Source organism: Bos indicus, chromosome 24 (assembly GCF_029378745.1).
Source record: "Bos indicus isolate NIAB-ARS_2022 breed Sahiwal x Tharparkar chromosome 24, NIAB-ARS_B.indTharparkar_mat_pri_1.0, whole genome shotgun sequence".
NCBI lineage: Eukaryota > Metazoa > Chordata > Mammalia > Artiodactyla > Bovidae > Bos > Bos indicus.
The window spans coordinates 42,240,416-42,311,210 of NC_091783.1; the positions used below are offsets into that span (position 1 = coordinate 42,240,416).

Here is a 70,795-nt window from a genome sequence, read left to right on the forward strand (position 1 = left end):
TTTATTGTTCATAGGCATCTTTGGATTTCTTCTTGCTTGCTTTCCTTTATGAATAAATATATTTGGGGGCTTCCCTGGTAGTCCAATGGTTAAGACTCTGTGCTTCCAATACAGGTGGCATGGGATCGACTGCTGGTCAGATAACTAAGATTCCACATGCTGCATGGCTCAGGCAAAAACTATTTTTAAAAGGAATAAATGTATTTGTAGGAGAAAACACATTATTAACTGCAGAGAATCTGGGCTTACAGGGGCTCTGGTCTTTGTAACCTAGAGAAAGAAAATGGAATGAACAGGAGGAGAAGATAGATTCAATGGGAAAGAATGGATTGAGGAAAATATACCATTTTGGAGGCCAAAACTACTGACCCAAGCAATCCAAGGAGACATATATGCCTTTTCTTTAGTCCCTGGTGTGGAGAGGGATCTAGCATTTGGTGAGGCTGGGGGCACTGGGGGTGTGGGGGAGATGGACGCTCTCCTAAGTCCATGACTGGAAATGTGAACTGCTACAACCCTTTGGATGAAATGTGTGCCATATGTATCGAAATAGGAAATAGGCTTGATCCAGAGGTTCCCACCACTGGGCTTCTCCCTGTGGAAATAAAAGCATTCCTGTGGAAATGAAAGCATCTTGTGGTAAGGACACATGTTTATTGCTGTGCTGTTTGTTGGGATAAAAGCCTAGGTCAATTTACATGTTCATCAATAAGGGAACAAGTGGTACCATAGTAGGGTCATCTATTCTGTGGATTCAGCTATTAAAAGACTGAGTTAGATCTTTGCCAATTGACCTGATTAGATATCCATACTAAACTGTCAGGTGAATAAAGCAACTGGATATGTTTTTATATATTTTATAAGAATTCTTATTTTAAAAAACCCCAAACTAGCCATATTTTTCTAGTTCTGGATAAATTTGGGGAGCGGCACACAATCCAGACAGTTATACTGGTCACCTGAAGTGGAGTGACAATTGCGAGATTCAAGAGGAAGCTTCTTATTCATATGCTTTTTGGGTTGTGTCACTTGTTACAATAATCACATATTGCTTCTACAGAATAGAAGATTGAGAAAACATTCTTCAAATTGTTTCTCATAAACAAAGATTATTCCTTCTAGTTTTAACTGCTTTCCATAGTCATACAAGGGGCTTCCCAGGTGGCACAGCAGTAAAGAATCTGCCTGCCAATGCAGAAGATGCAGGTTTGATCCCTGGGTGAGGAAGACCCCTGGAGGAAGAAATGGCAACCCACTCCAGTATTCTTGCTGGAGAATCCCATGGAGACGAGAACCTGGCGGGCTATAGTCCTTGGGGTCCCAAAGAGCTGGACATGGCTGAGTGACTGAAATGTATCCTGGGATACATTTTTTTTTTTCTAACTCTTCTTCCAGCATTGATTTGTATCTGGTGAAGCTTCCACCTGCCTTCTCTTGGAATCTCTATTTTTCACAGAAGTCTGAAAAATATGCTATAAGGAGTACCCCCAACATAGCCACACTTTCATCATTGCTTCCCTGGGGTGCTTCCTGACCTCATGCTTGTTTCAGGCGGTTCTCACTCTCCATCGTATTTGAGTGTTTTAGAAAGAGTCCCTCATGCGCAGTGACTGTGTTCCATTTCCGTTTTACCCCAGCTCCCCCTTTTACACCCTTAGATGGATGGTTCCTGGTCTTGCCTTATAAGACCGCTCATTAGATTTCTACACCTCTCACCTTTCTTGGTCCACTCCTGGCTTCCCCGACACCTCCCTCTCCGCAGCCTCTACTATTATCACAGGCAGGAAGCAGCGCAATTAGGTGCTTACACAACGTGGGGGAGGGGGCAGGCTCTCTAGAGCAGCTGCTGCCTGCGAGGCACCAGGTCCGACCTCTGACCCGGGGAGCTGGACTTTGCACTCAAGCAGGAGCCGCGGCCTCTGCTGATCCTGCACTACTTACTGCCTTTGGAGACCAGGAAGCCCGAGTCTGGGCACTGGATCACTGCTGCAGAAAGCGTCAAGGCTCCCCACTGCCTCCCCAGAAAACAGATAGGGGCAGAGAGCTGGCCTCCGTCTCACTTTCAAATATCCCAGGAGCCTAACTGACTGGTTGAACTGATGCCAAGAACAGAATCCTAGCTGCAAAGGAGCTATTTCATGCTTGTCTCTCCTCTTCAGATGGAAGGGCAGAGGCCATGTCAACTGGCTCACCCCTGAATACCCACCACGTGCTGGGCAAGGCAATAATTTAACATTGATAAAGTATTAACTCATATGATTCTTACGACAAACCTCGGATAGAGCTTTTGTTACTCTTTCCAACTTACAAATGTAGAATAGGCACAGAGAGGTGAAGGCAGTTGCTATGACCACACAGCAGACAACGGTACTTGAACCCAGCCTGTACTCTATACACTTTACTGCCTCAGTATCTGTTGAAGATATGCTCATTTAAATGTTTACTGAAATAAATTATGCAGAGAATTGTCCATAAATTCATAATTATACAGCATCTCTATAGTAAAGGTTAACATATTTAAAGATGGAGAAGACAATTGTACTTTGTTATCATTTGTACTGGAAATTGGTGTTTTTTTTTTTTTTTAAATTCTTGCCAAACTCCTAAGAGATAATCTGTACAAAGATGAGTATTACTCATGATTCAAGTGGGTTGAAGTAATATTCGAGGACTTTGTACCTCTTGGACACCTGAAAACTTGGGAGTTAAAGAATATGCTTGAGTATATCTTTGGTTATTATCTTAAGGGATCTTTGGGAAGCTGTGTGTCAATGTAGAAACAATATAAGTCAGTTACACTTAAAACAGTTGTTGCCTTAATCACTTTCGAATGTCATTTTATTGTGGCTTTGCGAAGAGCGAAAATGCACAGAAGAGAAAACTGGGCAATTCCTCCCCTCCAGTGTGGGTCTATTAACTGACATGAGATGCTCTCACCTATGTTTTCATTTCCATATTTAACAACAAAAGTAACACTTGCCAACTGTTATGAGGTTGTTCTGAGTAGCGAGTGATGTTTGTAAAGTTCTTCGAAGTGTAAGAAGAAAGGTATTTAAAAACACCAAAGCACAAACAAGACTTCTCTGGTGGTCCAGTGGTTAAGACTGTGTGCTTCCAATGCAGGCGGTGTGGTTCAATCTCTGGTCAGGGAACTAAGATCCCACACACCATGTGGCATAAAAAAACTAAAAAATGAAAACAAAGCACAAAGCACTTAAACAGTGCACTGTTGAATGAGGGGTAGGTGATTCAGGGGGACTCTGAGTCATTCACAGTGCAGTGCTCTAAAATAGTAATAGAAGAATTCTTCCAAAGAAGTTTCATGTATTCTTAGACCACCAGATATGTAGATTCTTATGGGTTTAGACTCTATTCCATTTTTGAAGCTATACTGCAAAGAGAAAATCAGTTGATTGCAGAGGTGATAACTCAAATAGGCAGAAGTTTCTGAATGATACAGATGTGGAAACTGCAATATATCCATTTCCGGCTTCCTCCTGAATTTGTGGTGAATAGGCCAACCTGCCCCACAGCAGGGAAACAGGCAAAGCCCTCAGCCTGCTGGGTCTGCTACCGGGGGTTCCCAGTCAGCTTGCTGGGAGACAAGTGTTCACCTAGTCATGGAGGGGCCAGTTGGCCAGGCTAACTTACCCATGGATTAGAGTTCTGCAACAAGCTGAAAAGGAACTTGACTTTGTGATAGCTTAAAGGTCGTCAGTTCACGACTAAACATATATGGTACCACATACCATGGGGAGATTGTCAACTTCAACTATTTTGTTTTTAAATCTTAAAGCCTCTTGAACAGATTTTCTGTATTTTCCTTTAAAGAGAATTGAAATTTCAAAATAATTTTGTGAATAGCAGAAAATCAAAGGATAGGTAAATTTAGAAGATGCTTTTCAAACAATTGGCTCCGTGGTAAAGAATCTGCCTGCCAAGGCAGGTGACATGGTTTCCATCCCTGGGTCCAGAAGACCCCCCTGGAGAAGAAAATGACAACCCACTCCAGTATTCTTGCCTGGAGAATCCCCTGGACAGAGCGGCTTGGCGGGCTACAGTCCATGGGGTCGCAGGGAGTCGACAGGACTGAGGACGCACGCATTTCCAACAAATTAAGCTCTGGCATCCTGCTGAAGCTACACTGCTCTCCTTGGGCACAGCCTACAGCCTTGTGCGCATGCTAGGTTAGCTACTCCGGAGAGCTGTTCCCAAGTGGGTTCCGATGCCTGTACTGCAGTGAGGACGTGGACTCTGTGTCCACGGCTAGGCCACTGTCCCATTTGTCTGGTTTGTTTTCTAGAGCAACTGGGCTCCTCCTCCACCGCGGCAGCATCAATTTGAGCGTTGTTACGCGGTGCTTCCCAGGGATTTGAATTCCAGCAGCACCATGACGGCTGATTTACAGCACACTCGTTTGTTACATGTTCCTGTCCCCGACTACTCTGGAGATCCGTTAAAGACTGGTCAGCAACTCTGCTGTTGGCATTTTTTTCTCCTTCAGCTTAGTTTACTACAGCCTCTCTTAATACTGCAGATGGAATTCGCTGCCAACATGTGAACGTGACAACTGTTTTGGTTTGGGCTCATCGTTATCAATCAAAACTGAGCAAGAGACAGAGGAACAAACGCTGTAGACTCTGACTTTTATTTCCAGTTTGATAACGCTTGCCTCATCAGGTCCCCAACGACGCGTCCTCGACAGAGGAGGTGTGTTTCCTCAAGGGCTTTTGCATCCCAGAAGAGAATTCGGGAAGCTGGAGAGCTTGGACTGGAGAACCACAGCTGTACCGACGGAGGGATGGATAGAATTAAGGAGGGAGCATACTAACAGATCCTGGCATGTTCTCCTCTGGGAAGCCTCTATACTTCTAACCGGGGAACCTCGGGGCAGTCTCCAAAAGTTGTTTTTCTTTTTTCAGGGCATATGAGACATCCTTTGGGAACCGAAATGAGAGTTGGCAAGCCTCACCCCAGCCTCCAACCGCCCCTTCTTCCCGCCCGCGCTCAGCCGCTACTACAACTCCCAGCAAGCACCACGCAGCGCCGCAAGAGGACCGGTCCGGCTGGAGACCCCGCCCCGCGCGGAGCATGTTGGGAGTTGTAGTCCACGAGCCTGTTCGCGCCTACTTCGGCTATTTGGCATTCCCGCTTGGGAGATGGCGATGGGCTACCTTAAAGGGTTTTCCAGTCCAGTCTCGTAACTGCAGCTGAACACGACCGAGGACTGCGCCCTCCCGCTCTGCGGTGCGCGCCGCGTCAGTGCCAGGGAGCTGAGCTCCGCCCCGTCCACGCCCGCTCCCTTGACAGCTGGGCTAGGCTCAGAGCGCGGCGGGCCAGGGACACGCAGGCGCAGCAGCCGGTCGCGCCTGACGGCGTGGAGGGCGGGCCGGGCGCGAGGTCTCGCGGCCGCCGGGGCGCGCACGTAGGCACGCAGAAGCGTCACGTGGGGCGCCGAGGATCGCAGTGCGCGTGGCCGCGGCGGCTGGTGTGGGGTTGAGTCAGTTGTGAGACCCGGAGCTGCGGACCGGCGAGCGGCCCAGCGAGTCGCCGACAGAGCGGCGGGTGTCGGGTTCGGGAGCCGAGCGCTGGCCCTGCGTCGAGCCGGGCCGACCCGCGCCGTCGCCGCCCCCCGCCCGCAGCTAGCGACCCGCCGCGGGCGCGCCCCCGCTCTGCGCTGTCTCCGATGGCGTCCGCCTCCGGGACCATGGCGAAGCACGAGCAGATCCTAGTCCTCGACCCGCCCACAGACCTCAAATTCAAAGGTTGGCAGGGGCGGCCTGCGGGAGCGGCGGGCAGTGGGTGGCGGCCGCGCCCGGTGGGCCCCCTCCCCCGCCGCCCGCGCCCGGTCCGGCCCCGCCCGCGCGGGCGCGCGCGCCCCTCCCGCCTCCCGCCGCCATCTTGCGGCCCGCGGGCGCCTCGCTGCGGCGGCGGCCTTGTCCTTGGCCCGTGGGCCGGGGCGGGGTCCGGGCGTGGGCGGCTTGCCGGGGACGCGGGGCAGGCAGGGCGGTCGTCGGTCTGGCGCGGGCGCGGGCCGGGCTTTGCGTCAGCGGGCCGGAGGCGGCTGGACGTCCTCCGCGCCGGGCGACACCTGCGCGGGGCGTCACCTGCGCGGGGACCCGGGGGCCGCGGGAGCGACTCAGGCGGTTCTTGCTGGGGATGCTGCGGGCGCGGGGAGCTTGCGGAGCCCGTGACTCGTCCTTCATTCCGGGGGCCCCACGAGCACACGGGCTTGGGACTGTGAGGCCGCTCCAGTGCTTTAGAGAATCAAACCGAAAGAAATGGAGTGCGAAAGAAAACACCTTGGTTTCCGTAGGACACGTTTTAAATAGTTTAAGAGCTTTAAGATGTATTCTGCCGCTATGAGAGGAGTTGTGTATAAAACCTGTATTTTGCAAGCTCTTCAGTGCATTTGCGAGTTTCTTTGAATGGAAATGTCAGTGAGCCGCGTGTTAGGTGAGAATTCGGTTTTAAGACGACTCCATGAAATATTTAGCGAGGCTTCTTAAGTGCATTTTATTGTAGCAAGTTTATGGGCGTAACGTGAGTTTACATAGTTTTCGCTGAAAGGGGGGTTAATAAAACACCTAGGGGAATCATGAATACCAAAGTTCAGGTACTACCTAACTCTGTAGCTCTTATCTGAGAATAGAAGAATTTAATGTAAACCTTTATGGTAGGTAGTTCTTCTGAGAGTTTAGGTGTTTTGCACTTATTTTAGGGGAGGCTGATTTTACAGAGGAAGTTTTCTCGTTAATCTGTGTGTGTTGCCATTAGGGACCTGGACGCCGTTAAAACTAGTTTTAGGTCAAGAAGTGTTCACAGAGATCTCTAAGTTTCTAAGAAGAAACTTAGAGAAGTCGGTACGTTTCAATGACATGCTTACTGGCTCAGTCGTCTCCGTCTCTTTGCTGACTCCATGGACTGTTGCCTGCCAGGCTCGTCTGTCCATGGGATTCTCCAGGCAGGAATACTGGCGTGGGTTGTCATTTCCTTCTCCAGGGGATCTTCCCCACCCAGGAATCAAATCTCCGTTTCTTAAGTCTCTTGAATTGCAGGTGGATTTTTTACCGGCGAAATCTTCTTTGGATTCTTTACCGTTTGAGTAGTAAGAGGCTAATAATAGCAAAGAGGCAAGTTAAAGGAACAACCAAAACCCCAACCCAAAGACTTGCCAGATGCTTATTTTAGGTATTGAAGAATTAACTGGCTATGATTACAGAACAGATTCTTGTGTTACGGATGAAAGTAATTCACAAGGCCTATTAAAGTTTGGACATTAGTTGACATTTTTTAAAAAAGGATTTCATGGAAAAGTTTATTAGGGACACATACTCAACTGGGCCATTTACTTAGCAAACACTATTGAAAGCTTTGTACCATCTCTATATTTGATGAAGAGTATTCAACAATGAGTAATTTACTCAGCAAACATCAGCTTGTATTTGGGGATTCAGTGCTAAGCAAGGTGGAGAAAAGAACCACAGTTTGTAGTTTAAGGAGTAAAACATGTTTTTCTTAGTGCTTGAACTCCCAGATGGAAGACGCCTGCAGATGCTGTAACAGAGGCAAAGCAAGTATGAGGAAAGAAGCCCCTTCTTCCTTCCTCCCCACTTGTTTTAGGAGGAGTTGTTCAGTCGCCAAGTCCTGTATGACTGTGACCCCCATGGACTGTACTGTAGCACATCAGGCTCCAGTGTCCTGCACTGTCTCCCAGAATTTGCTCAGATTCATGTCCATTGTTGGGTGATGCTATTTAACCATCTCATCCTCTGCCATCCCCTTCTTTTTGCCTTCAGTTTTTCCCAACATCAGAATCTTTTCCAGTGAGTTGGCTCTTCGCATCAGGTGGCCAAAGTGTTGGAGCTTCAGCATCAACATCAGTCCTTCCAATGGATATTCAGGGTTGATTTTCTTTAGGATTGACTGGTTTGATCTGCTTGAAGTCCAAGGGACTCTGAAGAGTCTTCTCCGACACTTTTATTGGCTTGCTTTCAATTGGGGAAGCGGGAGCGCAGGTCATGGGAATGCTTTGCTCCTTTCCTGATGTGAGAAAAGTTTGGCTTGTGCTTAGGTACCCAGGGTGTGCTGTGTGCTTCTGTTTAAGAGTACGGAATGGGGAGGATTGGGAAAGTAGAGCGGGTAGGACGAATTGGGAGGCTACATTTGGTGTCATTTGATTCCTTCCTTCTTAAAAGTTACTCTTTTAGTCAGAGGTAAATAAGTTGTTGATGGAAACCTCGGTATTCCAAAGACCAGTTCAGCATTAAGTGAGGAGACTCATTTGAAATCAGCAATTCTCTTCATGCTAATTTTGATGATGGTGTGAAAAAAATCTTTCAACTCTACTTTAAATCATCTGCAGTTTTTAGTTGAAGTCTGTTTAAGGATATTTTTGCAAAATGTCATCTTCTGGTAGATTTATTTGAATTATTTTAACTTTACATTTGATTAAGATAGTTTCTCCAAGAATGAATCATTTAATCATTTTGAGATTGTATGGTGCATTTTTCTGTTACATGCATAATAAAGTCATCTTGCTATGAATTATTGGCACTTTGCACAATTTTGGAGAAGCAAATAACAGTTTAATACATTTCCTACATTAATATTTTATTCTAGTTTGTTTTATACAATTGTTTATATGAAAGTACTTTTATAATGTCATGAACTCTGAAGTAGTTTTTTTGTTGCATTAGTAAAGAAAAAGATGTAGATATTTTAAAATTCTGTTTTTTAAGCTTTGGCAGTAATTTGACATAGAATTCAGGTGTGAAATTTTGCATTACATGTGAGACTTTTTTTGGGGGGGTCTTTAAAGTGTTTATTTACTCTTGTAAAATTTTTTCCTTTGTATTATACAACATTTTATTTTTCCAGCCTGTTCATTTTGGAGGGAAGTTTGGAGAAGAAAGTTTAGAAAGTGCTGAAATAAGTTGTGAATATATTCTTACTGGCCATGATCGGAGAAAGGAAAATAGACCAAAATCATTGTGTTGAAGGTGGCCCGTAGTAATAGCATCAGTAAAGAAAACTAAGCGCTCTGAGCGACCAGGGACCAGTGATGTTCAGACAAAGCATCTTTGGATAGCAGCACATCAGGAAGAAGAGACCCAAGGGAGGATGGGAAACAAGCCTCCTCCTGGAGGGTGTGTGGCACCGTTGCAGGCGTCTCCACTCACTCTCGTTTCACAGCGGCTACATCAGACCCCTGGCCTGTTTCCCCACACCCTGGACATGGGTGTCATATCTTCCTTAACCGTTTTCAGGGAGCTCTTGACTGCCCTCTGGGTGAGAGCGTAACTCTTTTAAGTGCGGCATACACGCCCTCTGGGATGTGCTGTCCCCTCTTGTAGCACCTGTTCGTCGGCACACGTCCACACTTCCCTGAGAAGGCAGAGCCCTTCTCATGTCCAAGCTTGTTGGTTCTGCTGGTTTTGCTGGTTAAGGTAGAGATGGCTTATGACTCAGACCCTGTTTCAGCAGGTATTTTCTCTGTCAACGTTTCCTTTAAACATAAGAACACATAAACCTAAGTCTTCCCTTTTAAAAACAAACAAACCAGCAAGATATTGTACTTCCTTGACTCCCAGCTCCCTGAGGCTCTCATGTCTCCTGGGCTTTGTTTCCTTTGTGGTCAGGCTTCTTGGAAAAGCAGTAGGAGTTCCGGGTCTCTTCTGATGGCCACTGTGGTGACCACGGTGCTTTCTGTCTCCCTGGACGTGTCTTTGGCACTTCCCAGTGTTGACAGCTCGCTTTTTAATAACTCGATTCTTCTGACTCCTGTGACACAGTTGTTCTCCAGCCTTCATCTTTGCTGTCTGATTTGTTACCTCCTTTTTCTTAAATGCTCGTGTTTTTGAGATTCTGATTTGGTTTCAATTTTATCTCACTCTGAACTTCCCTTGTTCAGTCTCCCTTGTTTTGAGGGCTTCTCTGTCTCCTCCATGCTCTTTTCACACATTGCTGTACACCCAAATCTGTGTTGAGTTCAGAGTTAAAATCAGCTTTGGGGGATTGCTCAGTGGTACAGTGGTTAAGACTGTGCTTTGACTGCAGGGGGCATGGGTTTGATCCTAGGTTGGGAAGTTCCTCATGTCGCCATCCGCTTTGGAGTCCATACTGATGGGGTGCATGCATGCTAAGTTGCCTCAGTCATGTCTGACTCTTTGCGACCTTATGGACTGTAGCCCACCACACTCCTCTGTCCATGGAATTGTCTAGGCAAGAATGCTGGAGTGGGTCGCCATGTTCCCCTCCAGGAGATCTCCCCAACCCAGGGGTTGAGCCTCTGCCTCTTTTCTGTCTCCTGCGTTGGCAGATGGGTTCTTTACCACATACTGATTACTTCTTGACTATCCTGGATTTGAATGTTGCTCAGGTGGCTCCCTGGAGAAGGCAGTGGCACCCCACTCCAGTCCTCTTTCTTGCCTGGAAAATCCCATGGATGGAGGAGCCTGGTAGGCTGCAGTCCATGGGGTCGTGAAGAGTCGGACACGACTGAGTGACTTCACTTTCACTTTTCACTTTCATGCATTGGAGAAGGAAATGGCAACCCCCTCCAGTGTTCTTTGCCTGGAGAATCCCAGGGACGGGGGACCCTGATGGGCTGCCGTCTATGGGGTCGCACAGAGTCGGACACGACTGAAGCGACAGCAGCAGCAGCAGCAGCAGGTGGTTCCCTTGGGGAAGGCAATGGCACCCCACTCCAGTCCTCTTGCGTGGCAAATCCCATGGATGGAGGAGCCTGGTAGGCTGCAGTCCATGGGGTCGTGAAGAGTCGGACACGACTGAGTGACTTCACTTTCACTTTTCACTTTCATGCATTGGAGAAGGAAATGGCAACCCACTCCAGTGTTCCTGTGTGGAGAATCCCAGGGACAGGGGAGCCTGGTGGGCTGCTGTCTATGGGGTCACACAGAGTCGGACATGACTGAAGTGACTTAGCAGCAGCAGGTGGCTCCTTGGTAGTTCACCTGGTAAAGAAACTGCCTGCAATGCAGGAGACTTTGGTTCGATTCCTGGTTTGGGACGGTCCCCTGGAGAAGGGATAGGGTACCCACTCCAGTGTTCTTGCCTGGAGAATCCCCATGGATAGAGGAACTTGGCAGGCTACAGCCCATGAGGTCACAAAGAGTCAGACACGACTGAGTGACTAAGCACAGTACAGGTGGTGGCTCAGTGATAAAAAATTCGCCTGCAATGAGGGAGACCTGGGTTCGATCCCTGGGTCGCAGGTTCCCTGGAAAAGGAAATGGCAACCACTCCAGTATTCTTTCCTGGGAAATTCATGGACAGAGGAGCCTGGCGGGCTGCAGTCCATGGGGTCACAATGAGTAGGCCTCGACTCAGCACACATGCACAGATATCTCAAACTCTTCGTATCCTGAACTGGGCTTTTTACGTGCACGCCTACTCCTTTTCCTATGTTGTTAATTTCTTTTTTGTGGCATCTTGATTACTCATTCCAGAAATGCTGTGCACATCTAAAAATTAAAGTCTGTATTTTTGCATCCCAGAGATAACTTTTGAATCTCTCCTTTTAAATGCAGCTCAGTTTCTCAATTCATTTGCTTTAATTCATTCAGCTATATAAGAAAGAATTGAGTTTCTACTATATGTGATGCACACTGAATAAGTGTTGGAACTACAGTTTTGAGTAAAAGAATCTTTATTTTTATGAGGTGATGGTCATGGGAGCGGTAGAAGCTAATCAGATCATCAGAAGACAAATTAGCTTTGAAGAGTCTGTGGTGCTGTGAGAACGTGAAATAGGGGTTTTTGATGTGGTCGAGGAAGGCTGCTACAGGTTGACTAAGATTCCAAGAGTGAGTGGAAGTTATCTGGGTGAAGAGGAAAGGAGTACACTCCTGGAGCGGCAGGTGCAAGGGTTCTGAGGCAGGAGGGTGTGGTGTTCGATGTGTTAAATAACCTCTCCTGTGTTTACAAGGCTGCGGGGTCAGTACCCCAGTCGCTGGGTCAGCCAGGATGCATGGGTGTTGGCTTAGCAGTTCTGTTTTTATCTTGACCCACTGTTGATCTTCAGTGGGGAGAAGGCAGAGGTGTGGAGGTAGTGGGCTGACACCACGTTTGTGTTGACAGGAGTGTTGTAATCTGGTCATAGTGTGGACTTGTGTTGGAGGGAGCGAGAGATGACCCATGCTGTGGCTGCCGTCCATGCAGGTGCTGACTGCTGGAGGGGCAGTGGTGGGGATGGTGAGACGTTTGAGGGGGTCTGTTGGGTGTGTGCACGGCGGGAGAGTGTCCGGACAGCGCTGCGGTCTCTGGCTGCACAGCTGGAGAGGGGAGCTGGCAGATGCTGGCAGCATTCAGGGGCCTGGGAGAGCACCTGCGGGAAGGTCCTGACCTCCTCAGATAGGGTAGCTGCATTTAGGTCCTCCAGCTGGACTTAAGGAGGGAACCCATGGGCATTTGGGGTCCACGTGCCTGACTCGGGAGGGATCTGGACTTGGCTCGTTTCTTTGCTTCAGGTGATTCTCTTTCCTCTACCGGTCAGCAGGCTGGTCCCTTTCTCCTTGTGTCCCACTTCCTCCAGCCTGTTGTCCTCACGGATGCTGAAAGAACTACCCTGTGAAAAGCGCACACCAGATCCTATTGCCTCCCTGGTTGAAGAACCTGTAGCATTTTCCTGTTACGCACTTACTGGAGCCCAGATCCGCGCCTGCCTCTTCAGTTCACCTCTGCTGTAGCTTTGCTTGCATGCAGCGGTTTCTCCAGACGCCGTCAGTGCTGCAGGCCTCTGCATGCTCGATTCCGAATGTCATCACCTCCTGTCCGGAGGGCTGTCTCCCCTGCAGGAGCCCTACCTCCGGTGCTGTCTCTGGCTCTCCAGGCCCCGGGCCACTGCCGTTTTCTTGACCCTGTCCTCGGTGCTGCTCACTGGCAATTACCGCACTCACCACATGGCACAGTACTGATGTTTACATACTTTTCTCTCACAAGCTGTTTGTGAAGCGCTTGAGGATATGCCCATTTATTTTTATATCCGTGATAACAAGATCTGGCCTGGGTGATTGCCCAGTCAGTGTTGATCGCGTTAATAAGACTCAGACCATCCCACTGTCCTCTAATTGTCATGGTTTTAGCCTTGCGTCTTTCAGTAGATGCTTCGTCTGCCTTTGCAGGTAGTGTTTTCAGAGCTTTGTAGTTCCAGAAGAGGGTATTTTGTTAAGAGCTGACTACTGTGCTTCGCTTTTTTCATTTGTGAAGTGAGAAGCAGAGAAGCAGGGGTGGGTGATTTCTCGGTGGTGGTCTGGCTGTAAAGGTTTGTGAATGCATAGGATGGTTGAGTGCAAAACGGAAACACAATTCTATGAAATGGAAGAACATAAGAATTGGGAGACCTTGATGAGGTTCTTCTGAGTTTGGTATTTTGTGATTGTTAGTATTGGTAATTTTGTTGTTGTTTTCTATATTGTAATAATTACCTGTTCCTTAACCATGTGGAGATGAGCTGTGAGGCAAGTCTTGTAGCAAGGACCCCTTTATCATTGCTTTCAGAGGGGCTTGCTAACTCTTTGTCTTGCTGCTTCTGTTATCTTTACTGACCCTGCAGTGAACTCCTGTCTTTCAGAGGATATAGTAGTTAATATAGCATGGATCTTGCTTTCCTTAATAAAAAATTGGTTTAAAAGAACATAATATTCACCAGTTTATTAAACTTTACAGACCACAAAATGTAATATTGTGTGACCACTAAAGAAAATTTCTTGATTAAAAAAAATTAAATGTAAAGGGAGGGTCAGTTATTTTTGCAAATGCTTGTTTACTGGGTTTATTATGCCTAAAATATGACTCAGATTACTCTAAAATTCCTTATGAAAACTTTAAAAACATTCATAAAAAACTTTCTGTAACTTAATGAACTTCTGTACTCTTTAATAGCTTCATATAATTGTAAGTTTAATGATTATTAGTATTTTACTGTTTTGGGGAGAGTAGGATTACTGCAGTATTTTAAACAAATTCTGGCTATCATAACATCTCAAGCCTGAATATTTGAGCTTTCATTTCTAATAAGAAAAAAGAGGCTTTTTCTTTACATAATCATGACACCATTGTCACTTCATAAAACCAAAAGTAATTTTTCAGTAATCTGATGTTTGGTCTGTTGAAATCTTCCCATAGTGCTGATTTTTGGTTGCTGGGTGTCAGGTTGTCCTAATCTTTGGCAATGCCTCGTCCACCTGCTTTTTATCGCACCATTCACTTGTTGAAAAGACCCCGTCGTTGTCCAGTGGAGTGTCCCAGACTTGTGATATTTCTGGTATGTATTTCGTGTAAGTTTGGAGTTGGATTTAAGGGCTTAAAGATTCAGGTTTCAGTATTTTTTTGGTACAGATACTTCATAGATAGAATTGTGTCACATCAGGTGATAATGGCTGCTTGTCCCCTTTCTAGTGATAAGTTGATTGGTGATGACAGCCTTATCCCGCCCATGAGAAGTTTCGTAAATATGAGTGTATTTATGGTAACATGTGTGAGGAAAAAGATCAGAAAGAAAAGGACGTCAGCAGTCCTTAGGTCTACTTTAGGATGCTTTTGTTTTTACTTTTCTGTGTTTTTCAAGATTTCTGCATGAACATTCAATGCTCTTCATAGTAAGAGAAAAAATTATTTTGTTATTAGACTTGATACTTTGGGAGATTGTATCAAAAGTTTCAATTGTCCTACAATGAGGTGCCTATGTAAGGTCAGTAGAAAACAAATCTGTAACCATCCAGTAACAGTTAAAATTAAGGCATATGAAGACAAGTAGAAAACCATGTTTGTTTGAAAGTGGATCTAATTTATAAATCATAAGTGTCCTTATGATTATAAATCACAGTGTCCTGTGACAGCTGACAAATTGAACTCCTACTGTCAGCATCAGTTGGTGGTCCCTGGTGAGAAGCATGGTAGATTGTCGAGGGTGTTTGTTACTCAGAGAATCGGCCTTGCCCACACAGACTGTATTTAAGAGCAGTGTGGACGCTCACAGGAGCCCTCCCTCTGTGTCCAGACTACTGGACTCATTGGTCTTGTGGTGGGCATCTCCCCCAGGCTGGACCGTGTATGTATGGATGGCTGACAGTCAATGTTTTGATGTCTCCTCTTGAAAGACTTTTGAGGTCGCAGAGGGTTGGAGACAGTGGCTGCAGTGGGCCCTGTGCAAGCAGAAGCAGCTAGCTGAGAGGAAGGGGAGAGCAGATGACAGAGAGCTTGTGGATCCAGGTGGCAGTTTCTCTTGAAAGTAGCCTTTTGTGAGGCCAGCTGTACTTCATTTCCTGTGCCATAGATTGAGTGGATCTTTAGAATCAACTCTTAATGTGATTGTATTCTTCCTAGTAAAACTCCTTGCTTAAATAAAATTAGACTACAAAACTTAAGAGAATATGTTCAACTTGATGACTGTGACATGTTTCAGTTTACAAAAATAATCTCCACCAACGTCTTAAATTTTTATAGCTGCCATCTTTGATGCTGTGTTATTAATATGCTGTAGTTTGCTTAGCTGCTTTTCTCTGGCATTTGGGATGTTAACTGTGGTAGAGTTACTGCCAACATTTGGTACTGTTTTCAAAATTCATGTTTAAATTAATGAGATGTTTAGTTATTTGTATTTCAACTTTTAAAGGATATGATTGATTTCAGTTGCCATTTTAAAAAATAGATATGTTAAAGAATTATTAATATGCTGCTAAGTCACATCAGTCGTGTCCAACTCTGTGCTACCCCATAGAGAGCAGCCCACCAGGCTCTGCCGTCCCTGGGATTCTCCACGCAAGAACACTGGAGTGGGTTGCCATTTCCTTCTCCAATGCATGAAAGTGAAAAGTGAAAGTGAAGTTGCTCTGTCGTGTCTGACTCTTAGTGACCCCATGGACTGCAGCCCACCAGGCTCCTCCATCCATGGGAGTTTCCAGGCAGTGTTAATATGAGAGGACTTTAAAGTACTAGTTTGCAGTATAATTTGACAGGTTTCTTATGGGCTACATTTTGACAGCCTTTTATTTTGTAGCTATATATTTCCATATATATATATTTATACACATGTATTTTATTTTGGTGCTTGGATAATCTGACATAAATTGGAGTGACTGGTACACCTTTGAAGGGATAGAGTACCTTTGCATCACAGTGTGTGTTTTCTGTTTGTTTTCTCTATGAACAAATTTTACTTTTATAGCTTATAGGGGAAGATGAATTCCTTGGTTTTGTTTTCTGAGTATGGTTCCCACTGCCAAACATCTCAATAACCACATCTTCCAAAGATAGCTTTTTTGTATCTTCTCAGTACCCCCACCCTGACTTTAAAAATAAAAGCTTTTATGAATAAATTAAGCTAATATGAATCCATGTTTAAAAATCCCTTCTGATTGTAAAATCAGTGCTTGATGTCGAAAGTTGAGAAAGTATAGAACAGTATAAAGCAAATTCTCAATCCTACCACCTATAACACCTGTTGCTGCTGCTGCTAAGTCGTTTCAGTCGTGTCCGACTCTGTGTGACCCATAGACGGCAGCCCACCAGGCTCCCCCGTCCCTGGGATTCTCCAGGCAAGAACACTGGAGTGCGTTGCCATTTCCTTCTCCAATGCATGAAGGTGAAGTCTCTGAGTCACGTCTGACTCTTAGCGACCCCATGGACTGCAGCCTACCAGGCTCCTCTGTCCATGCGATTTTCCAGGCAAGAGTACTGGAGTCGGGTGCCATTGCCTTCTCCGTAAAATTTATAGTATTGTTGATAATTTTTTCATAACTATTTTGCTTCTAGTCTAACAAGAGCTTTAGATTTATAAGTGGTGCTCAAACATTTATTTCAAGTTCTCCCCAAAGTATCCATTTCTCTTTTATTCTTTCCTATCCTGCCAACCTAGGTTTTAAAAAGTAGTCTAAACTCTTCAGATATGAAGCACTTATTTCTCTTTTAATGAAGGTGTTCGCTTAAGCAGCCTCCACATTTAATGTTTAATTTTAATTGCAAGCATTAAATTTTATGTGTGTGTACATACGATTTTTCTTTATAATGTTGCACAGTGGAAGAACAAAATTTATATAAAAATGTTACAAATCAAATTGTTTCATTTCTTGGTGAATACAGTGCAGTTGTGTATTCTCTGTCACAAAGATTGTTTAGGTCAGAGTGAGCAGTCTGTGCATCAGAAGGTCAGAAAGAGTACTCCTAAAATGTTTAGTAGCTTTATGCTGAATGTCAGTAAGGCCGTGATCATCTGAGATTGGATTATCTGCCCTGCTTCCCTGGAGTAGTAGGTGTTTTCTAATTAAGGCAGTAAAGTTGTTCCCAAATGTCATGTAGTTTTAGGACTGAGAGGAGTTTAGGAATTGGAGCTGGTTTTGCCTGCTAAGCTGGAGTAGGGGTTAGGCTGTGCTGGAGAAGTGACAAGATTTGCTCAAGGGCACACCGCCCACAGCCCCGCCTCCCACAGGGAGGATGAGAGTCAGTGCTTTGACTGCATGGTGCCCATGCTTCTTCACTGGCAGATGATGGGTGAGTACTTGACTGTGTGCTCAGAACACTGCTAAGTTAACTGAAAGCGCTGCCAGGTAAAGAAAGGACATGGTTCCTGCCTGCTGGTCACTTGTAACCCTGACTCCAAGCCCCTAGAAATGACCACACACTACTACCTTAAGTGGATTTTGGAGATTTTTCATGATGAATTCTGAGGTTTTTTTGCTGATTATGTAATATGGATAAACGAGGGCAGTGAAACAGTTTACGAAATCAAAGATATAGTTCAAATCAAAGAAATAGTTCAGTTCAGTCGCTCAATTGTGTCCGACTCTTTGTGACCCCATGGGACTGCAGCACGCCAGGCCTCCCTGTCCATCACCAACTCCTGGAGCTTACTCAAACTCATGTCCGTTGAGTCGGTGATTCTATCCAACCATCTCATCCTCTGTTGTCCCCTTCTGCTCCTGCTTTCAGTCTTTCCCAGCATCAGGGTCTTTTCCAATGAGTCGGTTCTTCCCATCAGGTGGCCCAAAGTATTGGAGTTTTAGCTTCAGCATCAGTCCTTCCAGTGAATATTCAGGACTGATTTCCTTTGGGATTGACTGGTTGGATCTCCTTGCAATCCAGGGGACTCTCAAGAGTCTTCTCCAACACCACAGTTCAAAAGCATCAATTCTTCGGCCCTCAGCTTTCTTTATAGTCCAACTTATATGCATACATGACTGCTGGAAAAACCATAGCTTTGCCTAGACGGACCTTTGTTGGCAAAGTAATGTCTCTGCTTTTTAATATGCTGTTTAGGTTGGTCATAGCTTTTCTTCCAAGGAGCAAGGGTCTTTTAATTTCATGGCTGCAGTCACCATCTGCAGTGATTTTGGAGCCCAAGAAAATAAAGTCTCTCACCGTTTCCATTGTTTCCCCATCTATTTGCCATGAAGTGATGGGACCAGATGCCATGATCTTACTTTTCTGAATGTTGAGTTTTAAGCCAACTTTTTCACTCTCCTCTTTCACTTTCATCAAGAGGCTCTTTAGTTCTTCACTTTCTGCCATAAGGGTGGTATGTTTAAATAAAATAGTGAAGTTTGGCTTTTGTATTAATCTCGCGTCCATACTTTTTGTAGTAATGAAACCTTATAAAAAGGTATGTTTAGTATTTTAATAACTATAAACCATCTTGAATTGATTCATTTTGTTTCCTGAAGTGGTCCTCTGTTTGTTTTTACACGAATGCTTCTATGATGACATTTATTTAGTACCTGCTGTGCCAGGGATTGTCCTAGCAGCTGGGGGCAAGCTGTACATGAGACCAGTCTTCACGGAGCTCACATTCTCTCAGGTCTGATATTTCAGTATGTTTGGGGGAAAATGGAGTAAAGGTAAATAAAGTTAGGTAGCTTTATGTGTTAGGGCATTCTTTGGTATAAAAGAGAAAAACTGTTTTCTTGGTGGAAACATTTCTGGAAATGTTTTTCCTGTGGAACCAAGGGAAATACAGTAACCATTAAAAATCTTTTTCCTGTATTACTGATTTGACTGCAGTTTCATGCCTTAATGCTGCAGAAGTCAACCTAGAATGGCTTATGAATTAGGAAATAAATACAGCCAGGTAGTTCACATAGAATCTATAGAGAATTTATGAGAATTCAGGCCCTGGAGACAAACCTGCTTTGACTTCCCACTTGCACGGTTCTGTGCTTGTCTGACCTTGGACAAGTGTTCTTATACTGAGTCACAGTTGACTCATCTGTAAAGTGAGAATAATAAGTAATAAAAGTATCAGCCTCATGGCTTGTTATTAGGGTTAGATGACATAATTCATGCAGAGTTCTTGATACTTGGTGAGTGTCCAGTAAAGGCTAGATTGTGAAAGCTGCTGTGATCACTTCAGGACGTTGAGTCTGCTTCGGTGTTGTGGGTGCTGTGGAAGGCATGGGACCCCTGGGTTTAGAGACCATGGTGTGTGATGGTCAGGGCACTACAGGCAGCGTCTTCATAGCTGTGTTGGTTTCCTTTGCCCTTCATTCCACGGGGTGACACACAGGGCTTCAGTGTAGGCGGGTGCTGCCCACGTGGTGGCTTTGTGTCATAGCTGGGAAACTTTGAGCCTAGGGCCCTGAATCTTTCAGGATGGGCTGCACAGAAACCTGCCTGACCTCTTTCCAGAGGAAGACCTGAGTTTTATCATGCTGGATAGTAGAGAAGCCTGCTATCTCCAGGAGGAGGAACTGTCTTCCAGGGCTGTTGTCTCTGCTGTACATCCTTGGAAAGACTGACTGTGTGAAAGCCCCCAGGGCCTGCACTGGCCAAGCTGCAGAAATACCAGGACCCATGGAGACTGGTCTGCCAGCAGGCCTCCGAGTTCCTGGTCTAAAGGATGCCACAGCCTTTGCAGGGTACCATTCTTGCACACAGCCGTTTATTCTGGAGCCGCATCCCAGAGACCTTTTCTATTTCTGTAATGCTTCATGCTGTATTCAGGACCATGTATCCTGAAATAACATTTGATTCTGTTCTCAGTAAGCAGATACTATTGAACTCAAGTTGGTATACATGATGAGGTGTTCAGGAGTTTTCAGAACCTTGGAACGTAGGAAGATAAGATGGATGGACACAGATGGCTAGGTAGGTTGCTAGGTCTTACAGTAACAGCAGGTGTCCGTTGTAGAGTCTAGGTGATGCATATAGGACTATTCACAGTTGAGTTATTTTGATATCTCTGAAATTCTTCAAAACGCTGGGAGAAAAGGCAACTATTCTCTCCCCCCGCCCCCCCCCCCCCCCGCCGCCCGCCAGTCAGTTTTCTTTGTAACTAAACAAAGCCTGGCATTTAAAGAAAACTTTTAACAGCAATTTACATCAAAATATGGACAGATGATAACCACTTTAAAGATTGTTTAGTCAGAGTGGTTCTACTTTTAGTTGTTTTTAGCTCAATTGTGTTCCTTTTAAGATTGGATGGTTTGGAGAACTATTTAAAAGGAAATCATTGGTCTAAATTTTAGATAGCCAGTGTTTCGTGCCTGGAATACATTTTTAGGTAAAGGAGTCAGGCCGGTCTCCCTAAGGACAGCCTTCCAGGTGAGTGGCCCTAAGCTTTTCCTACATTTCTGAAGTCTGAGGGTACAGGTTTTTCCAGGCTTTTTAACACTGAGCCCACATTGAAGTATGTTACATTTCTGTCAGTTTGGGGCTGAGGCTAGGGTGCTGGTTTACGGGGAATGGTAACTGGTAGAGTTAGGGCGGAGTACTTGGTAACCCCAAGTGGCCTGGCTGCTTGAGAGGGGAGGAGAGGAGGGCAGCCTGTGTGGTGAAAAGGTAGACTTTTAATAAAATTAATTTTGTTTTGTTTCTTTTCCGTAAGAGAGTTTAAATGTAATCTGTATTGTGTGGAATTTTGTTTTATGTGGAATATTTTTACGTGTAAACAGTGAAATTTCATCTCTCAAGTAGGGAATACCAGATGGTATCTGTGGTTGGTGATTAGTTTACTACCAAATAGTCTTAAATGGACTGTTGTAGTAATTGTGTTTCTAAATGTTAAACTAAGCATTTATGTTGGACACATGGCTGGATTTCTCTCAATTACAGGGATTGTTTTAGAAATCCTCAAAACATGGGTGTTTATTTCCTATGTAGTTTGCTTCAAATGTTTCGCTTTTTCATCAGAAGTGCTTTTCACAGGTTTTTTTCAGTTTTTTTTTAAGGTTATACCAAGAGTCATCTTTTCTTAAAAAAAAAAAAAGTACTGTTTTTCATAAAAGAAAAACCACGTGCAGTTGATAGAATTATCAGAGAGTCAGTAGCAGTGCAGTCACGGCCCAGGCTCAGAAATGGAACTTGGCTTCAGCAGAGCCCTCCTCCTTTCCCTGCACAGCTAACTACTCTTTTTTACGGTGACCATCTGCATGTTTTTCTAAACAGTTTAAACACCTAAGCATTAGGTGTTTAAAACACAGGATATTAGTAAAGCTGGAGAGTATTGATAGAATGCAGTAGTTTTTAACCTTATTTGACACAGTATCCCATTTTAACATTTTATATTTTGTAGTGCCCAGTATTGTATTCTGAGATGAAATTCATGTATGAATTACAACTACCAATGTACATAGTGAAAATCTTAATATATGCCCTGACTATAGCATACAGGAGAAGAAACTGGATTTGTAATAAAATAGGCATTTCGATGTGTAAGTGTTGGGTATGACTGTACTGGAAGACTAGTAGAAGATCTATCCTATGTAGACTGTACTAGATGTAGTGTATCTGTATATAGATAGATAGATAGTACATCTATATAGACTGTACTGGAAGACTAATGAAGTAGCCGGATGCCTGTGACCTCCCTCAACAAGTGAGCTTTAAGGGAAGTGAGGCAAGAGTTGTCTGGTGGAGGCTGACTGGTTTTCTCTAACGTCTTGAAATCAGGGCGAGAGAATCTTTGTGCATGTGGGTGCACTCACATGACCGTCACCCACACACGTGTGCTGACTGTCCCAGACCTGTTGCAGGATTCACATGTCCTGAGTGGCATTGCTGTTGGTAGAATAATTTTCTGTATTGGTGAACTCACATTTTAGATTTTTGGACAAAGAGAGAACAGAGTTTTTGCAATAGATGTATTTCTGGAAAAGAGTTTTTTTTTTTTTTTTTTTTTTAGCAGTGTGGCTGTCTGGAGGGCTGTGTGCAGGTTTGGTGGGCCCTTGACTGCACGGGTCTGCCTGGGCGTCACAGAACACTGCTGTCCTGTTCCTTCCCCCAGCAGCAGCGCCTCCATTCCTCCCGTCAGACAGAATACCTACATTTAATTTCGTGAGATTCTCAGAGTTTCTGTGACCCACAAAGTGTAACATATCTCTACCTGAACCTGCTTCTAGCTATAAATCTGGTTCTTACGCTTGTGGTCATTAGTACTTGGTGATTTTGCATTTTAACCTGGAAAATGGCTTTGGACTCTGAACTGTCTGCTGGAAGCAACCCTTATTGAGAGACTTGGTTAGAGGGACAAAGCGGTGCAGAAAACCTTAGATGCATTTGTTAGGTGGGTTTGTTACAGGTGATTTTACATTTTACTGAGGAGGTTAACATATTCAGTTAAGAATTTGGTTTTAGTGAATTTTTTTTCTTTTGACGTATTATTTTCATCTTTAGATAGTTTGCATTTTTATGTCTAGAAAGATCACAGTCTGTTAATTTAAGATTTATATTCCCTGATGTGCAATCTAAAATGTGAGTAGTGTTTCAGAATTCATGTTGATGAAATTGACACATGGTCATTTAAAAAATCAGTTTAAAAAAACAGTTATTTTACCTTATTTTGAATAGTTCGCACTTTCCTCTAAAATAGGGGAGATTTTAGAAATTGAATTTAAAATGACAAGGTTATATAATTATGTTATGAAAATGCAGGATTGTTCTAAATTAAGATTCGTAAAATGTTAGCTGTTTTACTAAGAAACTTCTGAAAACAAACTTAAAAATTATACTTAGCGGTAATGTTAAAATCCTAGTTGAAATAATAACATAAAAATTGACACGTTCTCAGTTACCTGTAGTAACTTGTGGATTTTGAGAATGTTAGGAAATGGGATCTGTCTCTCTAAGATTCATAGTTTTACCAGTGGATTCACATGGCAGAATGTAGCTGGGGGCTTCCCCTTACTCCCGGGATGGGTGTGTGGGGATGGGGTGTCAGCTGCTTGTCAAAACGTGCAAGCAGTCGTTGTGCTGGGAGGAGCAGCAAGGATGTGCAGTAATGTGCAGATACAGTGAGTGACTCGACCGTGAAGTGAAAGCTGAAGTGAAAGCGAGCTGTCCAAGAGATTGTAGTTCTCGTGTAGATTGTATATGTTAAAAAAAAAAAGCCTACTTGTTGATTTAAATACCTGTTTCATGTTAAAATTTTTTCTATAACTGGTTCTCTGCCTTTGTGTTTTCTTCTAATGTTCTCTTATTTCTAGCTCCTCCCTCTCATCCCAGTTCCAAATCTTTGTTAGAAAATATCTTATAACTCAAAAAACTTTTAAGCACAGATTAGAATTAATTATTTCCTTGGGCTTGAAGTAAGTGCTTTTTCCTGGCCTTTGATTTGAAGTCTCTCTTTTCCTCTCCTCTTATCAGTTTGGTCTGCTTTCCACCCCGCCCTCCTCACACTGTCCTTCATTTTTGTGTGTTGTTCCCTTCAAGCCTTTGTCTTAGATAACTTCCCACTACTGAGCAAAGTGGGAAACTTGTTTGGCAGAGTTGGGGAATTTTCTCAGTCTGGGATCCTTACTAGAAACATTTTAAAGCATACTAGAAATATTTTACAGTTTTAAAAGACATGTTTATTCTCGTTTATTTAATTTCAGCCTTGAAATTTGATTTCAGCCTTCTAAAGGTTTTTTTTTTCCGTTTAGAAACCACTTAAAATTGCTTTTGGGTTAGTGAGAAGTGTGTGGTTGTTGATTCTCATGGGGACATATTTTTTAAGTTCTATCTTCTGTCTCCTTATTAACCAGTATTCAGTTTATTGTCTAAATCTGCATAAAATGTCTTTAGGCTTTTCTTGAACTGAGAACTGTACTGTTTCTCTGCACCCCACTCTCCCCCTTTTTTAAAAACAAAAAACGGTCTTAGATTTACTTAATTCAGGCAGGACTGCATCACCGTTTGGTTTCTTTGTTTTGCAATTTTATGTTTGGGTGTTGAACCAAAGTTTAAAAAACCTTTGTATGTAGAGCATTTGACACAGTTATCTTAGTCAGCATGTGATGAACATGAGTGAGAGAAGGAGCGAGTGAGGGGATCAAAGCTGATGGAGCTGGGGTGGGACCACCTGTCTCTGGGCCTGCTGGCTTTAGGTGGAGAGACTTTGCCCTTGGCTCGGTCAGGTAAGTCTGAAGACGGGCTCTGGTTTGCAGGGCACTGGAGAACCGATCTTTTCAGTAATGTGGTAAGCATGTACTGGGAGAATACAGTTTGGGGCTTATTTCGTAAGTTGTGAAACTTTCAGAACACATTTTACTTGATGAAAACAAGAAAAGTTCGAGTAGGAATTTTATGGGTTGGTTAGCAACGAAGGAGAGAGCACGGCTCCTTGAGTCCCCACCTGTACGTGGACTTCATAAAGTCAAGGTTTTGTTTGTCCAGTTTTGAATACTGTTTTTGTGTGGGTGTGAATCCAATTACATTCCCCCCCCTGTTTTTGTTTCTTAAATCTTACAGGCCCCTTCACAGATGTAGTCACTACAAACCTTAAGTTGCGAAATCCTTCAGATCGAAAAGTGTGTTTCAAAGTGAAGACGACAGCGCCTCGTCGGTACTGTGTGCGGCCCAACAGTGGGATCATTGACCCCGGCTTGACTGTGACCGTTTCAGGTAGCACATGTTCATGCTGCCCTCCCTGTGTGCACACTGCTGCAGAGACAGTGGAGTGGGGTGTGTTTGAGGGTGGGGTGGGCTGAAAGCAGTCACTGTCCGTCTAAAATGTTATGTTGTTCTTTATTTCTGCAGCTTACTACCACCACGTCCTTTGCCCTTACTATTTGGTCTTTGAAATTTTGTATCAGTTTTGGCTTTTCTCATCTCTCCCATAGATAACTAGCTGGTACGCTTTACATGCAGCTATTGAGGGATTATTCTCAGTCTTTTGCTTAAGAATGTACAGTGTATATCTTTGGCCAGTAACTTACAGTAGTTGATGAGGCTTCTGTCTTTACTGTGAATGCCATGTCAGTTTTGTGGCCCTTCTGTGTTTACTTGAAGTCCGGGGCCCATGGTGGCTCCTTCCTCACATGGATTGCTTGCTCCTGCCGTGGAGCACAGTCAGTGCCCCCAGACTGCTCCTTCTTCCCTCATGACACCGTCTCACAGTGGAGGCAGGAAGGTAGTCGAGGGTACAGGTTACTTAATGGCAGCGCCTCTCAGGCCCCACACCAAGACAAGTTACTCCTGTTTTCCGGCCGTGGTTCTCACCTTTGTGAAGGCCTGTCATAGCAGCACGGGCTTCTCCAGAGTAGAGTCTCTGCGGATACAGCCCAGATGTGTGTGTGTCAAAGCACACAGAGTATCCTGGGTAATCCTGACAGGTGTGACTAAGACAGCACACAGTTCTGTATCAGTGTTCCAGTTTGCAGGCCCACAGAGCCGGCTGGGGGCTGGCTCCTTGAGACGTTTTGCGGTGGAACCTGATGCGCGGCAGTTGAGGCCAGATCGCAGTCAGGGTTTGTGGGGCACCGAATCCTCCCTCGGTCCCTAGCCCCGGACGCAGAGCCTGGAGGCCCCGGAGAAGGAGTTTTATGGTGTGGCAGCCGGGCAGGCTTGCTGTCGTGTTTGTCCGAGCTGTCGGTTCATGGGAAAGGTGGCGGGCAGTGAGAAGAGTATGCAGTGGGCACGTGTGTTCTGGCAGTTGCTCTCTAAGGCCACAAGCCTACAGCTCAATTGGAAGAAGATAAAATAATTTCTATCCACATGGTTAAAAATGGGTTTTGGCGCAAGCATCTGTCCCCTAGGATTCCATGGAACTATTCAGAGGGACTTTCTTGGAGGGTTCTAATTCACGGAGCTTTTCCGGTATTAGTGTTTTTTAAGAATATGTATATATTTCTCAAAGCACTTTCTCCCACAGTAAGCCCCACCTTGTATTGAGCATCTGAGTTACTAAGACCTCCAGACACACTGGTTCCTGTGTCCACACGCATCCTTGACGCCTTTTCTCCAGTTGGAGCTTGGCACTCCAGCTTAGTGCAGCACCTCAGTGGGTGAGGGGTTCTCCATTAACACTTCGTCCAGCAGCCCTCCTTGATTGACTGCATATTCACTTAGCACGCACTTTTATGGATTAAGATTGTCTTTCTCTTGTTATGAGGTCTGTCAGCAAGTCACCATCACATCTTTGTTTGGAGTTTTCTTTTTATTCAGTTTCTAGTGAATATCCTGGGGTGGTTGTTCAGTGAAAGGTGTTCCTGGAGATAGATTGTGCATTATCTGGATAAATTTACTTATTTATGGCTGCTGGTTCTTTGTTGCTGCATGGGTATTCTCTAGTTGTGGTGCACAAACTTCTCATTGCCGTGGCTTCTCTTGTGCAGAGCACAGGCTTTAGGTACTCGGGCTCAGTAGTTGTGGTTCCTGGGCTCCAGAGCACAGGCTCAGTAGTTGTGTACCAAGGGCTTATTAGTTGCCCTGTGGCCTGTGGGATCTTCCTGGATCAAGGATTGAACCCGTGTCTCCTGCATTGGCAGGCAGATTCTTTGCCACTGAGCCACCAGGGACTCCCCCTATCTTGTGCATTTTCTACTGCTGTGTATTTGGCCGTTAAAATTTTTTTTTTTACCATAATGGGAGTTAAGGATCTCTCAGACGGACCTTATAAAGAAGAAGTTCTTATATAATTGCTATTTCTTGGATTTGCTTAATTTCATCTGAGTTTTTGAAAATGTTGACATCTATCTTAGAAATAATCTAAATATTAGCAGGGAAGTTAACTCCACAGTATTGTGTACATATTTTGTGGAATTGCTGATTCATTCTTTATAATCGCTTATTAGATTATATTACATAATTTCAACCATACAGAGCCTCTAAAAAATCTCTTGTAGGCCATTGAAAACCATAAATGCTTGGGAAAAAATTTTAAATATAATTAGTAGGACAGTGGGAAAAGTTCAGAAATGATGAGGCTGTATGGTTTCCTTCTACACTTTGTTGGTTTAGACTCATTTAAACACACTGATAAACTCTTGAATAGGTGTTTATTTAAAATCTATTTTAGAAAAAGCTAGTTATATTGAAGCACTAATAAATGGTAATGAGTTTTAAGTTACCTAGAATTTCTCTTATAAATATTCTAGTTGTCTGATTTTAAGAGCTGTTATCACTAAATACTAATGTGAAAACTAAATTTATAAGTGGTTTTAAATACAAATTTACTAGATTTTGAGTTTATAGGCATTGTAATAGTTAACGTTAGCAAAGTTTTGAAAATTTTCCAAACTTAAGTTTAGAGAGGGAAATTATAGATACTTATTTTTTTAAATAGCCATTTATTTTGTGGGTTGTTAAAGATGTAGCAAATTAAAAACGTAGACAAGGTAAAAATAATTGAAAATCATAAAACTGATTCTGAATCAACTTTAATAATCCAGTGTTTCTTGCAACTTTCCTGGTTTTCTTTAAATTTTCAAATTAGTGAGTGAGTGCTGGGAACGGTCAAAAGTCAGTGATGTGTCCTTTCTTCTGCAGTAATGCTGCAGCCTTTTGACTATGACCCCAATGAGAAGAGTAAACACAAGTTCATGGTACAGACCATCTTTGCTCCACCAAACATTTCAGACATGGAAGCTGTGGTGAGTAGAGAAATTGAACAGAAATCTTTTGGGGGAATGTTGTTTAAACTTGGGTTTTGTTTAGTTCTTCATTGAGAAACCTACTTTTTAAAATTAAAAAGATCTGTGCATCTCTTCTCTATGGATAATCCTAACTCATGTCAAGAATGAAGGAATTTTGAAGTCGTATTTGTTAGAGACAGTTTAGAAGTGCATTGCTAACAGTGAAGCCTGGTCGTTTCTAGGGATGTTAGTGTGGTTTTAATGGTGGTGACAGTAGCTCTTGTAAGGTTCTGTAGAAAGTTCTGTGGCACCTGGAAACCTCCCAGCCTGTCTCCAGGCAGCTACACTAACCCTTTGGTTATCCCTTGAGAGGAAACCTACTTATCGCAATTGTATTTCCTCTGTCTCATTGTTTGGTTTCCTTTGTTTTTAGTGGAAAGAAGCGAAACCCGATGAATTAATGGATTCTAAATTGAGATGTGTATTTGAAATGCCCAATGAAAATGATAAATTGGTAAGTAGAAAAATTTAAGAAAATTGGAAGCTGCTCAGCTCTTACACTGAGATTTAACTTCTGCTGCTGGTTTTGGCCTTGGTGGGTGTGTGATGCATGATATAGCTGTTCTAGATTCGATGCCTAGGCTTTTTTTAAAAACATGGTGTGGACGTGCTCATTTCATGTTACAACATTTTGTTTGTTCAAGAGGAAAAGTACTTTTAGATACTTTTGATTAAAAGTATGATTAAAAAAGAAATAATTAAAAAAGCTGCATGATGGAGAAGAACCATCTCTTCCTACCAAAATCTTACCACTTAAACCACTTCAAGTTCTTTGTTAGAATAAGATGTGTGTATACATAAATATAATTAAGTTACAGACATAAACTGCTTTTTGGCAGCTATACCTGCAGCCTAGGGGTAAGATTTAATTTAGATGGACAAACATTTATTCCAGATTTGGCTATTCCCAGGTATTTTGTTCACTATTGTTATTGGTCAAAATAATTCTGATTTTATCCCTTAGTAAATGATTTTTATGTTGTGTTTTGATTAGTGTGAGGCAAATAAAATTTGAGAGACAGTTTAAAAAGTAGCCTTAGAGAATGGGTTGTAGTTGCTTTCTCTGTTCCTTTTGTGAAATGCAAATTTGAATTTTTTCTGTGGTTTTTAGGAGGGACTTGAGGGGTCGGTAGATTTGTGTGCATGTGATTTAACACATAAAGTAATATGAACACATAGCATTGTTTGGCACAATTAGGTTATAATCTTACATGACTGTTGTCTTTGCTCTGGAGGCCATTTGCCCTGTTGAAAAGTAAACTTGGAGGTTAAATACATGGGCTCGATTATTGTGCTGCTTTTTGAGGATAAGCTGAAATGAAAAAGTGCCTGAGTGGTAATTAGGTGTTGACCAAATCATTTATTGTGTTTTTAATGCCTTTTTAAGGGGATCTTAAAATATTTGCCAAAGACAGAATGTGAACACATGTTCTTACTGGAGAGCAAGGTTCTGGTGGTGCAACAGCACTGAAGTTTTGACACTTCCCACATGGAGTTCACATTCTTTTTTCGCTGAGGCTGCCAGGAGGCTAATAGCTTGCGTAGTTCTTACTGGAACCAAGAAAGCACAGTAGCACGTTGTCTGGGTTGACTTGTTTTATTTCTAGTTTTGTTGAGCTGTAGTTGACATGCTGTGTAAGTTTAAGGTGTCAGCATAAAGACTAGTCTTCCATACGTTGTGAAATGATTACTGCAGTAAGTTTAGGTAACATCCATTGTCTCATACAACTACCAAAAAAACAGTTTTCCCCTGTGATCAGAACTCTTAGGATCTGCTCTCTTAAAAGGTGTTGAGTGTACCACACAGCGGTGTTAACTGTAGTCACCATGCTATATGTTACATCCCCAGTTCTTGTTTATCTGGGGGTATGTATCTTCTGACCACCTTTATCCAGTTGCTCCTCCCCATACCCGACTCTTATAGCCACAGACCTAATCTGTTTCTGAGAGTTTGGGACTTTGTTGTTGTTTTAAGATTCCATGTGTAAGTGAGCTCATCATACAGTATTTGTCTTTCTCTCACTTCACTTAGTATAATGCCCCTAAAGTTCATCCATGTTGTCACAAATGGCAGGGTTTCCTTTTTAATGGCTGGATAATATTCCATTGTATACACGCATTCCAGTCTGTGCGTATACACCACAGCTGCTTCATCCATTCTCTTGATGGGCACTTAGGTTGCCCCATGTCTTGTCTGTCGTAGATGCTGCTGCTGTGTGAACATGGAGCTGCAGGTATCTCTTCCACACAGGCTGTCCTTCCCTTCAGATATGTTCCAGGAGGCAGCGTTCATTGGAATAGGGCTGACTTGTTTTAAAAACACATTTGGGTATTTTCTCACTTTTATGAGCTTTATGATTTTTACAGTTGTTAAATAAGCACAGAGCTGTCTTTCAACTGGGCTTCTCTTATGCTCTGGATTGGAGAGCATTTGAGATTATAATCTGAAAAGGGCCGGGACCCAGGTAGTATTGGAAACCAAACCAGAGATTGAGGGAAATGACATGACTCTGATAGATGGGCCCGGCCATCTTCCACCTTAAACAGGGAAGGAAGTAGCAGGGGCACCAGACAGAGGTGTAGCCCAGATTATCCAGCTAGAGTGGCTTTGGGTCTGCTAAAGGCTTGAACAGATACTGCGTGGTGAGCTCAGAACCCCGCACCATGGAGCTAAAGCCAAAGTAGTTTGGTCCTAAAAGTTTTCCAGAGCAGGTTGTTAGTAACCTGGAGTGTGTTCAGCAATTTCAAAGTTCGCCAGAGAGTGGCTGATCCTGAGCTTGATATGCTGGCTGCAGAAGGATGTTCACTTATTGAACTACTTGGACTTGCAGTATAGTTTTTACTGACCAATTAAATTATAGGGGATACTTGCTAAAGGTAATGAGTTTTTAAAAGCAATTGACTATGAAACCTTTAAATACCTAGAAAAATGAACAGTAAGTTAACCCCTGTGAACCAGCTTGATTTTCTCTCATCTCCATCACTTCCCATCTCACATACTGTGTGAAGTCACATCTCAGACATAATTAATGAATTAATTTCAATCCGTTATTATTTCCGTATATATTGTTCAAAGCGAAGGGTATTAAGAAGAGTAGAAGAGTGAAGCCACCACTGTCGTTAGTCTTTGAAAGTTTAATGCGTCATTAACATCACACTGCCAGGCGGAGTCACAAGTGTCATCTGGACGTTTGTAGTTTGTTGGATTTGAAATCAAACATACTGCTCTTGGATGATATGTTTCTTAAGACTCTTAAACTGTATATTCCCTTGTTTTCCTCTTGAACATTGTTTATTGAATCAGGTTTGTCCTATAGAGTTGCCTGTAGCCTGGCTTTTGTTGGTTGCATCCTTCAGATGTCATCTAACTTTTCTGCTGTTTTTGGTATTTCCCGTAATCGAATCTAGAGACTGGATTAAATTGAGGCTTATTTTTTGCTGGTGAGGGAGAGGGCAGGACTGCTGTATAGATGATTATCTGTTCTTTCAGGGAGGCACATAGTGTCTTTTTTGTTTTGAAGCTAGCAGCTGTTGGTGTGTAGACAGTGGTTCCCAGCCAGGGGACATTTGTCCATGTCTGGAGGCATTTTTGGTTGTCACAGCCATTGGGGTGGCGGGGGGGCGGGGGGCGGGGGGCGGTGTCTACAGGCAGCTAGTGGGTAGAGGCCAGGAACACACTCACAGGACCTTTCCCAGAGCAAAGATTCTCTAGCCCTAAACGTCAGTAAAGTTGAAAGTGAGAAGACGTGGTTTAGGTCCATTAATTCACTGAAGGTTGGGTAGTGGTGGTTCTGTCACTCCTGCCTCATTGTGTTAGAAGTACGTGGCGCTCATCTGATGCTTGCTGGTACAGTCAGGGGCGGAGTTCTCAGTCTTTCTTAGGTTAGAGGCCTCCACTCACTGTGTCCTTCTGACGATATGTTCCATTAGCTTTGCCACCTCCTTCCTTTTCTCCTCTTTGCTGTGTTCTGTGGACTCTCAGACTTAAACTCATTTGTGTTTCAGCCCCTTAGAGTTTCCATGTTGGTACCAGGTGTTCTGTAAAATACTCATTTGGAAAACTGTTCCTGCTTAAACTCATTCTTGTGGTGCTGCTAACCTGCAGGTTCTATAAGAAACCCCTGTGACACAGGGATCACTGAAGTGGGTGCAGCCTGCCCCAGACCTGCCATCTGAATTGTTGATTAGTGACTTCCTGTTGAGGTGTCAGCTTTCCCTTGTGTCAAAATCTTTATAGAAAATGTGAAGCATCAAAGTAACCAAACCTGGAATGTTTATAATATAAAAAATACAAAGTTTTTGTGTGTTTGTTATAATGGTTAAGGATGAAACCTTATATATATGTATGGATACACACACGTGTGTGTAAAAGTACATTTGAAACACCTCTTTTCTAATGCTTTATTCATCTACTGATGAGACCCTGTTGGTAAGACCCTAATGGAATCTTGCCACTCCAGTTCAGTGTTAACTACAGACGATGTTAATGAAACTGCTCTAAGATCATAGTGTCTTTGACATACTACTTTCTTTCTAACAGCCATAGGTACAGTTATGAAATTACTTCATACCCCATTTCTGTATATGTATCTTCACTTTAGTAAGAACTTTGTTTATTAGGGAATTAGGGCATCATTGAGTCGTGGTTTGCATAGATAAAGTTTGTCAGTTTACTACAGATAAATTGGTTAGGTGCCATATGAAGCTGAATGCTGTCTACACAAATTGATTAAGGAGGACACTCCCTTATTCAAGGAAAACACACTTGAAAACAGTAGCATGTATTTTTAGAAGTAAAGTACGAAACATTTTTTAGTATGTAGTACGATTATAGTGTAGTAAATTCCTATGGTGACATGGTTTCACCTCTTATTTAGTTTGTTCGTTTATATGTTTTTAAAAGTGTGTTAATTTCCACAAAATTCAATTTAGTCTTGACCAAGTTGCTGGTGACAGCCTGTGGTTTAATACACAACTCTGTCCAGATGGCACTCGCCTTGTGTTCAGCGCTTAGAGTGTGGACCTGAAGAGAAGCCCATGCCAGTTAGCGGCCCCTTCCACATTCACTCTGAAGAGTTGCCCATCTGAATTTAGGACCTTTAGTAATCCATTTAGAAAGCTTTAGTTAATATCCAAAGCTGATAGATGGTGCGGTAGCTATCATAGTTGTTATACTTTGTTCTCAGAGTTGGTGTAGGCAGCAAGTCTCAGCGTTGTGATGTTGACTCAGTGTGTCTTAACGTTTGGTACCCCATCCCCTCTCACCCCTGCCCGCAGCCCCTCACCCACCTCCCTGAGCCACCCCAAAGAAGTAGACAGTCAGTTAAGCACATGAGGTACGGCACCCTGTGTGAGGATCCGTGTCTGTTCAGGTGTGCTGTTAGTTCTTGGCGTTTGCTGTTCCTAAAGGCAGTTGGAAAAGAGTATGTTATTATGTTGTTGATTTCCTTAGGGTTTTTAGAACCTTGATGCCAAATATATAACTAAGAAAATGAAGGTTTTGGTTATCTTGTAGGAAGGGTGCTAGTATACTGGTTGAGTCCATGTATTTTTTTGTCTATTGTTTAGGGAGGTCATTTTTGTGATGAAACAGTCATAATGTATTTGAACCATCATTAGAATATGGGCTTCTTTTTGGGAAATAGGTCTCTGATTTGGATCGTACCTAGAATGGTCTAGGAGTCCAAGAAACCTTTCATTTTAGAATGAAAAGAGGTCCTGTTACTAACACTTCCTGGCCAGTTCTGCTTTTAGGCACTGAGACTTGTGGCCCCCAGTCCTCAGGGTCCTGAGCACGTTGGTGGTGCGTTTTAGTAAGTTCATGGCAAGCGCAGTTGTCTGAGTTATTAACGCTTGTTAGTTATGATTATCTCTGTATTGTGAAATCTGACGTCCAGTTACTGTTCATGGTTTTAAATTAACTTGTTAGTAATGATATTTGATCACTTAATTCTGTTGAAATAAAATTTTTTTTTTTAGGCCACCAACTTTACTTGACATTTTCCAAATTTTAAAAAAGTATTACATTTCATTTATAAGCCCTCCATTTAACATCTGTTAATGACATTTGCTTTATGATACAATGTTATTTTCAAGGAAAAAATACTTATCATAATGAAGAGTGAAGGGCAGTCAAGAAAGGGAACCTCAGGGGTCCTGTGTATAAAGATTTTTTATGATTAAGTGTGCATTATTTTCTGTTGAGATAAAGAACAGATTGGCGACAGTGCCTTATCAGGTAAGATGGAGAGGTCTTATCATAGTTATGTATAGTGACCTGGATATTAGTAAGTATTATTTGAGTCTGCTACAGCCTTTTTGTATGGTATTATCTTTAAGTGTGTTAAAGGAATTTGAGAAGATAGAGAACTGTGGAGATACAGTGGTGTGCTAGAATGCTGTGTGTGTGTTTGTGTCTTGATCCTGGGAGGCAGGTAGGGGTGTGTGCACGCGCATGTTTGTGTTTGTGGGAGGGGTGTCTGTGCTGAAAACAGAAGTGTATAAATATATTGTAATTTTTGAACCCTTGGAAAAATTTATTTAATTTAAACATTATTCAAGTTGAGTGTTTTCAAAGGTAAGAAAACTGAAGTGCTTGTTCTTCAGGTATTGACAAGTATTCATTAGTAACAAAAATTAGAAGCCACGCAGGTAGAAGGTCCTCATTCTAGGACAACATGAGGCTGGCCTAAGGTTAATAAGGTTTATGCATTTAGTTTAGTGAACGTAATGCAAGTTGATTGTAGCTAATTCATAGAAAAACTTCAAAAAGGTACTTTTTGCTTTAACATAACTATTATTTATTACTATTTCTTATGTTTGACACGTCTTTATAGAATAAGTTGAATGTTGAGAGCCTAATGATCTCTGTGTTAGTCATCCCCAGTCCCTCGCAGGAGTGGTCAGAGCTCGGTGTGAATCTGAGACTGTGTTTCCCCTGCACCTCAGGGTCTCGCTCCTCCAGGGCCCGCCGTGGCCGTCGCTCCGCTGAGCAGCATCAACAGCACAGGCACAGCACCTACCACTTATAGTGCGAAGAATGAGCCCAGGGCCTTCAGTGTGTTCAAACAGGAGAAGCAGAAGGTTTGTTTCAGGGAGCTGACAGATAGACGAGTCTGCCAGTGTCACTGATCACGGTGACGTAGTCACTGAGCACGTGCGAGGTATTTATTGTGAGTGTTTTATGTGCAGTAACTAGAACTGAAAATTTCAGCTATGTTTAAAATGACAGCAGAACCACAGTCACTTAAAAACTACGCATGCAAATTCTTCTCTTTTAACATCCCAGTCGTGAGCAGAACAGTGTAAATGGGAGCATTATTATGAAGTGGGCATGCTTTTTCACTGTCGCTGAGGTTTGGGGAGCATCTTCTGGGAAAAATCTGATGGGGGCAGCAGGTGTCAGTCAAGGGGGAGGAGCTGGTGGATGTCACTCTCCAGGCAGGTGTTTTATGTTTATACATAAGAAAGATCAGTGAGATTTCTGCCTCACATCTGTCCCATGCAGCTGACGGTCACTGTCTTTAACTGTTGGTGCCCCCGGGGGAGAATGGTGGCAGGAGCCCTACAGATCTGAGGTCACATTTGAGTTTTAGTGTCTCCGTGTGTGCGCCTTTGTGTATGCTTGTGTGCACCTAACATCCAGTTGAGTACGACACTGGCACACCTGTCGACCTTGACCTCCTGGGGGTGTCCCTGGTGCCATAGGCTGCCTCTCTCTCGCATTTCCTGCTTCTGGGGAGCTCTGGCTTTCAGAGAACACGTACACTAAGGCTTCAAAACCTACTCCTTTCTCTAAAGGCCTAATACTTTCTAACAGTTTTGTGATTTTAGTTTAGACTGCAGATGTATTGATATTTTGGTAACTTTATATTCAACACTGCCTCCTCTCAGCTGAGGTCTTATTTGAGCCTCCTGCGGTTTCCTGCTGCAGCTCTGGGCTTTGCTCTTTACCCCCTGCACATGCCCTGGACCCCTCACTCCCCCAGGAGCCACGAGTGTTGCCCTGGTGTGCGTTCTTTCCCTCCTCTGTCCATCCCAGGGCTTCAGTGCAGAAACCATATTTGCCTTTTATCGCACCTTTCCTTTTCTGGCAGCCCCTAAGCCCTCACTTTTTCTAATTATCCCTAAAGGGAATAATTCAGAGTATTATTGGAACTGAGATTCTAAAGGAGGCTTTCTAAAAAGTACAGCGGTAAATTCATCTCCTAGGTGGAGGGGCTTACTGCTGATAGGCTGAGTCATGTGAAACAGGGCAGCATGCTCTTCGTGGTACCATGGCCTTGACTGCTGAGTCTCTTCCGAGTTGCAGTGTTAGATGTGCGCAGCGTCACTGCTCCTTGGCTGCTCGGCGTCACAGCTTGTTGAATGCCTCCAGTTGGTGTCCAGACGGGTTCAGAAGAACCCATCTCCTCTTTGGGGGAGCGCCTGAAGCAACTCTGGAGGAGGGACCATGCAGTGGAGCCTGTAGTTAGGTCCCAGCAGCCTTGGTGTCTCCAGCTTGTCCCACACCAGTGACGCCCCCCACTCAACCCTTCTTTAGCCACCCCGAGTTAGCTTCTGTATGCTTCCACTGTAAAGTAGTTAATCAGTAAATTGGATTTCCTTTCCCCTGCTGTGTGTGCTGACTGGTTTGTAGGGACCTGAATCTTGTGATCACAGGGTGTGTGTGCACGTACTCAGTGTGACTATCTCATGACCTGTTGGGCTCACTTCTGACAAGTGTTTAGGCTTCACTATTATCCCATGCATTCTACTCTTTAACATGTATGCACCACAGATTGGTCATGACATTTCTTTTCCTTTTCCTTATAAAGGCAATATAACTACATTAAGGAAAATTTTCAATTAAAAGATCTCATTCTGTCACTGTGAGATGCTGTCAGTTGAGGTGGTATTTAAAATCCCAGAGTGGGAGCTTCCCATCAGATGTTAATAAGAGTGAAATGTTTAAGTAACTTTGGTAAGGCACAGAATAGTATTTAGTGACATCATGTCATTTAGAATGACACTTAAAAGATGTACGTATAAATGAATAAAGAAAGATTTAAAAGTTAAATGTATGCTGAGTTTATAAAACATGCATATGAAAGAATATTGGAAGATAATACAGGAATAATAGTTATGTTGAATTGATGAGAGAATGGGAGGTAATTTCCTCTCTTATATTCTCAATTTTCTAGAATTTCAAAAATTTGTTCAAAAATAAAAAGCCATTTGGGAAGAATTTGATGAGTCCTCATTCTAATTTTGTCTTTGCTTGGTTGACCTTTTGTATCTCCTGTTAATTTCTTAGTTTTCTGGCATGAGGGTGATACTCTTTCCCCGAGTTGTGGTATCGTGGACCGTTGGTCTTCATGGAGGCAGGAAGGCCGTGTGCCATCCTGGTTCCCAGTCGCTGGGCTGCTTTCAGGTGGAAAGTGAGAAGTCTTGGGAAGCCATTTTGAAGTGAACTCTAGTGACTATGAAGGAAAGGAAGAGAGAAGCTATTGGTGGAGGGTACCATCGTCTGAAACGGGATTTTTAGCAGACCTGAGGGGCTTGGCTGGAAAGGGAGAGAGGGAGGAGGAGGCTCGCACAGAAGCAGAGAGGATCATGAAGCAAGCTTCTTGTACCCGGCCCGGCGGGGATGCTTCGGAGAGAGAGGGGGATCTGAGTGTTGACTGGGACCTCAGTATAATCAGTGGTGTTCATTTTTACATGGATCTAGACATAGCAATCAGAGCACAACCCCTTCATAGGAAGTATGTCTTGTCCCCACTTGTACTCAGTGTGAATTCCAGAACTGGGATGCTGTGGCAGTTGTTGACTGTAATTAAATCCTCTGGTGAGTACTGTGGAACCTGCCGTAAAGTTGACTTTGAAAATGTTTTTGGTAGAATTTTATATCTGAATAAAGCAGTTTATACCTTGCTATCTGAAAAGTTAAATTTTTAGCAAGTAAAATTTTAATTGAAGACAAGACTTGCTGTGCTAGTCCTGTTGGGGTGCTTGAAGGTGGAGAGGAGGTTCAGGTGGACAGGTGTCCAGTTGAGGCTCAGGGCACCTGGGGGCCCGCCGGGTCACATGGGTCAGTGCTGGCCTGACTTAAGACGAGGGGGTTGTAATTTAGAGTGCCAGAGCACCACTTTGGCCCTGTACTGAATCTGATGACTTACAGCAGGGAGTGTTACTTCATAAACGTGGGGGCCACTCATGTTTGAGCGCAGTTGTCCGGCGGACTCTCCCTGCCTGCTTTTTCCCCATGACACGTGTTTGTGCTCATTATCTCCTCTTCAGGCTCCAGGTCCTCCAGTGACTTTTTTCTGTGAACAGAACTTGGGTTTTCTCTCACGCATTTCTCTTAGGTGGTCTGATTTCATTTGAGTGGTTGCGACTGCATCCCCCTGCCCTCCGGCACCTCACTCGGGCTGCAGAATCAGCACTGACCGTGAACTTTGTGTGTGGATCCGGGCAGGCATCCCTCAGTGTCCTTGTTGAGTGACCACTGGCTGGGGTGCTGGGTTTAGGGGTGAACGCACAGACGAGTGACTCTTGCTCTCCCAGACTTTGAGGTGTGGTAGGAAAGAATCTTGGAGGACGATGTGAGCTGCATGCTCGCTGCTCTGGGGTGGGAGGTGGGTGCAGAGCAGGGAGCCACGTGCTCGGACCTTGGTGACCACTCGTGCTCACTGTTGTCCTGTAGAGCTGGTCACAGGGGACCAGATGTTGGACATTTTAAAACCGTTAATAATGAAATTGAAACCTGTCAGAACTTGCTGTGTAAATAATTTCTTGGACAAGGATGTGGAGTTTAAGTTTTGTTTAAAACCAGTAAGGAGAGTTGTCAGTTGACAAACTCCCCGCCTGCTATCTTTGTGATGCAGAACGACATGGAACCCAGCAAAGCCGTTCCCCTGAACGCTGCGAAGCAGGACGGGCCCGTGCCAAAGCCGCACAGCGTTTCCCTCAGTGACACCGAGACGAGGAAGCTCGTGGAGGAGTGCAAGCGGCTGCAGGGGGAGATGATGAAGCTGTCGGAAGAGAACCGGCTCCTGAGGGTGAGTGCCCGCCCGGCCCCACTCGGCAGCGGCCTGGGCGCTGGGGGCCGGCCTGGCCTTGCCGCTTTCTCGCTCGCTGGAGCAGCCTCCGTGCCCGGGCCTGGCCTCGTCGGTTGCGGCAGCAGTGCCGTCCCCGCGAGGAGCCCCTGTCGTCCAGGGCGGGCCACCAGGGTGTGCTTCGTTGGAATTAAGATGTGCTGTGATCACATAGTGCAAGAAAAATCCCTGTTTTGTATTGTTATGTTGAAATAATATTGAATTCTGTTGGATTCAGTAAAAGATATATTATTAAAGCTAATTTTATCAATTTTGGTACCTTTTTAATGGGCTTAGAAAATTTTAAATTTCATGCATGACTCCCATTGAAGGCTCCTCTGAGGTGGCTTGACCTGTGCTGAGATGGTTTTTCTGGCTGTTTCTCCCTCTCCCAAGCCCCTCTCCAAGGCCCCTGCCTCGAGCACCTACCTGGAGGGTGGAGAGATGGTCTCTGTTTCACAACCACGCACAGCCCCATGCACTTGTAAGGGGGCTGCTGTTTGCACTTTGCCTTTACCTGCCGTGACCTCAGTTCTGTGTTTGGTGGACGGTGTGCTCCCCAGCGTGCTGAGCCCAGGTGTTCAGAGAGCTGAGGCCTGAATGCCAAGAACTGCCAGGCTGAGCACGCTGGGAGACAGGTGGTGGAATTGACTGATGTTCTCTAGGAGATGCTGTTTGAAGAAGCATCCTGCTTTTTAAAAGATAAAAGAACCTTGAAGGCCACTGGTGCACTGAGTTGACCTCTGGCCCTTTAACAGCTCACATCGAGGCTGGCATTGCGGCAGCCTCCCTGGGCAGGATCTCCCACTGCCCTTCACCTCCCCACCCCCTCTTCCTCATCCAGCCTGTTCATTGGAGTCTCCTGTGAGCTCTTACCTCATGTCCGGGCCGCACCCCAAACCCAGGGAGGCAGAGTCATCTGGAGTGCCTTTTAAAGTTCTCTCTGGGACTGAGAGTCATTTTGGTGTCCACATAGGACTAACCGGAACAAGACCCAAACCCACAGCCCCTCCGAGCAGCCGGGCATACAGGCAGACAGCATGACGCCAAGGGCATGTGGTGTTACTGATGAATGCACGGCGGCGGGGCGGGGGGAGTGCGAGAAGCGAGACCAGCATGTGCTGAGGATGTGAAGCGTTGCCCCCTCTCTGGTCACAGTGGTAGGCCAGGTGAAGCCAACTGCCTTAGTGCAGAGGTGTGGGTGTTTTCCAGTGTCATTCTGCAGCTGGTGAAGTGTCGTAACAGCCTCCTACTTTGAGTGACTGTTGTCGTGTTACTGAGAACCTTGTCCCCTAAAATCCCAGGCTGACTGTCAGAAACTGCTGTGTGAGACAGCATCAGTCAGGATGGAGCAGCCGCTCTGGTCTGGAAGTGGAGATCACCTTGCAGAAAAGTGGTCTCCAGTCCAGGTGCAGAGCCTTGGGCCTGGGTCCTGCGAGCAGCTCTCCCCCTCTTTTGTGTCCCTTCTTTCTTACAAAACAGGGTCCTGTGTCTCCTCCGTGGTCCAGGCCAGGTGCTAGCCCTTTACTCACACCCTCCCTCTCCCCCAGTCCCGCGAGGTCCCGGCTCTCCCTGTGTGGGGCTGGCTTGCCACGTGTGTGTAAGCCGGACTCTGACTAGCACTGACTGTTTCTGGTCGTCTGTGGCTGAAGGGCCGTTTGTGAGGACACTGTGGGCCCCGGGTCACCTGCGTACGGCTCTGTTGTCTGTCTCTGGGTTTGTAGCTTGTGGTCTGATGCCATTTGTTTTTGAAATCTCTTTTTGTGCCTGTGTTTTTTCCTAGGATGAAGGCTTACGGCTCAGGAAGGTAGCACATTCGGAAAAACCTGGATCCACCTCAGCTGTGTCCTTCAGAGAGAACGTCACCAGTCCTCTTCCTTCACTTCTTGTTGTCATTGCAGCCATTTTCATTGGATTCTTTCTAGGGAAATTCATCTTGTAGAGTGAAGCATGCAGAGTGCTCTTTCTTTTTTTCCTCTTGACCAGAAAAGATTCGTTTACCTGCCATCTCACTGGTAGTGTGGCCCACGGTGACCATGTGGCCCACGGTGACCATGCTTTGTGTGTACAGCGTCATGTAGGCCTCGCCCGTAACGGTCTCACGGTTAGAAAGAAACGCGTAAGAGCAGAGTGCTGGGCTCCGGACAGCGCCACCGCCACCAGACCGTCCCTAGCAGGCGTCATTGCACATTCAGTCCTTTATGAAATTCATAAATAAAGAATTGTTCTTTCTTTGTGGTTTTAATAAGAGTTCAAGAATTGTTCAGAGTCTTGTAAATGTTATTTTAATAATCCCTTTAAATTTTATCTGTTGCTGTTACCTCTTGAAATATGATTTATTTAGATTGCTAATCCCACTCATTCAGGAAATGCCAAGAGGTATTCTGTGGGGAAATGGTGCCTCGTACAGTGTAAATTTTCTCCTTCACCTTTGCTAATATCATGGCAGAATCTTTCTTATCCCTTGTGAGGCAGTTGTTGACTGAGTTTTTCATCCTTCCAATCCTGTCCCATGGTATTTAACACAAAAATAATAAAACTGTTAACAGATTCTTGCTCGATAGCTTGTGTCTGTTGTGTCCTGAGGCGGGTGTCAGGGAGCGCGCTGTGTGGCGATCTGGGTTATGAAACGCATGACTCACCTCACGGAAACCCTTGCAGGTGTCATGGTGTTTGTGGTTCAAAGGCCTCGTTCCTTTAAGGAAAGGAATTGGTAAGATTTCAGGACACTTGTGGTATTTTAGAAGGTCATAATCCGTTTGTCTTCAAGATAATACAAAATAAGCAAATATCGTGAGAATTAAAAAAAAGTGCTGTGATGTCAGTCAGTTTACGTGTCTGCCCTGTGGTGCGATTCTGTTTAATTTACCCTGTTCTCAGGTTCTTTGAGTGTCTATCTTCTCGAGAAAGACTAATTTTCCTTGGTTCTAATCACTGCTTTTTGACCAGCCTAGTGATTTTGTAGCATCTCGGAATAACACTTAAATGTACCCCCGCAGTTCGCCCCCACCCCGGTCCAATTTGACATGTGAGGTAACTTCCATTATGGAATTTTGGTATTACTGAGTAAGCCTGGGGAATTCCTTTGTGAAAAATGACCTTCTTTGCAAGTCTCTGTGTCAGCCACGTGAAGTGGGTTTTCGGTGTAACTGCGTGGCGGGGTCTGGTGTACTTCCCTGCACTTAAGTCTTATGTCTCACTTAGTTACTTCTGTGTTGGCATAGAAAATCTTGAAACTAGAAAAAATAGATTCACTTTTTGTACTAAGTACAATCTAATCCAAGCAAATTTTGATTTTTGAAAATAGGTGTTGGTTTTGTAAAAGAAGCACTCATATCTGAAAGGGAAGTTGGACTTGGGGACCTGGCGTGCAGTGAAGGGTGTTGGCCCCACATCTGTGTGTGCATTTTATGAAGGAGAGAAACAGTCTGAAGTATTTGGTTGCATTTGCATTTCAGATGTGTTTTGGGCTTGTCAGATCCATGTGCTGTGTGGTGTCTTCTAGAAAACCCCTGGCCTGTGTGCACAAGTTACAAGAACATACGCATGTCTCTGGAGCCACCCGCCTGCGTGGAGCCCAGGGTGGATGCTCCTTCTACTTGGAACCTGGAAACACACGCTGGCAGCAGCCTTGCCATCCCACCCCGTCAGTGCAGAAGCAGGTGCTCCCTGGCCTGAATCTCTCCCTGATGAGCATCAGGCCGGTTGTTTTAGAGCTGTCAGTTTTCAAGCTAAATTTAGCAGAATCCCATTTGATGGGAATCCTGTGTAGTTAGGGTTCAGTTTGTTCAGCTCCTGTGTTTTCTGGTTGAGGGCTCTGAGGCCTTTTGGGGAGCTGACAACTTCGCTCATGTCTCATGGGAGGTGGAGGCAGGGCCGGACCAGGAAGCCTGCTCTCCGGACTCCAGCTTCCTGTCTGTTTCTGATAACTTTGACATGACAGGAATAGTGGACATTAATATGCTGTTTAATAACAGTGTGAAACTTCCTGTCCTAAGATGAAATCACAGGCCGCCATGGAATAGTCTCACCTACATGTCTGGCTTTAATGTTTAGGCTAGGATTACCCCCTCCCAACTGGTAAGAAGTAAATGCATTTTCCGGTAGGCATTTCACAGACTGCGTGACGCAGTGGTTGGTCTTAGCTGGGAACCGTGTACAACATAAAAAGTCCACGTGGGCTGCTCCTCTGCTTTACATTCCAGGAAGCGCTCTGACTGTATGGGAGGCGCCTTATTTCCATATGAAGTGTGATTTGGCCGCTTTATGACAGTTACTTGAGAAGAGTCCCAACTGTATTAATTGACTGGTAATATAGAGGTTAAATTATCTTTAACACTTACATGTTTAGAAATCTTTGCTTTGCCTGCCTGCTTACTTGGAATGTAAGCATGAGGGGAACGCGCTGTTGACGTCACTGAAGCCACAGCCAGGTATCTAAGGCCTTAACGTTCTTATGTGATGCTAAGTGCACCGCCTTCCTATGTTCTTCCTGTAACTAATGTACGTAATTTTGCCCATTCTTGTATTTACAAGAGACAGATTTAAGAGTTATATTCTGAGTGTGTCGTATGTCACCTTAAATGACATTTGGAAAAAAGTATGTATCAAAGTCAGAAATTCTCATCAGGGAAAAGTAATATTCTTAATTTTTCTTTCTATTATCTTAGCTCAGAAGTTCCCCTAAAACGGATGTTGTCTGCCATGGGATTTAGTTCTGGATTGTAATCATCTGAAATATACCACTTTGAAAACAAGTTTTACCCATAAGGTAAAAAATACAGTTCCTTACAGGGTTTATCCCTGAATTGTAATCTTCTGCCACTTTAAAAACATTCAAGCACTAGTTTTCCCAGAGCTTTGCACATTGCTTTCGGTGATTCTGGTATGTGCATAAATTTTAAAACATTGACCTTTATGAGAATTAGGGGACGATCAAGGTTTTACCATGTGGAAAAACAACAAAACAAGGTAAATAAGTGATCTTCATATGCTAGCTTTCAAAGGGAGATAAACTATTGTGTGAATAAATAAACTGTTCAAAAACGTGGTGAAGTGTCATTTTCCTTTCTAAAAAGCAGCAAGAGGGGATTTGATCTCCATGGAGTACGGCCATGCCTGTGCTCATGTTGCGTCAGGGAGTGATGGCCTGTCACTGACTGGGACTCCAGTCTGCTGGCAGGTGGTCTTCTCTTAGTGACCTTGACCTGGAGGTCAAGGGCTTTTGCGTAGGAGATGGGGACAGCTGCACTCTCCCGCCCTGAGAGCCAAGCTTCTGGAGAGCCCTGGGCACCCGTGGCCTCTTGGGAACTCCCCGCCTGTGGGGTGGGCGCAGAGAAGTGAGAACATCACCCTTGAAGGGAGAGAGAGTTCAGTTTTCCTGCATTTCTGATTGTAGAAATCATGAGGTGTGCATTTTAGGCAATTTGGAAAATATATTAAAAAACTAATGCTAAGTTCTGCCATCCAGCATCAGTTTCTGCGAATATTTCCCTATAATAGTACTGATCAAGCATAACCATAAATTGCATACAACTTTGCATCTTTTTTTAACTTAATATACTTTCTCAGGTTTATTGAAAACCAAGTATAAGTGACTGCAAAAATGGTTTTTGTGATCCTAAAGTATCTTTGTGATCACATTCTTGATTGTAAGGTTTTGAGCATTATAATTACAGTGTAAAGCTCGACTGGCCAGGTAAATTCCCTTTCTAATTATTCATACGTTCCCTGTTACCACATTGCTCTTGTTTTAAAACTGGTTTTCTTGTTTTCCAGTTGTTCCGGTGTGTATTAATAACACCCACCTTGGAAAAGGTGTAGGAAACTACGAAGATAGTTATTCATTATGTTAGATTTCAGTGGTGGGTGACCAGACCCATGCATTAGCGGGTGTGATGCAGTTCAGAAAGTGTCCTGACCCTTGACTGGTACCTGTGGAGATACCCCTTAATTGGTGGAGAGTGGAGACCTGGCATGGTCTTTTATTTTAAGCTCCAGTCATTTAAATCTGCAGCCAGAAAACTGCTTTAGAGGCTTTAAAATGCCAAAGCAAGGTACAAAATCAGTTTTAAGTAAGACTGAAGTCTTAACAATATAGGTAACCTGCATTTTCAGAATTCTTAGTATGTTAACCTTTATTAACTTGCAGGCATCACCTTTAGGGATTACTACTGCATGAGCTGTCTTTGTGAAGTTAGGTTGGTTAGAACACCAGTAAAGTTTTTTAGCTTGCAAAAGGATCTAATCATCTGTCCAAAAATGAATGATTTGACAAATGTTTTGAAGTTCAGCTTTAATAACTGCTTTGCTAGCAGACACCCAAAGTGATTACCCACCTGAGGAACGTGTTTCACCCGTCATGTTTCTCAAAGCACGGAATGGTTTTCAAGATCTTGATCACAGTGTGCCAGTGTTACTTTTAGGTCAACTGGTAGTCCTCACCCCCGTCCCGGGATACAGGTGCTGTTCTTAGCACCTTTGTCGGGGAGGGCCAGACAGGCTTAGGGAAGTGAAGGATGCTCAGGCTTAGGGGATCTAGGTAACAGGTCAGGCGTTGGGTCCTGATGATGTGGTCCTAGAGCCCAGGCTCTGGCCCACTGAGGTCCATCTCGTGGAGGGGGTGCCTCATGTCCTGTCCTAGTCAGGGCCGTCGCTGGCATGGTCCTGTGATGCCTGTGGCCGACTGCACAAATGATGCAGCCCTCCTGTGCCCGAGGATGGATGGGTTCCAAGATTCCGCCAGGAAACCATAACCCAGGGGTGTCCGACAGTCAGTTGTGTGAAGTGACTGAGTCCCGTCAGCTGTCTTGTATCCATGATGCCCAGCCCACACATCCAGAGGGTGGACTGGAACCTTGGAACCTTGTAGTCCTGAATTTTCTAAGACCTTTTTTCTTGCCTTTATTTCCCGTAGAATTGAAATAACTGGCCACTAGCAATCTCAGCTCTTAAATAAAGCCAGGATGAGCATAGCCAAACACGTTTATCAATGTCACATAAGCAGGAGACAGTGGAATTCAGAAACTGGCTTCTGTGTGACCTTCACAGCTGGAGGAACAGAGTGTGACCTCAGTCTTTAATCTACAGGGTCCTTAAATATTTAATGATTAAACCAAGTGTATGGATTTTGATCATTCATAGTCTAAAACTGTGATACTGTTTATAATCCTGGAGAAGGAAATGGCAACCCACTCCAGTATTCTTGCCTAGAGAATCCCATGGACAGAGGAGCCTGATAGGCTACAGACCATGGAGTCGCAAAGAGTTGGACATGACTGAGCGACTTCACTTTCACTTTCACTTTCACTTTCACTTTATAATGCTACAAAGAACAAAAGAGATCAAGTGTTGTACACGTTTATGGAGTTTGAGGAAAAATGTAGATTTTGGGAGGGGAAAGAAATAACTGACAACGGAGTTATAAAAAAAGTTATGAAGAATTGCAGGTACTTGTCCATTTGACATTTCTAGCAGAATTCCTCATTTTAGTGAATTCCTTGTTTTAAGAAGTAAAGGTTTGTTGGGAGTTACATAAAGAATTTAATGTAGTTTTGGGGGCAAGCTTGCTTTTTCATCGTGTGCTGTTTTAATCCTAAGTGTGTATCCTTAAATGTGCAGTATGTAGATAAATATACAAGGGTGTGTAGCAAGCTGCTTTGATTTAAATTTAGGGAAATAATTGATTTGAAAAATCCAAATTTAACTTTAGAGAAGCAAAGGGAAGCTTTGTTGCAAAGTATTTCTTCAAATGCCCTTCTGTACTTTGCCATCAATTAAGTTTTGTGAAATAACTGAAATAAAAATCAGAATTTCTTGTAAAAGTTTAATGATCATGTTTATCAAGTTGAATTCTCATCTTCTTAAGGGGAAAATGCTCTTAGACCGTGAGCACCCCCTGCCACCCCCATGGAATTTGTTAACTGGGGAATTTCCTTACACGTTTTAAGAAATCAGTTTCTTACCAAGATCCTACATTCTACAATGAGGAAATGGCTTAAGAATCTTAATTTTTAATTGGGTAAAGTGTTCCTTTGTCAGACAAGTGGTCGGTGGAATTTTAGGGAGGTAAGTACATCGGAATATGTGCTTAGGTTCTTGACGGTGAACTTTATAAAGTGCTCAAAATTTGTGTGTTTGTCCTTATAGTGTTTGCACGGAGAGGCCATACAAGGGCACATGCTGTTCCAAGTTTTTAACAATGTAACATTGTAACATTGCTGTATCTGGTTGAGGCATTAACGGTACAAATGTTTCCAAGAAGTAGGTTTCAAATGTAAATAAACATTTCTTTCCATCCAATACTTAGATCCCTTAACTCTAGAAAAGTACCTTGCAGAGAGAGGCCTGGTTAGATTGCACCGCTGACTCAATGGACATGAATTTGAGCAAACTGGGAGTTAGCCAAGGACAGGGAAGCCTGGCACGCTGCAGTCCGTGGGGTCACAGTCAGGCACGCCTGAGTGACTGAGCAACAACAGAGGCCAGTAGGAGACAAGGTTTCCGTTTGCCTGTGTCCCCACCCCAGGGTCGCAGGGCTGAGATGGGCGTGCCTGCAGGATGGGGTCGCCTTCCCCCTGGGGCTTTGTTTTCACCATGAACTTTTCCTCAGCTTTGGCATTTCATTTTTCCATATTTGCCTTTGATTTCTTGGCTTCTTTTAAAAAGTAAATCATCTACTGCAGAAACTAGCACAAGGTTAGTGGTAAAGCAGCTGTACTCCAACAGAAAAGGAAAAGAGCAAAGGAGCTCATCAGAGAGAAGGACTGACGCCCCCTCTATGCCCTCTCCTGAGGACGCTTCCGTCAGGCAGACCGCTGGCCCGCGGAGTCCGGGGGTCCTCCTCGTCCTTGCGTCAAGATGTCACCCCTCTAGTACGTCACCATCAGCACGTAGTGTATTTGCCGGTTACAATCTGTGACATAAATGCCATCCTTTACTCAGCGGGCTGTGTCGAGTTCTCCCTCCGCTAGAAGTTCTTGGAGGTGTGCGCACGTCCGGGAATCTCCTTGGCATGTCTCGTACGAGTTCCAGGACCTGACACACCACGTGCTCCTCTTCCCTGCCAGCTTGCACTCGTTACAGGAATGTTTTGCTGCCAAGGCTGGCACTGAAATTGTGACAGCAAGACCCTGAAGGTCCCGGCCCTTCTGCTAAAGCCGCGTCTCTCACGGTTTCGTTGTAGGAGGGAGATAGGAAGGTGGGCAAACGCTGCCCTACAAGCCGCCTGTGTGATGTGTGTACACAGCCGCACAGAACTTGAGCTGTAAGGACAGTGAGTCTACGGGGAGGGAGGCGAGAACGCAGGTCCACATGTGGGACCCTCACGTGGCCACACCGCCTTGCTGTCTGCTTAACGCATGTGCTGCGGACTGTGTGTTCATACGTGTGTTGGATGGAGGTGGTTTTTCTTGCATGTTTTGAAAATGGAGGAATGTAAACACTGGGGCTTCTCACTTTGCGGAAACGCGAGGCATGGACTTGGTTCCCACATGTGATTCACTTCCTGTTATGAAGGCTCTGTCTTGCTTCTGGGTTGGTGGGACGAGTCCTGGACTCACCTGAGCTGGAGCCGGCTCAGGTCCTCATCTCGTGGGACTGGCGGTGACTCCTCCCCTGAGCTGGGCACTGGCGGGCGTGGGCCAAGGTACGATGACACCAGGTTGGGATTGAGTTGTGGGCGGTGGGATCCACGGGAATCTTATTCTCAGGGGACAAAAGATCCCTGAAGACACTTGACCTTTTTCAACAGGTGGTTGGGCCCAGACGGTCCAAAGCATCGTCAGCTGAAACACCCTTAAAGTCTGAGGAGCAATGGAAGCCACTTCTAGGAGGAACCGTTGTAGATCAGAGCTTACATAACTTCTCTCTGGAGCACCTTTTAACAGAGGAGAACTGGGAGGACTGGCCTTTCCAGGCTACTGTAATGAGCCAAGTCCTGGTCCAAGGCGTGGGTCTCCACGGGCCCCACTGTCTTTGAGAAGAAGATGGATGAAGCTGCAAAATTGGCTTTTGTTGTTGTTTAGTCACTAAGTTGTGTCCAACTCTTTGTGGCCCCAAGGGGTGTAGTCCGCCAGGCTGCTTTGTCCATGGGATTTCCCAGGCAAGAAGACTGCAGTGGGTTGCCGTTTCGGCCTCCAGGAGATCTTCCTGACCCAGGGATCGAACCCAGGTCTCCTGCATGGGCAGGTGAGTTCTTTACCGCTGAGTCACCAGGGAGTCCCCCATATTGGCTTCAGTTCAGTTCAGTCGTTCAGTCGTGTCCAACTCTCTGCAACCCCATGAATCGCAGCACGCCAGGCCTCCCTGTCCATCACCAACTCCCGGAGTTCACTCAGACTCACGTCCATCGAGTCGGTGATGCCATCCAGCCATCTCAGCCTCTGTCGTCCTCTTCTCCTCCTGCCCCCAATCCCTCCCAGCATCAGAGTCTTTTTCAGTGAGTCAACTCTTCGCATGAGGTGGCCAAAGTACTGGAGTTTCAGCTTCAGCATCATTCCTTCCAAAGAAATCCCAGGGCTGATCTCCTTGAGAATGGACTGGTTGGATCTCCTTGCAGTCCAAGGGACTCTCAAGAGTCTTCTCCAACACTACAGTTCAAAAGCATCAATTCTTCGGCGCTCAGCCTTCTTCACAGTCCAACTCTCACATCCATACATGACCACAGGAAAAACCATAGCCTTGACTAGATGGACCTTTGTTGGCAAAGTAATGTCTTTGCTTTTGAATATGCTATCTAGGTTGGTCATAACTTTCCTTCCAAGGAGTAAGAGTCTTTTAATTTCATGGCTTCAATCACCATCTGCAGTGATTTTGGAGCCCCCCAAAATAAAGTCTGACACTGTTTCCACTGTTTCCCCATCTATTTCCCATGAAGTGGTGGGACCAGATGCCATGATCTTCGTTTTCTGAATGTTGAGCTTGAAGCCAACTTTTTCACTGTCCACTTTCACTTTCATCAAGAGGCTTTTTAGTTCCTCTTCACTTTCTGCCATAAGGGTGGTGTCATCTGCATATCTGAGGTTATTGATATTTCTCCTGGCAATCTTGATTCAAGCTTGTGTTTCTTCCAGTCCAGCGTTTCTCATGATGTACTCTGCATATAAGTTAAATAAGCAGGGTGACAATATACAGCCTTGACGTACTCCTTTTCCTATTTGGAACCAGTCTGTTGTTCCATGTCCAGTTCTAACTGTTGCTTTCTGACCTGCATACAGATTTCTCAAGAGGCAAGTCAGGTGGTCTGGTATTCCCATCTCTTTCAGAATTTTCCACAGTTTATTGTGATCCACACAGTTAAAGGCTTTGGCATAGTCAATAAAACAGAAATAGATGTTTTTCTGGAACTCTGTTGCTTTTTCCATGATCCAGCAGATGTTGGCAATTTGATCTCTGGTTCCTCTTCCTTTTCTAAAACCAGCTTGAACATCAGAAGTTCATGGTTCACATATTGCTGAAGCCTGGTTTGGAGAATTTTGAGCATTACTTTACTAGCGTGTGAGATGAGTGCAATTGTGCGGTAGTTTGAGCATTCTTTGGCATTGCCTTTCTTTGGGATTGGAATGAAAACTGACCTTTTCCAGTCCTGTGGCCACTGCTGAGTTTTCCAAATTTTCTGGCATATTGAGTGCAGCACTTTCACAGCATCATCTTTCAGGATTTGGAGTAGCTCAACTGGAATTCTATCACCTCCACTAGCTTTGTTCGTAGTGATGCTTTCTAAGGCCCACTTGACTTCACATTCCAGGATGTCTGGCTCTAGGTCAGTGATCACACCATCGTGATTATCTGGGTTGTGAAGATCTTTTTTGTACAGTTCTTCTGTGTATTCTTGCCATCTCTTCTTAATATCTTCTGCTTCTGTTAGGTCCATACCATTTCTGTCCTTTATCGAGCCCATCTTTGCATGAAATGTTCCCTTGGTATCTCTAATTTTCTTGAGGAGATCTCTAGTCTTTCCCATTCTGTTGTTTTCCTCTATTTCTTTGCATTGATCGCTGAGGAAGGCTTTCTTATCTCTTCTTGCTTTACTGATGTTCAATTCAATACAAATGAGAGCATGCTTTGGTCTTAGTCTCTCAGTACTGGATGTATTAAGTAATTTTCTGCTTTTGAAAATCTTGGTGTCAAGACAATATTCTACACTTATTACACACTGCATTAGTGGCTAGAAGCTTGTGGCCACGATATGGTTTCAGAGTTTAAGCATTTTGCAACCCAGGCTCTTTACAGCTGGCCTTTCAAGCAGTTAACTCAGATGACTGGCTATATATGTGGTGTTTAGTGTTACAGTTTCGAGTATGAAGCATGAGCTGGTTGGGAAGGGAGCATGTCAAAGGGTTTACCAGTCTGGGGCCTGGGCTGACGTGGCGGGTTTATGTTCTGAGTTTGGTCACATCCCTGGTTATGACCTGGGGTGTTTTTTCTCTGTGCCCCAATTTTTCTGCTCATAAGAGGGCATCCTATCCATGCCTGCTTCACTGAACATGAAGGGGGTGGGAAAGCAGAGCCTGGTGCCAAGCGGACGCTCAGCAGATGGAAGCAGGTGTTGTCCACCTACAAGGGAGGCAGAAAGTGGGCCGTTGTCTGATTATTCGGGTCAAGAATTAAAGTGCAATATTCAGAGAGGGGACTGGCTTGACATTTTGAAGTCGTGAACCAGATCTGCTGAATGCAGTGCCTGGTCGAATGCAAACACCTTTAACTGACCTGGCTTTGGAGAAGAGATGAGCCTGGGTTCGGGTTTCAGCTCCACTCTTGCACATGGCGCGACCTCCGCAAGGCCCCCTTAGCAGCCACACGCCTGCTGGTCACACTTCCCGTGCAATCCAGGGTGGGTGTGGTGAGGACTGCAGGGCACTTTAAAGAACCCAGCATAGTTTGGGGTACATAATAAGCATATTAAAATTGGCGTTTGTACTCTGTCCTTTGATCATGTATCAGAAAGATACAATAAGTATTTAGAAGTTTCTAACAGCTGTGTAATGAAAGTGAGGACCTTGAGTTAGAAAATATAAAGATACCTTAACATTTAGGGTTATTCTCACAGTGTTACACATGATGCATTTTGGTTTTTTATTTCCTTTTTTTTTTTCTGAATATGAAGGTGACGCTGACTTTAGAAGCTTAGAAATTATAGAGATGCATATAGTAGAAAAGAATTCTGATACTTCTCCCCAGAGATGGCTAATCAGCAGCTTCTTGAATGCTGAGCTAAGTATCAAGTACGTAGAGTTAGTATAATATTTGACGTAAATATGCATTAATTACTGAAGTCCAATACTTTGGCCACCTGATGTGAAGAACCAACTCATTGGAAAAGACCCTGATGCCTAGAAGGATTGAAGGCAGAAGGAGAAGGGGAGGACAGAGGATGAGATGGTTGTATGGCATCACAGACTCAGTGGATGTGGGTTTGAGGAAACTCTAGGAGACCGTGAAGGACAGGGAAGTGTGATGTCCATTGAGCCCATGGGGTTGCAGAGTCAGACACAATTGAGCAACTGAACAACAACACATACAAGTCTAGTTCTGTGTGGTTGTACTGGGCTGCATTGGGGTCATCCTGGGGAGAGTTTTGGGTCCTGCTGAGGGCACCCCCAAAGCCCTTTCCCTGAGAGGCAGCAACGCATCCTCTTCCTGTCCACAGCTCATTAGCTATTGTGCTAAACCACTTGGTCTTAGAAAATTCTCCTTAAAATCTCAGCCTTAATATTGTAAGTGCTGTGAGATGTTTGAAATGAGAATCACCAGAATTCATTGGTTTCAAGTAACACCTGTGCTCGTAGGTTCTTTGAGGTTTTCTAAAACTAGGTCACTAACTAGTAGGTTTCCTAACCTCCAGAGCCTTGTCATTTGGCTTTGGCCGAGAGGCACGACTGGGTTTTAAAGCAAACAGGGATATTGGAAGTGTAGTGTGACCTCCATGGGGTACCTGGGGGATACTCACTGAGTTCTAGGTGTCCGTGGGGTTGGGCTTTGTTCCAGGGGATAGATGGGGCTAACGGCTTTCCAAGAAGATTTGGAAATTTTGTTTTAATTTGGCACCTTCAATCCTGTGTCCCTCAGACCCTTCCATTTTTTTTTTAAGTTAAATGATAACCACCTTTTTATTTTTAAAAATAGTAAACCAAAGGCTGTGTGTGTGTTTGGTGTGTGTGTGTGTGTTTTGGGTGTGTGTGTGTGTGTGTGTGGGTGTGTGTGTGTGTTCAGTCACTAAATTGTGTCCATGTCCAACTCTTTGAGACCCCATGGACTGAAGCACACCAGGCTTCCCTGTCCTTCATCATCTTCCAGAGTTTGCTCAGATTGATGTCCATTGAGTCAGCGATGCCATCCAACCATCTCATCCTCTGTTGCCCTCTTCTCCTTTTGCCTTCAATCTTTACCAGGATGTTGGTCTTTCCCAAAGGCTGGCAAGCTCACAAATGAATTGTTGTCAAACTTAATTCCACCAGGTGGCAGTGCAGTCTCAAGTCTTGAGGGGGACGGGCAACCCAGGCGAGCTGGTTTATCATCTCAAACCAGAATTTTATGTTTATTATGCAAAGTGTCATTACCAAATGAAGGAAGCGTTTGTCTTGATTCTAAGGATAGATACGAAACTTCTCCCCTCTCCTTCAGAAGATAACATAGCTGATGTAAAGTTTGTTTTTCCATTATAAAATTGGGATAATTATAGCAATAATGTGGGTAAATGCTAGTGATGTCTTTAATGAAAAGATGCTATAGAATATACCTTTAATTTCATTACTGACTTACATTGTAAGCTTTAACTTTTTACAATATCTGATAATTGCGTAAGGCGTTATGTGCTTTTCTATCTGATTCTTGATGAGCAGCTTTTTAAGTTAACAATTGAAGTGGTTGAATTCTGGGTTGCATGTGCACACCCTGCCCACCTGGCTAATGTGTAAGAGGCCTGTGTACTGACTTTCAGGTTGAACCTTGGAGAGGGAAGAGGAAAGCTTCAACACGGGCTTGAAAGCAACAGAAATTTAAAAAGTAAATCTCCTAAGCAGAGACATCACTTTGCTGACAAAGGTCTGTATAGTCAAAGCTATGGTTTTTCCAGTAGTCATGTAGAATGTGACAGCTGGACCATAAAGGAGGCTGAGTGCTTAAGAACTGATGCTTTTGAACTGTGGTACTGGAGAGACTCTTGAGAGTCCCTTGGACTACAAGAAGATCAAACCAGTCAATCCTAAAGGAAATCAACCTGAATATTCATTGGAAGGACTGATGCTAAAGCTGAAGCTCTAATGCTTTGTCACCTGATGGAAAGAACCGACTCATTGGAAAAGACTCTGATTCTAGGAAAAATTGAATGTAGGAGGAGAAGGGGGTGACAGAGGATGAGATGGTTGGATGGCATCACTGACTCAATAGACATGAGTTTGAATAAGCTCTGAGATGGTGAAGGACAGGGAAGCCTGTGTTGCAGTCCATGGGTTCGCAAGGAGTCAGACACAACTGAAGTGACTTAGTTTGCACACACATCTTCACAGCAGAGTGTTTCCTGAAAGTCTCAGTCTATGACAGTGATGCTCCTGGCTAGAGATGCCTGTGGTGCTCACATCGATCATCCCACCTGCAGCAGCCCCTACAGACATCTCCCTGACCAGGGTCCAAGGATGTGGCTGGATCAGGCCTTGTGGGTCTTATGACTGCAGAATGCACCTCAGCAACAAGCACCAGGAAAGTCTGGAAAAAAGAAGATTTATGACTCAGCAGTCCTGGCGGACGTGCAGCACACCCTGACCACATACTGTGGTCAAGGTTGAAGGAGGGAAGGAGTGAGGACCAGGGGCTCGCCCTTTATTAGGGTCCTGGGTGGGGTGCTCTGTGTTTTGTAGGTTATTTCAATTATTGGCAAATTGAAAGCATAAGGGTAGGAACTGGGGTGCAGGCAGAGAGGAGTGGGTCACTCGACGGGTCAGCTATCTGGGTCACCCAGGGCCTTCTGAAAGGGGACCTTCCTGGGTGGCCGGCTCCTCACCGAGTTGTGTAGCTGTTGTCTTTGAAGAGGGTGCCTCCACAGTCACAAGCTGATGGTCAGGAACTTACTGTCCTGGCGGGGGAGCTGCCAGGATCCTGACCTCATCTGTGCAAACCCTCCACCTGGGCAGATGCGCAGAGGGGACGATGCCTCTGGGTGAGGAGCTCTGGTCCCATGGCCAGTCTGGAAGTGAATGGCAGTGTCTCCCCTGCGATGAAGGGAGCATCTTCCCCTCTGCCTGGCACAGTGCACGAGGACGAAGGGAATGATTGGCCTGCTCCACGAGCAGCTCCTTCTGAAGCTGCCAGCCTTGAAGCGAAAGGAGAGGGCGGGGGCCGCTGGGACCGTCTGCTTCTCGTTAGGCTATGCAGAGAGTGAGGCATGGGTGGAGTTCATTATCGCCAGTATATGGTTTATCCTAAGGATGAATAAATACACTTCCTCGACCTACCTCAATGGAAAGGAATGATGCCTCAGGACACTTATCAATTAAAAAAAATCTGATTTTAACTTTTGGGGAACAGTTTTAGATTTATTCCTTTGCATACCATTTCTAATGATGTTCTTTGACTTCTAAGAAGACATTTTTGATTGACCGTAAAGAATAAAACAATCTTTGTGGTGTCCAAACCATGTTCCACAAATTCAGCCTGGAAGCATCTGTAAAAAGGAAACAAACCAACCAAAAGATGCCACACAGACTTTCAGAGACTAGAATGTAACCTTAAAGAAAATGTCGACTGCAAAGCAGGCATTCCATTGAGTTTTGATGTAGTTTGGATGGTGTACTTCCTGTGAAACTGGCTTAGCTGTAAAGGCCCACCTGCCTTTTCTCCACATCACTCCCTTCCTTCTGCATCCACAGACCCTGCCATTGTTTGGGGTGGCATTTGCCAGGTAAAAACATTGACACTGCTTGTTGGGGGGAGATCCCGTGATATGAGCAGTCAGAAGCAAGTGGGAGACTGCTGGAAGCTACTAGGACATTTCATTTTCTTATTTTTGCTTATGTCATTGTTTCCTTGATACTGTTCTCCAGATTGAAACGTGAACTTGGTTGGCTTTGGGACCAAAGTGGTCGTCTTGGGACCATGAAGTAAAGACTGAGGATCATAGACCTTTTCTCCTGCCAGCCTTCCCACCCCTCACAATTGACCAAAGGTGTCCATTCTACTTCCAAAACCAGGCAGAGAGGAACTGGGAAACCTAACTGCCACTGGCAGGGTCTGCTGCTTCCCAGTAGATTCTGCTGTGTTGGAATGGTGTTCCTGAGCGCTGATGTGTCCTAGCCTGCCCTTGCTACAGCCTGTCTTTTAAATAATTTATCTGAAAATGTCATCATTTCATCTGTATCCTGGGACGATATTTTTGCTGGGTGTACCATCTAGGTTTGCAGTTATTTTCTTTCAGTCCTTTAAAAACATGCTTCCATTGTCGTTGGCTCCCACTGGTCCTGTAAGAAGTCAGCTTATCAGTCTATTTATTACTCCTTTAAAGGAATTTGCCTTCTGGTTCAGGTTGTTTGGGACTCTCTGTGCTTCCTGGACGTGCATGTCTCTTTTCTTCAGTAGGTTAGGAATGTTTTCAGCTATTATTTCTCCCACTGGGTTTTCTTTTCCTTTATCTTTCTCTTCTCCCTCTGGGACCCTTATATGGCAATGTTTGTAAGCCTGATGTTGTCTCTTAAACTGTCTTCTTTTTTTTTTGCTGGTTCTGATGGGAGTGATTTCTACCAGACTGTCTTCCAGATCCCCAGTCTATTCTTCTGTATCATCTAATTTGCTCCTGATTTCCTCTAGTATATTTTTAAAATTTTAGTTATTGTATTCTTCAGCTCTGATTCAGTTCTTTTTAATATTTTATCTCTTTGTTGAAGTTCTCAATGTGTTCCTCCATTCTTCTGAGTTCAGTGAGTAATTTTATTGCTGTTACTTTTTAATATTTATTTTTATTTATTTGACTGCACTGGATCTTAATCACAGCTTGTGGGATTTAGTTACCTGACCAGGGACTGAAACCTGGCCCCCCACATTGGGAGCGTGGAGTCCCAGCCTCTCAACCACCAGGGAAGTCCCTACTCTTGACCCTTTACCTGGAAGATTGCTTATTTCTGTTTTGTTCTTTTCCTGAAGTTTTGTCTTGTTCTTTTGTTTGGGACATATTCCCTTGTCTCCTCATTGTGCCTAACTGTCCAAAACATATGGACATTGGTGTTTTGCAAAAGCTCCTTGTGATTTTAATGAATACTGAGATTGAGATTTTCCCAGCATAAAATATGATAAAGGTAATACTAAAAGGGAAAACAACAGCCTAATCTCACACGTGGATATAGCTGCAATAATAAAATATTAATATATAAAAGTCAACCATCATAAAAATTTCACTAAATAGACTTTATTGCAGCAACACATGAATGAGTCCCCCACAGAAAAGTTATGAGCATAATTTATTACTTTGCATTTCCTATGGAGAAAACCCATAAGAATCTTTCAATACATGTTGAAAATTTAACAACCAAATAAAAACTTTTTAATACGAATGGAAAGAAATTACTGAGATGTAATAAAATCTGTTTGGTAGATATTATACTTCCTACCAATACCTGGTTTCTGTCTGCTTCCAGCCATCCTGGTCGGGCGCCTTGAAGCTCTATGGGTGGAGTCGTGGTGCGGGTGGGGAGGTGAGAAGCCTGTGTGTTCTTCCTTACTCAGTGATCCAGGAAGCTTTGTGTTGTGGTGGCAGAGTCATGGGATCGAGACATGTTTTTCCATGGGGAACAGGGTGCCTGGGGTTTATCCAGACCCAGTGTGTGAATCCACTGAGATTTTGGAGTTGTTTGTTACCACAGAGAAGATAACCTCTTTTGACCAGAGGTTTTGGGAAAAGTTTGCCTGCAAAGGGCCCAGATAGTAAATATTTCAGATATTACAGGACACGTGTGGTCTCTGTCACAACTACTCAACACATCCGTTGTAGCAAAGAGCCACCACAGATAATACGTAGTTGAGGGAGCATGCCCTGTTCCAGTAAAACTTAATTTATGAAAGAAGGCAGCGGTTGAAACATAAAACATTCAGCCTTTCTTTCTGGGTCTGACTTTACTCACAGAAGACCCTCCTGGTCCTTCCGTGTTGCTGCAAATGGCAACGTTTCTCTCTTCTCCGTGGCTGAGAGTAGTCCAGCGCGTGTGTGTGTTTGTATTCACACACCCAGTTATCGGTTGGTGGACACTGAGGTTATTGGCTATTGTCAATAATGCTGCTGTGAGCGTTGGAGTGCAGGCACCTTTTCTGGTTAGTGTTTTCATTTTCTTTGAATACAAACCCAGGAGTGGAATTGTAGGTCATATGCTCGTTCTGTTTTTAATGTTTTGAGGAACCTCCATACCGTTTTCCACAGTGGCTGCATCAATTTACATTCCCACCACCGCTGTGTCAGGGTTCCCTTTTCGCCACACCCTCGCCAGAGTTTATTACTGTCTCTTTGGTGGTAGTCTCCTGACAGGTATGAGGTGATATATCATTGTGGTTTTGATTTTCATTTCACAAGCCTGTTGACCATTTTTTGTATGTCTTCTTTGGGGAAATGTCTATTCTTCTGCTCATTTGAAAATTGAATTGTTTGCTCTTTTCATCGACTCAATGGAAAAAAGTTTGAGCAAACTCTGGGAGCTGGTGAAGGACAGGGAAGCTGGCATGTTGCAGTCCATGGAGTTACAAAGAGTCAGATACGGCTGAGTGACTGAACAACAATATGAAAATATATATGCATATATAGAGATACATATGTCCATGCACATATATTTGGCCACACCTCGTGGCCTGTGGGATCTCGGTTCCCTAACCCTGGTTGAGCCCGGCCTGCAGCAGTGAAGGCTCTGAATCCTGGCCACTAGGCCGCCAGGGAGCTCCCTGTTTGTTCGCTTTCCAGTTGTTTGAGTTTTTAAATATTTTTTGGATATTAACCCCTTATCATATATATGATGTGCAGACATTTTCTCTTATTCCATAGGTTGCCTTTTCTTTTTGTTGATGGCTTTCTTTGCTGTGCAGAAGCTTTTTAGTTTGACCCCACGTGATCATTTTTGCGTGTTTTAGATGAGCACAGGGGCTCTTGCAGTCAGTTGGTTAACAGGGGAGCTCGGCAGTTGGGTGTGCAGACTGCCCTCTGCACGCATCCAGTTAGGTGGGGGCACAGCACATGAACATAGGAGCTTGGACGTCATGAGCGACAGGAACGAAATAAGGAAGCTTGTTCTGGCTCCGCCGTGGCTGCTGGAGGAGGGCAGGCAGGGAGGCTGCAGCTGATGCCTGCCTGCTGACCTCAAGGGCCAGACTGCTGCTGGCTTTGCCTAACCATGATGGTCAATGAACCTGCCTCCTATAGAGTCTGCAGGAGCTCTCCTAAGAAGCATGCAGAATACATACCCAGATGATTTTGTGAAAAAACTAATTAGGTTGTTTGGTACAAAAGCTGCACATGTCAAGAGTTTGTGAAGCTTCTGAGGTCCCAGAGAATCAGGCTTCCTGGTGTCATTATCGAGCACCATCAGTTTTCGTTTTTTCCTGAGGGGCAGTGGTGCTGAATTAAAATCCATCAATCACCTCAACTCATCGGGATGTGCAGAGCTTAGACTGTGGGCTCCACACCAGGCTTAGAACCTGGACAACAGGAGCTATGTATGACACAGTCCTGACCTCTGAGGAGTTGAGAGCCCATGCTTTAAGGAAGAAGTCCAAGTTTCTTATGTGGGCTTTCACGTCCCGGCCCCGCCTCCTTCTGCCCTCTCTTCTCTGGGGCAGATTTTTACTTTTTCAACAAATAAAATGTGGGGCGGTCTGAATCTCCCTGTGTCCACGGAATTGGGCCCACCGTGTCCTTGTGCTGTCTGGGGGTCTTGGGGATGTCACCGTTCTCCTGGAGAGCTGGTGGCAAGTTCCTTATGGTTGGCAAGACCTCCAGGGTCGTCCTGGTTTTCTTGTCATCTTCACCTCTCAACTGAGAAAGCAGGAGGGGAGGAGGGGGTGGAGGCTTCAATATTTGAAAGCACCAAACTCAACAGAATTTATGTGGACACTGTAATTATTACTAGGCTGAATTAATGAACTCTGTCCTCTCCTTTTTTGGCTGGAAGAACATAAAAATCCCAATGAAAGGAAACAGATGTCTTTGCTCTGAGCATTTCCAAAGGAAACTGCAGTTAAAAACTGAGACACCACAGAAAGGCCTGCCGAATAACAGAGATGCTCCAGTAGTGTTTCTGCTCCCTAGCTGCGTGTGAGCGGAGTGGGTGCCTCTGGCCAGCACAGCCCCCACATAAGAGGAACCACACCAACAGCATCTTGGAAACATTTGGGGAAAAGCTTGAGTCGTGCTTCTTGCTGCACTCTGTTTTCCTTTCAACCAAAAGCGGAGTCAAAGAAGTCGGTCCCCAGGAGAACTCGTGGGCTGGTAACGAAACGTGATTTATGAGCCAGGAGGAGCAAAGACCGCCTGCGTGGAGGGTGATCCTCTGTGCTCAGTCTCTAGGCCCTGGGGTAGCCGGCGAGCGCTCGGGGTCACCCCTCAGTGGACAAGACCCCACATCCCCAGCGGGAAGGGCCTTCGCCCAGGGTCACTGCTGTTAGGGAATTCGAGGCCAGCCCTCCTGCTGGACTCTGTGTCCAGGGTGTGACCCTGGCTGGTGGCTTGGGTGCACTGGGGAAGCCCCCTTTCTCCATGCAGGCTGGAAGGACAAATTTCTTTTCTCTCCAAGCACGGAGGTCAGTGCACGCTGTTCCTCTTAGAGTCTGCTTTCCTGCAAAACATCAGAGTGCAGAGTTCTGTCCAGGTTTTCAAAGAGGCCCAGGACTCATCTTGTGTCTCTCCATCTTTGCCTTCTTCATCCTCCCTTCTCTTCCTTTCCTTCTACCAGTGCTGTTCAGAGACTGAGACTCAAGGAAAACAAGAAGGAAGCTGGCACACCCCACTACTGTGGTGGGGCCCCAGAGGTGGCACTGGTGCTTGCTGTGGGCGGAGTCTGCTGGGGGCACCCAGCCCTGGGTGCCAGGTAGGCGGCATGGCGGGCCAGGTGGGAGAGCACTGGTTTGCTTGGCTCTCTGGCAGCCCTTCTGGGACCAGGAGGCTCAACTTCGCTGGGCCCCTCTGCTGGCCCCAGCCCCCGGCTGTGTTCCACGGGCCGAAGAGAGGGAAAGGCCCTGTGGCTCTCGACATCAGAACATTTGCTTTAATAGATGCCTTCATCCCTTGAGGCCACTGGACCCTGCAGGGCTCGAATGAATCACCGGCTAAAATGGATAGGGCATCAAGTGTCCAGAGGAGATGAGGGCTGGGCTTCAGGTCAGCTCAAACATTCTTGCTCTCCTGTTGGATCTTGTTTGTTGGATGTTCTCTGGCAACTTTCGAAGGATGTGGGTGGGTGTGCCCTAATTTTGATTTGTGGTTTAGCTGTCTACTTCTAAATTAAAATGCCCAGCAAACAAAAGGCCTGGCTCTTGGGTCCAGGAAGTGAATTGTAGAAGCTTGGGGAGGGGTGATGGGAGCCAGTGCGCACAGGCTGAGACGGGCTGAGATGGGCTGGGACGGGCTGCAAGCTGGTTGAGGATGAAGCTAATCCTCAGTCCTGGAAGGTCGTGCCTGCAGGGAATCTGAGCTGCCACTGCGCTAATAGAAGGGCAATGTTGAAGGCACGAGGGCTCATCCCACTCAGGCTTTGCTGGGCCACCGAGCAGTGCGCCTGGTCCTGCAAGGGGCACCTCTCTCCACATCAGGGGCACATCGGATGGGGAGCTTTGCCAAGAGGAGAGCTGGGGCCTCGTGGGCCCGCACCCATGCTGTATGAGAAATGGGGGAGGGGACACACACCTGACTAAGAGAGCTGACGAGCCCCTGGACGGCGTAGGCGCTGTTCCCATGAGGCTGGGCCAGGACACGCTGTGGGGGAGCGGGGCTCAGCATGAAGGGACCCTCCAGTCGAGCCCCTAGGGGGCGAGGGCCCCCTGATGGGGAGATTGCATACCTACCTGTGGTGCGAGGGTCACAAAAAAGGTTGAAATAAGTGACTTTAAAGTCTTCTCCAGCTGGGAGACTTTTATGATTTTCAAATGGACAAATCTGTATTCTTCATGAGTTTGAGTGAAATTTGGTAAGTGTGTCAGGAGGAGTCAAGCTCCTGGGTGACCCGTAAGAGCCACTGGGAACAACTGGAGCAGGACTTGGCTCCATCTGTGCCCAGAGCCCACACCCTGTATGACCCTGGATTCTCCCTGTGGTTTGATGCCCTGGAGGCATGCCTGCCTTGGCGACCCTGTCCACGCCCCTGTCCATGTCAAGCGTGTCCCTGGGAGCGGATGGTTAATTGTCCATGACTTTTGCTGATCATCAAGAAGTTGGCAGGGACCACAGAACACAGGATTCGTTTCCCTCCTCTGATGCTGCCGTGCAAACCCATGCGTGTTCTGGGAGAGGCTGAGCCAGCCCTCTGTCCGGGCTGACAACGAGGAGACAGGTCCAGGCCACCTCCAAGGAACCCAACACACAGGAGCAAAGTGACAGCCCAGTCATTCCAAGTTTCCGATCTGGGGCCAGAACTCAGGCTTTCAAACCCTGAAGGCAAGTCCTCCTGCTTTTGCTTCTTCAAGAGAAACGGAGGGTCAGTGCCAGTCACCCTGGTGGGGCCCAGGGCAACCAGTTAGAAATGTCCCTGAAGGCCGTGTGTTAAGGCCATGTTTCTGAAGGTCCCCAGAGAAGAAGGGGTGACAGGGAAACTATAGATCACCACCCCCACCCCACCTTCCCCCACCTGCTTAAAACAGGTCTCCGGGCCGCTTGGAGGGAAAGAGTATCAGACACCCAGGGGCCTCCTCACACCACCCCGCAGCTGCTCTGAGGATCATGGCGCCCACACTCCTGAGGCTGGATGTCAGCTGCCTCACTGGGTCCCACTGGGCTCTTGGTGGGCACTGGGACGCCCAAAGGATGCTGTTCTGGTCTGAGGGTGAAGACGACATATGAGCCTGCTTGGTACTTGCCTTTCTTATCGTTCACCATCCCCTTGGGGTGGGCAGGACCTTCTAGAAAGGCTCTGAGACTCTGGCTGGTGTGGATGAGCTGCCAACTAAGGGACAACAGGTGTCTGAAGACCCTCAGTGGGGGTCACTCTCCAGGCTGACATTTGAGACCAGGGTTCCCAGCTGGGTCACTGTCCCGGGGCATGGCTGGCCGGTGAGGGAGACACAGACGTGAAAACAGGGGCATGACCCAAGTGAGCTGAGGGCAGTGTGTGTGCTGTGTGTGCATGAATGTGCGCATGTGTGTGGTGGGGCAGACAAGGAGGGGCTGAGGGAGAAATAATTGATGAACTTGGGGAGAAGTTGAGCTGGACTTATTCTGACCGCGTGTAGCCCTAGAGCGGTCATGTTATAAATCATTTTCTTATGAGGAATTCACTTCCTGAGCTTTGCACAACTTCCCAAGCCTGGCCTGTGCATGAGAACAGAACCTAGAAATCCAAGAAAATGATGGTTTATGCAAATGTGGTTTGAGACCACAGCGGGTGATCCTGCCAGCTTGGGGGAGTGGGGGCTGGATGGGCTTTGGCTCTTGCTCCCAGAGCCTCCAAGGCAGAACTTCCAAGAGCACTGGTGACCACAGGGCCTTGAACACTGGACTGAAAAGGGAATTAAAAGGAATTGGGGCCTGGGGCTGTTCCCTGGGTTGGAGCATCAGTATGGCCACTGTTCCTCAAAACTGGGGTGTCCAAAGCCCACATAGTGCTCTCTCTGGTCCCATCTGCAAGCACATCGTGGTTCTGACACGCGTGGGCACACACTGTGTGCTCGGAAATCGTGACTGATTTAACTCATGAAAAATGAAGTCCTCGAACAAACGAATTGCTCTGGTCCTGAGTCAACAAGAAAGGTTCTTTCTTGAGTGGTGTCTTTTTCCTTCTGCCCTTTGGCTGCTCTATGGCTGCTCTGTGTCATCCGGAGCTTTCTTTGGGGAGGTTCTGTGATGTCTCAGCCCATGGAGGGTGCAGCTCAGAGCCTCCCGCACGTCCTGCCCAGGTTAGAGTAAAGTTGACCTGGGTGGATACCTAATCGACCATCTGTTAAGGTGTAGCAGGCAAATGGAGGGAGAGGCTCTGAGACTCTTCTGAGTGAGGTTCTGAGATGTGTCATCGCATCTAAGGCACTGCAGTGATCACGCTGCGGAGATTAAAATGAGTTTCACCAGCACCATACGAGTGGGTCTGCTAACCCCGAAGGTCTGAGGGCCCGGGGTCCCCTTTGTGCTGCTCTGCAGCTCAGACCACATTTGCCTGTCTCCTGGGCACTGCTCTCGGATGGCGGGGTGCACCCAGGGTTCTCACCTCCCCCCCACCAGCAGCAGGATGGCAGGTGCAGAGCAGACCCGTCCTGGGTGAATGATGACTGCCCCTCGGGGGGCCGGCAAACCCCTACTGCCACATGACCCCGTGTGCAGTGCCCTCCCTGAGGTTTCCCTGGGTAGAGGCCGCACAAGGACCATCTCCAGGGCTAGGCTGCAGCTTCCAGTGCCTGGCGCTCCATAGTCACCATAGCTCTTCCTCCCAAACTCTGCAGGGAGGCCTTGGTTTCCATGGACAACCCTTTGGAAGTTGTGGCACGTGGGCGCAGTGGTTACGGCTCCCGGGTTCCAGAGCACAGGCTCAGTAGTTGCAGTTTGAGGGCTTAGTTACTCCACAGTATGTGGGATCTTCCCGAACCAGGGATCACACCTGCATCTCCTGCATTGGCAGGTGGATTCTTAACCACTGAGGTACCAGGGAGGTCCGTGCATAGTATCTTGCACACACTGGACACCAAGTCAAGGAAAGCTGTGCTTCTTCTGCACTGAAAACTGAGGGGCGAGGCTGGCTTGTGTATTTCATTTCTGTTCGCTTTAGGATTTAAAATTCCTCTTGACAGTGTACAACAGAGACCAGTGGGATAAGCACTTACCTCCTGACTGGGTATTTAGAAGTCATCAACTGGCTGAGCAGACAGAGCCCACCCTGAGCTCTCACCATGGTGGTGGTTTAGTCACTAAGTCGTGTCCGACTCTCTTTGAGACACCATGGACTGTAGCCTGCCAGGCTCCTCTGTCAATGGGATTCTCCAGGCAAGAATACTGGAGTGGGTTCCCATTTCCTTGATGGATGTATCGCCATTTCCAGGATCCAGGGGATCTTTCTGACCCAGGAATCCTGGTTTCCTGCACTGCAAGCAGATTTTTTACCGACTGAAGCTACGAGGGAAGCCCTACTCTAAAGGCAAGCCCTTTCTTTTAAGAGAACAAACAGTGTTCTGGGCTCATGTGTTATGGCTGGAAAGAGCCACAATAGGAAACCAAGGAAACGGCAGGCTGGATGGTTTGCATCAAAACCGCTGGGCATTTTACAAAGCATCTCAATGGAGCTAATTATAACCCCAGCATCATTCTGCCCATTCCTGGTCTTCAGAAGGCAAAGCAGGCACTGACGTCATGCGCTCCCTTGTTTGTTTAGCTGGTTTCTGAGGCACGGAGGATTTATCCCACCGAATCTGTGAACCACAAGCCCAGCCTGTGATGCCTGCTTGCAGTGGGCAGGGCTGGTGCTGCTGGCCAGGTGCTCGGGGCCCGTGGAAAACACTCTGCAGTGCACCATGCACATCATTCTCTCTGGGCGTTGGGCTACCTTGGCATGATGGATTCTAAACTCCATGAGACCAATGCAGTGGGAATTTCCCAGCCTCTAGGACTTGTGTTCCTGGCCTGTTCTCTCTGTGACTTTGAATCCACGTGGTGAAGATGCCAAACCCCCTCCAGAGCTTTATGGCCAGCAAAACACTCTTACACTCGGTGGTCTATTTGTCCTCAGGACAATCTGTGGGGTGGCCAGGACAGTGTGATCAGATGCAGGGTGATTAAGTGTTCTTTGGTAGCAAGCAACACAAACCAGTTTTGGCTAACTTCAGCCAAAAAAAAAAAAAAAAAAGAATTTATTGGGAGGCTATAGAGGGGTTTTATTTATAAACTTTCTTATTCTGCAAATTATTTTGCATCCATTTATAAACATGGGACAATGCAGAAGAAAAAGCAGTCGAGGGAGGCAGAATGAATGGAAAATAGAGGATGTAGTTCGGGCTACTGAAGCCAGGAAAGGGTCCACATCTGTCCCCTTGATGGGAGAGTCCGAGGCAGCAGCCCTCGGCGGGCATGGACAACGGGAGGGTGGCATTGTGTTCTGGGCTCTGCTGGCGAGGCTCTTGTCCAGCTCTCTGTAGTTTTTTCAGAAAAGAGAAATACCCCCGGCTCTATGCTTATTGCCTCGAGCCACCTCCTTTTCTTTGTCTACTCCCCCGACCTGGCTGAGAGCAGCCTCGCCGTGGCTTCAGCACCTTTCCTGAGCTCCGGCCTCCAGTTTCAGACTCCTCTCTGGATGCTCCCACCTCCAGGCCCTGCACACGCTCATCCTTATTACGTCTACAACAGAAAGGATCGTGTTTCTCCATCTGTATTTTTCTAGCTGGCACATGAGCACATGACATTTCCCATCTGGAACGCCTCAGGCCCTTTCTCTTCTGTTTGGGGAATGACTATTGACCTTTTAAGTCCTGTTCAAAGGTCACCATCTCTGAGGCTCCTGCCAAGTCCTCAGGATAGAGTGGTCGCCGCCTCCTCGGTGTCCTGGCATCTGGCCCCTGGTGGTCACTGAGCCCATGGGCTACTGCCACCCTCTGTGTGTCTTGTTCTAGGGTTTGCTTTGACCAACATGTACACCGGGATCAGTGCAGCTTTGTCTGTGGGAATTCCTCCATAAATGCTCCCTGATGAAGAAGGCTGGGGTAGCCGAGGTAGACCCATTCCTGATTGCCAGGAAGACAGTCGGATCACTGCGTGCGAAGATGCGAGCGCTCGGCCCAGCGATGAAGAGAGACCCTGGAACTTCTCACCTGGTAGGTCAGGGCCTCTGCAGGAGAAAGACGCAAAGAACTTCTGCAGAGGTGACAGTAACAAAAGCATGGTACGGTTTTTGGTTTCTGATCTCTGGGAAGAGCTACAGAAAACAGAGATTATGCTATGAAACAGCAGTCAGAAACATCCGTCTGGCTGTGGAGTCAGAAGCTTTTGCCTGGCTGTGATAAAAAGTTTGCCTGCTGCTGATTTAATGCAAGACTGTCTTCACCTCTAAAACATCCCAGAAATACTTGAAAGTGGCTGTGTTCTGGGAGATTCCTCCAGGCAAGATCTCCTTGAGCTTGGGAGACACTAGGGCTTAGTTAAGTCTGGCATCGATAGATAAGTCTGTCAAGGAAAAACTGAGAACTTGATGTGAATGATTAGATGTTTCTTTGAAGCTTGCCCTTCTTATGATAATGAGCTATAGTTAGTTACATGCTTGCATCTCAAGAGGATGTGGCCAAAGATGAAAAAAGTCCCTGAAATAAAAGTATCTAAAGGCCGAGTCATCTTGAAAATATCAACTATGACTTAAAATATTTAAGATGTCTCACAGTGTTTATGATGTATTTTAGACTTTTGGATGGGCAAAGGGCCCAAGATGAGCAAATAAGGCCATTAAGACTTTTGCAGTGTGGAATGAAAAGATGGGAAAGGGTGATATTATACAGTTGATGCGATCATAAGATGCTTCAATCAGCCTAATGCTCAACCTAGAGACCAGAAGGGAAGTTCAGGCTGATCACATGTTTCAGTGTACTGAGTGAAGTAACCTTTTGTAGAATATGAATTCCTATAAATACACAGAAGACTAACTCAGCCGGGAACTGAAGTGTGGGACGCTGGGGTAGGCAGTCCCGTCCTTCTGCATCATTACTCCTCCTCTGCAGCCAGCGAGCCTTTCCAGTCACTCCTCTGTCGCAGAACCTCAGTGCAGAGAGGCAGATGGGTTTGCTGACTGGCTTGATTTCCTGTCTCAGATTGCCTGGAGAATCCCATGGACAGAGGAGCCTGGTGGGCTATAGTCCACGGAGTTGCAAAGAGTCGGACATAACTCAACAACATGTCTTAATGACTAAACGACAAACAACATATTATGGTTAATTTTCTAAGTTGTCTCAAATGTTCATGGCTATGTGTGCATGTGTTCTTTTTCCTACTTACCTACCCACCTGCCTTCCTACTTAACTACCTGCCAACCTACTTATTTACCTACCTATCTTCTTATTCACCTACTCACTGTCTTCCTAACCATGTATATGGTACCCCAGAGGTGCTTAGTTGAATTAAAGGAAGAACATGATGAGATTGCTGTGCGGTGCTGTGCTCACTTGTTTCAGTCGTGTCTGACTCTTTGCGACCCTACAGACTGTAGCCCACCAGGCTCTGTCCATGGGATTCTCCAGGCAAGAATACTGGAGTGGGTTGCCATGCCCTCCTCCAGGGGATCTTCCCAACCCAGGAATCGAACCTACGTCTCTTACACCTCCTGCATTGGCAGCCAGCTTCTTTACCACCAGCACCACCTGGGAAGCCCTATCCACGCCAGCACCTCCAGGTAATTCCAACAGGTCTCCCTGGGGCATGGGGGCTGCTGCTTTGTTTGTCTTCCAGTGAAGAAAGATAACATGACGGGATGCATGGCAGAGGCCTTTGGAAACAAATGTGGGTGTTCTCGCTCTTATCTAGAGGGAAATGCCAGCTCCACAGTGTAATCAGCTTAGAATACAAATCAGATAGTCACAGGCATGCCTGAGCCCTTCTACGAGATTAAGACAAATCAAGGTCAAAGAGAATGAGTAACAGACATTCGGGAGATGCTGAGGCCTTAAAAGTGCTTTTCATCTCTGACTTTGAAAAAATTATCAGCTGGGATGAGAGAAGTGGCCACTCCCAAGGCAGCTAGTGCCCTTGTCCTAAGGTGACCGCTTGAGCAGAAGGAGCCCTGGGAGCGGCCACCTCCAGCCGGAGGTTCTGAACTCGCTTGGCTTCCCTTGTCAGGACAGGCCCGTCACGCGTCACTACATGATCGTGCTGCTGGGGGACAGACTCAGGGGCGGGCATTTCAGGGCGTGAGTCCTGTTAAGGTGGGGATGCTGGCGTGGGGAGAGGGCTACCAGATTTAGAAACAAAGAAACAAACTCCCCAAACCAATAAAGACAAACAAAACTCTCCCAGACCAAATGCCCAGATACATTGATTTCAGATGAATGATGAGAAGTTTTTAGGATAAGTATATCCCATGAAACATTTGAGATGTGCTTAAACCAAAGCATTGTTGGTTGTGAACCTGAGCTCCACTCCTGTGGGTGTCTGCATCCCATCTGGTGGCCCTGTTTGGTGGGGAGCAGGGCAGACTCGGTCTGTGAAAGAGCCCCACACTGCCAGGCACATCTCTCGCCACACCCTGGCAGGTAGGACCGTGTGTATCTCTGTCTTCCTCATGAAGCTCAGTTCCTGGCAGGGCCTGCCCACCGTGGGAGGGCAGCACCAGTCCCGGCCTCCTGCTCTCCTTCACGGGGAGCTTCCTGGGGAGAAGCAATCAAAGGACCAAGCCTTGGCTGCATGGTGTGCGGTTGTGAGCTAGGCCTGTGGCCTATCCAGGCATGGCTGACCATCTAAAGGGATGTGGACAGCTCAGGGGCAGGTGGGGGCCTGCACTCCAGGGCTCTGCTGTCGGCCGCCTGGGGGCAGCAGAGAGCAACGGGTGCCTGGCCTCTGAGTGAGAGGTGGGGTGCCCTCAGGCCTCTGAGTGAGGGGTGGGGTGTCCCCACCCTGACCCCATGGGTGCCTGGATGGTTCCAGGCAGCAGGGCAGGCCTGTGAGCCTCTGAAGGACTCAGAGAGCTGGGGGGGTCTAGTGGACGAATGCAGAGCCCTGGGCCCACGATGGGGGCATCTCTGCTTTGACCTGACCCCCTTGGCGCAGAGGAGCCGGACAGTGCTACCCAGTGTCCAGTGGATGCTACGGGCCCAGGGGGGCCTCTGGGGAACCTGGATGGTATGTGTGAGGGGGGCAGGGGTGGCCCCATGCAGGGGAAGGAGAGGGGGGAGAGGGGAGAGGGCGGTCCTGGACTCGGCAGGTTTATAGGGTTGAATCCTGAACTTTGATAACTTTAGGAAATGATGCATTTTATGGACAAGTTGGGGATATGCATAAGCAAAGGAAGACGGAAGGAAAGTCCATGCAGGCCCTTTTCTCGTCATGACCACAGCTGTGGCTGGAATCACTAGTCTCAGACTTCCTCTGTGGACTCAACTTGTTTTATTTTTACAAAACTTCAGTCACTCCACCCGTGCTGTTAAGCTCCCCGGCGTTTCCTCAGGACTACGGGATGAGCGTTTTCCACGGAAGTGACACCGAAGATGACTTTCACGGCTGCACCCAATTGCACTGTTTCCACGGAAGTGACACCTAAGGTGACTTTCACGGCTGCACCCAATTGCACTGTCACTGTGCTGGTTTGTGTCACCCCTTGCTGCTATACCCTGCCTTCTCCAGTGTCTGGATGGAGCGGGTTTCCCGGGGACTGGGTTTCCTGGAGACCAGGTAGGGGCTTTTTCTGGGGGAGGGGCTGGCAGAGAAGGAGGTCTGGACGCCACGTGGCCACCATAGGCAGAGAGGATCCTACAGCCAGACCTGGGGTCATGGTAAGCTTCCGCTCAGCTCCGTGCCTTTAGCTCTGTGGGGCTTGTTCACCTGACCGTGCCCTACAAGCTTAAAGTATGAATTCACGTCCCCACTCAGAGGAACATCTGATGGGGACTCAGGAGGGAAAAGCTGTGCGTCTGCTGGCCTGGCGGGAGGATGCAGACGTGGAGGAAGAGATAAGGTTACACGCCCCAGGCCCCACCGCCGGCGTGTGGAGCCTTTGATAATCAGCTCCAGCATCTCTTTCATGTCACTGAGCACAGAAT

The 70,795-nt window shown here is 45.7% G+C and overlaps 1 protein-coding gene and 1 long non-coding RNA gene across 4 annotated transcripts; one reads left to right on the plus strand and one right to left on the minus strand.

Annotated features, from left to right (window-relative positions):
* Positions 1–4,632: 4,632 nt before the first annotated feature.
* LOC139179456 (uncharacterized) lies at positions 4,633–5,400 on the minus strand. Its single transcript, XR_011563830.1, has 2 exons — positions 5,175–5,400; positions 4,633–4,785 (listed from the first exon to the last, which is right to left on the minus strand). It is a non-coding gene; the product is annotated as an uncharacterized lncRNA (long non-coding RNA).
* A 46-nt stretch (positions 5,401–5,446) lies between these two features.
* VAPA (VAMP associated protein A) lies at positions 5,447–41,481 on the plus strand. Of its 3 annotated transcripts, none has more exons than XM_019986625.2 (7): positions 5,447–5,765; positions 24,682–24,834; positions 27,700–27,803; positions 28,219–28,299; positions 34,794–34,928; positions 38,711–38,884; positions 40,704–41,481. In XM_019986625.2, exons 1-7 carry the CDS (start codon positions 5,687–5,689, stop codon positions 40,860–40,862), a joined length of 885 nt encoding a protein of 294 aa, XP_019842184.1. In that variant the 5' UTR covers positions 5,447–5,686; the 3' UTR covers positions 40,863–41,481. The 3 variants fall into 3 exon arrangements, with proteins under 3 accessions (XP_019842184.1, XP_070635054.1, XP_070635053.1); XM_070778952.1 differs by lacking the exon at positions 5,447–5,765 and adding an exon at positions 6,420–6,456; XM_070778953.1 differs by lacking the exon at positions 34,794–34,928 and having other exon boundaries at positions 5,453–5,765.
* Positions 41,482–70,795: the final 29,314 nt, after the last annotated feature.

What these genes read in the sequence shown, in the direction of transcription:
- VAPA (XM_019986625.2), top strand. Translation starts at nt 5,687, where the DNA reads ATGGCGTCCGCCTCCGGGACCATGGCGAAGCACGAGCAGATCCTAGTC. An exon ending in CCAATGAAAATGATAAATTG is followed by an intron (nt 28,300 to 34,793) that starts GTAAGTAGAAAA and finishes CCTGCACCTCAG; the next exon opens with GGTCTCGCTCCTCCAGGGCC. An exon ending in AAGAGAACCGGCTCCTGAGG is followed by an intron (nt 38,885 to 40,703) that starts GTGAGTGCCCGC and finishes GTTTTTTCCTAG; the next exon opens with GATGAAGGCTTACGGCTCAG.